We start from the raw sequence: 70,783 nt of genomic DNA on the forward strand, positions 1-70,783 counted from the left end.
ACATTAATGGGTTTTAAAAAAAAAAGTGAAATGGGCCGGGCATGGTGGCTCATGCCTGTAATCCTAGCACTTTGGGAGGCCGAGACGGGCAGTTCATGAGGTCAGGATTTCAAGACCAGCCTGACCAACATGGTGAAACCCCGTTTCTACTAAAAATACAAAAAAAAAAAAAAATTAGCTGGGCATGGTGGCAGGCACCCGTAATCCCAGCTACTCAGGAGGCTGAGGCAGAAAAATTCCTTGAACCCGGGAGGCAGAGGTTGCAATGAGCCAAGATCACACCATTGCACTCCATCCTGGGCAACAAGAGTAAAACTCCATCTCAAAAAAACAAAAAAGAAAAAAAGTGAAATGACAAAACTATTTGTTGAAACTTCCCTTGTTCATCAACGATGTGAATGACTTCGTTGTGGCATCAGATATTAGTTTTCACTTACTGCAAGAATATTTCCTCATTGTTCATTAATGTGTAATAGCCACAGACACAGCACACTTTTAAGTTTAATCTGCATCATTAAGATATTCTCCATCTTTTTTTTTTTTTTTGAGATGGACTCTCACTCTGTCACCCAGGCTGGAGTGCAGTGGTGCCATCTTGGCTCACTGCAACTTCCACCTCCCGGGTTCAAACGATTCTCCTGCCTCAGCCTCCCAAGTAGCCGGAATTATAGGCATGCACCACCACACCTGGCTAATTTTTGTATTTTTGGTAGAGACACCGTTTCGCCAGGTTAGCAGGTTGGTTTCAAAATCCTGACCTCAGGTGATCCGCCCGCTTCAGCCTCCCAAAGCGCTGAGATTACAGGTGTGAAGCACCATGCCCCGCCTCTCCATCACTTTTTAAAGTCTGGATAAAGAACAGAACAATGAATGAAACCCTGATTTAGAGTCTTTGTCAATTCCATATTGTGAATATTCCCACCCTGGCTCATTTCAAGCTGACATCATTGCGTGTGGCACTGGGAAGAGATGCTTGCTGGCGTGGCATCGTACAGCCTCTCCACCAGACAGATACCAGAGATGGAAATAATCTCAAGCATAGATAGTAAAATGTAGTAAAATAATTAGGAAGTAATGAGTTTTGAGTATTTATTACCTTGATGTTTAATATAACTTATTTAATTGTAGTTTATATAATGTAATTTCTAATAATGGCTATGTTTATCAACCAGCTCACAAAATCACTGAAGGTTTAATGCTCGACTCTTGTGAGCCCATAAATGCCAGCTCTAACACCACCCTGATGAGTACAGTGCTTTCATGGAAATTACCCATCTTCCTCACTCAGAGATCAGGAAGCTACCTCTACCAAAAAATGGGGAAACCGAGGCTCAGAGGGGTGAGATGAGATGCCCAAGGCACTGGTAGCTGCTGTCCTAGAGCAAGAGTGGCCTTAAGATATGGGTATGGGGTGAGGGAGGGCGTGGTGGAAATCCAGGAGAGCCAGAGGAAGCAGCTTCATAGGGGGGCAGTGAGGGTTGATGGGGATTCCTGGGTGCAAGGTGCACCCCTTCCCAGGCCCACATCACCACCCTGGTTCCCCACAGCCTGCCTGGGCCAGCCTCTCAGAACAGGATCTTGGCGGATCATTATGGAGAAGCAGCCTCACCCATGTTTCATAGGCTGTGGCTGATTAACAAATTAGCTGTAAATCACACGCCAATCAATGTAAATAACAAGTTTGTCCACAGGATGGAAAATCTGCCAGTGCCAGCCTCCTCAGCTGGGCTTGTCAGAGTCAGCACAAGAGGATCCGGCCTTGGAGAGTCAGGTGGCCCCGCTGGCCCAGTGCCCTAGTGTTTCATTGTCCCTGAATTTAGGGAAAGGCCAAAAGAGGGGTTGAGAGGCTGCAACTGGTGACCCAAAGATCACAGCTGCCCCTTCCATTCTGTACCTGCTCTCCCTTGGAGCACCTTAAATCTCAGAGTCCTGTTTCAGCTCCCCCAAGTTCCTTCTGTACCCACCAGTGCCTCCAAAGTACCCACTTGACACTCTGGTCCCAGAAACGAGAGTTAGATAGTGATTTCAGGTCCTCGCCAGCCTCCCCAGGCCACGCGGGTCCTGGGTGCAGAGGGAGGAGCAGCACATGGCCCTGAGCAGCCAGGGAGGGAGGCTGAGCAGTGGCCTTGAGTGTGGTCACTCTGAATTTGGCCCACCCCAGAAGCCAAGGGCAGAGCAGCCTCCTGGGATTCTGGATGCTGGGAGGGGTGAGGAAGGAGGGAAAGCATAGCCAGCAACTGGCCAGAGAGTGACCCACACCCCAGCTTCTGTGCCAGGAGGGTACTGTGTTACCTTGGGCAAGTTAAACAGCCTCTCTGAGTTTCCATTTTATGCATGTTCAAAAATGAGTTAGCAATACAACAAATCCTTGGCTTTCATAAATTTCATGTTCAACTGTGTAGTTTTCACTATTTGGTGACATGCTGTTTGCCTGGGCGGTGCCCACTCACAGGCTCTGTTTAACGCCTCCCCAGAAGCCCTTGGTCTGACACCTTACCAGCCCGGATCAAGCTCAGGAAGGAGGCTCCGATGTCTGCTCCTGCCCTCCTGGCCCTGGCACACTCCCCCCGAATTTCCTTCCCAGTAGGACTTGGAATCTGAGATGCTGTGGCAAAGCACCAGGATCTCTGTGAAGGGGTCTGCATGGCCCTGAGGGGACAGCTCTGCCCACAGCCCTGGCGCTGGGCTTTAATGATCCTGGGTGTGGGACACACACGTGGGCCTGGGCATTCCGCAGACCTAGGCTCAAATGCAGGTTCTGCCACACACAGGTTACATGAATGCAAAGAGGTGACTTGGCCTTTCTGCCTCAGGCACCCTTTTGACCCTTTCCAGAAAGAGGACCTGAAGGGCCTCAGGGCTGATGGCCTGGGACAAAGGACAGGGACTCCTCCCTCCCCGCTTTCCCCCATGGGCCTCCGCTTCAAATTCCCCAGCCGCTCTTGACAGCTCAGCGTGAGCTCCTCAGCCCCAGAAAGGAGCTGAAATTAGGCTCCGATCAGCCTAGGGGCAACCGGGGAAGACAGAGCTGTGGGAGGTGAGTGGCAGCACAGGAGAAACGGGGAGAAGGCAGATAAAGGGGGGTGGAGACAGAGCGGGAAGGTGGGAGCGGGGAGCGCTGACACAGCACTCACTGCAGATTCCTGCCATAAATCACTCTCAGGGCGGCCTGGGAGCCCTCGCAGCAGGAGGGGGAAGGCTCCAACCCCGGATTCTAAGCCCAGAACATCACCCTAGAGGGCTGGGGAACTCTGGGCATCCCTTTGCTCATGCTGGAAGCCTGTTTACCCTACTGCAAAATAGGGAGCACTATCCCCTGCTCTTGGGCCCTGTGCAGAGACCAATTATGTCTCAATGCCAGGGGCATTGACGTCCCCATGCAGAGGTGCATGGATTAGGAATAGGATCATTATTAAGTAATTATCGTTCCTAACGGTTTTAACAACAAAAATCACACAGAGCCAGAAACATGCCTGCTCTGGGGCATGGTGTAATAACTCACAGTTATGTGGCGCCTCGCAGCATGAAAACCATGGTCATATATTTTTCTCATTTGATTCCCACAACGCAGCAGTGCAGGTAAGGCAAAGATTTTTCTCCGTGTTTGTTTTACAAACCAGGAATTTCAAGTTCAAAGAGTAAAGGGTCCCCCCGCTCCCCAGGCCATAGAACCGGCTAGTGGGAAGGAGCAGGAACTTGAGCTCAAGTCTTGTGATTCCAGACACTACCTGTTCCCTTCCCATTACCCCTTCCTGAAGGGCCTGGGAATGGAGCTGACTGGGAATGGAGCTGAATCCTAGAAAGGTGACATTATAGGACTTTGGGGTCCGGGTTTGGTTCCCAGCGTGTGACCTCAGAACCTCCTCAGTATAATGGAGATCGTGCCACAAACAGTGCTCAGCTCCTAAAGTTGCTGGGTGCATTCAAGGAGATTGTGGATTCAAAGGGCTTAGCTAAGTTCCTAGTGGTGAAAAAGTGCTCAGTAAACATTAGCAATTGTTACCATCATTCCTGTGGTTCAAGGAAAAAGGGGTCACCTGCTGGCTTGCTGGCCACTCTGGAGGCCAAGAGGTGACAATGATGAACTCCCAGCTCTCGCCCCATTTGAGGGGCCGGGGAAGTGATTCCCATGGCCACTCTCCTTTCCCCCAAGAGGCTCCTCCTTGGGGCCTTCCAGCCCACAGCGGCTGACCCCACAGAGTGTTCATGGAGGATCCCACAGATGATGGCCCTGGGCCCTGGGGAGGAACGAGGCTCTGCTTTGACCTTGGGTGGAACTGACCTGAGCCCTAGGCAGGTGCAGCACAGAGAACTTGCTTCTCATCAGAGCCTCGATTTGGGAGGAAGCTTGGGGCAGGGCAAAGAGCATGACCTGAAAACTGGCTGTGCCTCAACGTCCTCAACTGTAAAAGCAGCTGACAATGGCTGGAGTGGAGAGGGGCTGCAGCTGTCTTAGTGTGGTGTTCCCTGTTTTTCCCTGTGTGGAGGCCAGAACGAGCCCCAGGATGCCAGAGCTACCCAAAGCCCCGGATTCGCTCCTTCCTGTGAACGTCCCTGGAATGGGACCCTTCACTGGACGGGGCTGATTGAGTGGGAGTGGGAGTCAACAGGAGCACTTGAAGGCCTCTCCCACTTTCCCAGAGCGTGAAGCTGCCGTGGCCTTCCAGGCTGACCGCCACACCTGCCACCCCAAGCCCTCAGAGACTGACCTGCTCCCCACGATGGCAGCCTGAACGCCTGGCCTCCCTGACGCACCATTGCCTGGTCCTGCAGCCCTGCCTCAGGGCTCCCTTGACCCCCACACTGCAGCAGGGCTTCCATGACCCCTCAAAAGCAAGCATCAGCGCACACTGCCTCCTCCCACGTCCCCACCCCACACCGGGCACCAGTCAGGTGAAGCACTCTGAGGCTCTGAGGGCTCCGGTTAAGTGGTGTAAGTTAGCCTGGGTTCTGTTTTGATTTTGCCCAGCTGCATCTGTGTGCATTTAGATTAATCCTGTTAGCTGCTGGGAGTGGGGCTACCTGCTGTTTATCAAGAGTGCTTGTACGATTCCCGCTTGAAATGCAGCCGCCTTCCCTGGGCAGAGAAGGTCCAGTTTCCTTCATCCCACAGCAGCCTCCAGGAAAGGTAGGGCATCCACAGAAGGGGCTGCCTGGTCACCCACACTGGCTTTGCAGGCGATGGCATGGAGTCTGCAAGCCCCTAGACCCGTACCCCAGCCTGCGTGTCCTCCCCATCCACAGTACCTACCTAGGTCTCCACTGTTATCACGAGGCCTTTGATCTGTTGCATCTCAGAGTCCAGAAGGTTCCAGGATCATGGGTGTGGCTGCTCTAAGGCCAGTGGGAGGCAGGGGTGCCCTGACCTTTCCCTCGCTTGAGTCATGTGGGTACCACGTTTGAATGAAGGGAAGTTACAGTTCTGGCCTCTCGCTGTCAGCGGTGGGACCTCAGGCTTGTCCCTTGACTCAGTTTTCTCACCTGTAAGGTGAGAGGAATGCCACCAGGCCTACATATGCAGAAGTTTGTCCTAAAGGTGAAAAGAAGTCATTTGTTGACAGTGCTTTTCCAGCCCTGCTTGGTTATCAGGCACGAGGCAACAAGGATGGCCTGGTGGGCACACGGTTGGAGCAGGGTCCCGTCCTATCCCTGTTCACAACGTGTCCTTTAGAAAGTCACCAATACACACAGCCTCTCTGTTTCTTCATCTGTGGAACAGGACGTAGTAAGTAATGCTGCTTAACTACCCACAGTTGAAGTGACGACAAAGGCCAGCTGAGATGAATTCTGGCCCCCATCTGAATGCTCACCGTGTGCTTTCGACACAGCTTCCACTTTCACACCGTGCAACACGGTGAGGGAGAAACCGCCGCCTTCATACCATTGATATGGAGACCAAGGCCAGAGAGGTAGCAAACACCCAGGTCCAGACCTGGCTCTGCTGCCTCCAAACCTGTGTTCCTGGGAGACATGGAGTGGGTCAAGTGCTGTTCATCTCCATGGGATGGATCATGTGGGTGGTTTGGCAGGTGGGTGGGGCACCTGCTCAGCCATGATCAGAACTCCCCCATCCCAACACTACATCCCTCTAGTGTTGTGCCCTCTCCTGCCGGGCTCTGAGTGCCGCCAGAGGACACTAGTGCAGCCTCCTCTCCCCCACCCCACCCAGGGGTACACCCAAGCAGTGCCTATTCCCCTAGAAGGCATTCCTCCAGGTTCCATCCATCTTCCCACTTGGGAAATTCTTCCTAAGCAAGGTCACCCATCCCCATAGTCTCCCCTGCACCTGCATGCTAAGATTCCCCAGACTCTATCTCCACCCACACCTTGCCCACTTCTCTCACAGCCTTTGATGTTTTTTTCCAGGATGGGGGTCTTAGAAAAAAACCTAGGCTGGTCTTGCACTCCTGGGTTAAGTGATCCTCCTGCCTCAGCCTCCTGAGTAGCTGGGACTACAGGTGTGCGTCATCACGTTTCTTATGGGTTTACTTCTCTTTCTCTCTTTTTTAACAGCTTTGTTGAGATATAATTTACATACCATACAATTCACACATTTAAATTATACAATGCAGTGGTTTTTAGTATATTCACAAATATGTGCAACCATAACCACAGCTGATTTTAGAACATTTTCATTATCTCAAAAAGAAACCCTCTACCATTTAGGTATCACTCCTCCGTTCCCCTGCCCCACACCCCAGCTCCCGACCTAAGCAAACACCACTCTACTTTCTCTCCCTACAAATTTGTTTATCCTGGACTTTCATATAAATTGAATTATGTAATAAGTGGAATGTTTTAAATCTTGTTTTTTTTAATTTTGTCATTTATTTGTATTTATTTAGAGATGGGGCCTTGCTATATTGCCCAGGCTGGAGTACAGTGGCTACTCACAGGCCACTGGAGCACACTGTGGCCTTGAACTCCTGGGATCAAGTGATCCTCCCACCTCAGCCTCCAGAGTAGCTGGGACCACAGGCACGTGCCACTGCACCTGGCAACTTATCATCATGTTTTCAAGGTTAATTCATATTGTAGCATGTATCAGCACTTCATTTCTTTCTGTGGCTGAATAATATTCCACTGTATGGATAGACCATATTTTGTTTATCCATTCATTAGTTGATGAATATTTGGATTGTTTCCTCTTTTCATCTATTATCAATAATGCTGCTCTGAGCATTTTTGTACAAGTTTTGCATGGATGTATGTTTTCAGTTCTCTTGAGTATCAGCCTAGGAATGGAATTGCTGGGTCTTATGGTGACTCTCTGTTTAGCCGTTTGAGGAACTGCCAGGCTGTGTTCCAGCGTGGCTGCCCCATTTTATACTCCCACACAACCATGTATGAGGGCTCCGGTTTCCCCACAGCCTCGTGCTGGCTATTGTCTGTCTTTGGTTATCCCCATCTTACTGGGTGTGAAGTGGCATTTCCTCGTGGTTTTGATTTGTATTTCCCTGATGCCTGATGATGGGCAGAATCTTTTCATTTGCCTTTTGGTCATTCGTATGCCTTCCATGGAGAAATGGATATTCAGATCCTTTGCCCAATTGAGTTATTTGTCTTTTTGATTATTGAGTTGTAAGTGTTCTTTATATATTCTAGATACAAGTCCCACAGCTCAGATTTGAATACCGAACTGAGCCCAGCCTTGTGGTTCAGAGGGAAGATAATGACTCGGAATTAGACCGAATTGGATTCAGATTCCCACTCAGACATTTAGTAATGGAGAATGTGCTATTTAACTCACTTGCAGGATAGAGATAATTACACCTGTGAAATAGTACATTCAAGGCTCTGTGTGTTTACCTGTGCAAGGCATGGAGCTTGGAGTTGTTCAGCCTTCCCACTGAGATAGGTAAAGAACTGTTATTACTCCTGTTTACAAGTGAGGCAACTGAGGCACAAGGAATTCGCTGTGGATCATGGAATCGTAAGTGGCAGAACTGGAACTTGAACCCACATCTCTGGAACTCTAGTGCCAAGAGCCAAGGTAGGCAATGAATGTGTGTTAAATAAATGAACGAATGCCTTCACTGATGGGGACCTCACTATCTCAAAAAGCAGTCTGCTCTGCTGTTGGATTCTTCTATTTACTACAAAAATCTCACTGTTGTTGAGCAAAACCCACCCATCTCCCATCATAACTCCTTCCCATTGGCCCTGGTTCTGTCCTCTAGAGAATCCCCGATGCCCAGGGGCCAAGGTCAATGTCACTGACTCCAACTCCAGTATACAGAAGTCCTCCCCCATCCCCCACTCATACACACAGGCAGAGCCCCAGCCCTGGCCCATCTGACCCCCAGATGAGGCTGGGAGCACCCACCTCCTGCAGGTCTATTCAGGCTCTCCCACTGGATGCAGAGAGACCCAGATCCCCTCTCCAGGGACCAGGGACTGAGGCTTCCCACTGGGAGATGAGGCCCTTGTCCACAGTGAGTGGGACCCATGGATACTGGCTTTGTGATCTCATCAGTGTCAGCTCACATTATGGCAGGAAGAGGACCTAGGTGAGAGCTAAAGGAGCCTGTGGCTGGCTGAAGGGAGAAGGGATGCACAGGGGACTCGCTTGTTCCAGCCATCTGAGCAATCTCACGCTTGGTTAGCTCTGCAAGTGGCACTACTTCGGAGCTGGCCCGTCGTGGCCCCATAGCTAACCTAACCACGGTATCTGAGACTCCAATTCCAGGCTGTGAGGCCTGGATAGACTTGGAGAGCACTGGGGAAGAGGAGAACATCACCGTATGAGCCTCTGCCACTCCCACTGAGGCAGGAGTGAGCACTGAGTCCCGGCCAACCCCTGCAGACAGCTAGAGCTTCACCTCTGTCTCCAGGAAGCATCATCTCTGGGCCCCTGTATGATGGCCTGCACTTGAGAATTCAGGCTGGACAGGACAGGCTAGGATTGCCCTCTCCAGCCTCCAGGACTGAGACCTTAGCATTCCAGAGCCAAGACCCCCAGCTGTGTTTTGGAGGCAGAGGAAATTCAATCTGACACATGGAGGACTGAGGGCCATCAGTTCAAGCAGTGCCTGCAAGTCAGTGTTACACTGAAGAGACTTGAGAGCCCGGTTTACTGTCAGGGCGACCTGAGCTTAAATCCTGTCTCTGCAAGTTACTTCACTGCCCTGGCCTCAACTAGTATGTCTGTAAAATGAAGACACTGATGCTGACCTTGCTCATCAGGTTGTTATAAGAATTAAATGAGGCCAGGCACAGTGGCTCATGCCTGTAATCCCAGCACTTTGGGAGGCCGAGGTGGGCGGATCACAAGGTCAAGAGATCAAGACCTCCTGGCCAACTTGGTGAAACCCTGTCTCTACTAAAACTACAAAAATTAGCCAGGCATGGTGGTGTGCACCTGTAGTCCCAGCTACTTGGGAGGCTGAGGCAGGAGAATGGCTTGAACCTGGGAGGTGGAGGTTGCAGTGAGCCAAGATCGCGCCATTGCAATCCAGCCTGGCAACAGAGTAAGACTCTGTCAAAAAAAAAAAAAAGCATTAAATGAGTTATTCAAGCCTATCCCAAAAGGTTAAATGATTCTGTGACATTCTTAAAATGACAAAATTATAGAAACAGAGATTCATGGTTGCCAGGGGTCAGAAAAGAAGAGAAAAGGGGAAAGTGCCTATGAAGAGACAACAGGAGAGATCCTTGTGGTGACGGAACAGTCTGCATCTTGACTGTGTCAGCGTCTATTTCCTGGTCATGATCTTGTACTATAGTTTTGCAAGATGTTAATATTGGGGGAAACTGGGCAAAGGGCACACTGGATCTCTATTATTTCTTACAACTGCATGTGAATCTACAATGATCTCAAAATAAGAAGTTTCATTTAAAAAAAAACAGAGTTATTTAAATAATGTTGGGTGAAAGGAAGCATCTGTAACATTAGCTATTCTTGCTCCCCATCCCTGGGTTGCTCTGCGAGCTGATGTGGCCTGGGAACCTGCATCCTGTGAAACCTTCACGACACTGGGGAAGGGGCTGGAGAGAAGAGCCTGACCATATGTTTAGCAGCTTTTATTTCTGTGCGTGCCTTGAGTGCTTAATAAATGCAGGAGGGAGGTAGGGAGTGAATGAGTGAGTGAATGAATGAATGAATATTACAGCAAGTGAACTCTCAATCTCTCAGGAAATGAAATGGCCTTAAAGCAAGAGGCACTTGGGATGGACGCAGGAACCATCTTGCAGCCCTAGATTGGCCAGCCCACCCAGCCCCTGCTTTGCCTCGTCTGCCCCAGCTGCATTCCTTGTCGGGGGCAGGCTGCGTGCCTTCGAGGACAGCAGAGTGACGCACTTTAATTAGTGCAAGAGTAAATTACATTGGACGAAGAGAGTCCCGACTTCTCCCGACGGCGCGGGGAAAATAGAAGCCTAGCATTTTCAATTTAAGGTTTAGTTAGATAATGCCTATTGGTGCCAGTAGATTACAGAGTGGATATTAAATCCTGCAGGATTTGGAATCGGAGCATACAAGACGAATCCATAAGTAGGGGAAGCAGCCGGAAGGGGCTGGCCCGCTGTCCTCAGCTAGCAAGAGCACCTCTCTGGGAAGCAGCAGCCTGCACAGAACTAGGGTGCCCACAGCGGCTTCAGAGGGGTAGCTGAGGGCTGAAATTCTAGGGGCTGGAACTACTTTCCTGCCTGGCTCCCTGAACCAAGGTTTCCTATGTTATGAATGGGAAGACTAACACCCAAAGGCACCACAGGTTTTGGCAGTCAGAATAGAAACCCACACTTCAATCTCATCCAACCCTTCCCTCCCTTCTCCACCCAGTCAACTCTTATGCTACCTTCGAAACAGCTCAAGAATCTCTTCCTCCAGGAAGCCCTTTCTAACTACCCACTTGGAGTCCTCTGTGAGCCCAGAGGACTCCAGGCTTCCTCTGGCATTGAACTCACCAATGATGATTATAATCACAGACATACCTCTCTTCCTCTCCCCTCACTCTTTTGAAAGGTGTGAGCATGGCCTGCTCTCTCACACCCTTGCTCCCAGGCACAGAGGGGCACCCACTAAACATGTGCTGCACAGATGGGGTTTCCATCGTGTTTGTATTTATTTTCCAACAGTTGATGCATTTTGAACATGTGACACATTCACAGCCTTCAAGACTCAAGAGGTACAAAGGGGTCCACGGGGAAAGTCTCCCTCCCACCCTACCTCGCAGCTCTCCAGCTCCTCCCTAGGAGTAGCCAGTTCCTTGTACACCCATCCAGGAGGCTTTATCCTCATGCAAGCAAATGTGGATGTGTGTTTGTTTCTTCCTTTCTCAAGAAAATAGCGGCTACGTCACACATTATTCCCATGTCATTATCTTCACTCCACAACCTGTCTTAGAGACTTCTTTTTCGCTACCTGGAGGAGGCCTTTGTGTTCCCAGGCATCTTGGAGCCAGACTCTGCTACTTCAGGAGCGGGAGGCTGTGGGGCAGGGGTCTGGAAGGATGGGGTCCCAAGTCCTGCTTTTCCATCAGGGTGTGCAGTGTTGACTGGCATCTTAAGATGCCTCTGTGGCATACCTGGACCAGCAGGCTAGGAGCGGCCAAAATAAGCAGCCTCGGAAGTGTGGACACAGGGCCTGGGAGCCTTGGCCCGAGCCCACAGGACAACTGTAAGCCCCATCAGACTTCCTGGGGGGCAGGATAACGTTTCTGGCAGGCTCAGCTTGAAGGCTCGGGCTCAGTGGAGGAAGCTAGAGAAGCTTATTAGTTTAAGCAGGATAAAATGTGTAAATTAATTACCCCAGCCACCCATGCATGTAGCGGCTGGTCTGCCACTGGGAGGAGAAGAATTAGCCTCCACTCCTCCTGTAGTCTGGCTTTCCTGCCAGATGCAGCCCAGAGGACCCATGGCTGCATGGCCCAGGGAAGGAGGGACCCAGACACCAGAGCCAGGTGGCCTCAAGGAGCTAAGCAGGCCCTCCCTGAAATGCCAGGAATTAGATTCTGCCATCACCACCAGCAACAAAAGCAGCAGTCAGGGAAGAAGTGCCTGAAGCAGGGAAAGGACCCTGTGTCCTGCTCTCCACCATGCATCAGGCACCTATTTATCAAGTGATGATGCACCAGGCACTGTGGCAACACTTACTTGCCTCCTTTCATTTGATCCTCTTACAAACCCATACGGTCACTATGATTAGCCCTATTTGGCAGATAAGAAAACTGAGGGTAAGGAAGTGTAAGTAGCTTCTTCTATTGACCCAGCCAAGTCAGGTCAGGTACAGGGTGGCACATTGCCTCTCTCAGAGAGGCACAGACAGAGGATGATCTCTAGGACTGTATCATCCCCCAAGAGTATTCCCTGCTTCCACACCCACCTCATGGCAGTTCCACCCCCCTCAGCCCATGGCAGCTGTGCTGCAATCTCCCTCTCTGGCATTAGTGCTCCTGCAACAGGGACCTACTCTCCAACTCCCCTCCTCCACTCACTGGCCCTTAGCTCTCAACTGTTTCCTAAACCCTGCATCCTCTGCACATCCTGCTTGTGTCTTTGCTTGCTCCTGCACCTGCAATGCCACCAGCGTCTCCACCTGCCACAGTCGGTCCCATCAATGATGTCTCAAGCCACCGGCATAGCGCACCTGGGCCTCCACTCTTGCTTCACCTCGGTTCATTCCTGAGTCCTCTTCTTAGAGCACTGATCTGATTACTCACCCTCCCATGGAGGTGGTCACTGTGTTTACAGTAATGCTCAGCCCCTATGTAGCCCGGCATGATCCTGCCCTGCCTTTCTCACACATGCAGAACTCACTCAGGTCCCCCTAGATCTTCTCAACTCACTCTCAGCACAGCTGTCCCCTCCTCAGGGGACATGCCTCCTCATCGCCCTGTTTTGGGCCCTGCACGCTCTGATCACCTTCTGGATCAGCTCACAGGCCCAGTCTTGCGAATTCATGCAGAGCGGCAGCTTGTGTCTCCTGTATCTTGTGCTTAGATCTTGGTCCAACACAAAACTCTGAATGAATGCAGGCCTCCCCCGAGCCACGCCTCCATTCCTGCTCCTCATCAGATATCTGTGCACCTCTCTCCCCGCTGAGCCTGTGCAATGCCCCCAGTCTTGGGCTCAGGTCACCTAGTGCAGTCCCCGCTCCAGGCAGGTCCACACCTGAACCATCAAAGACCCACACCTCACCCTCAAAGAATATGCCGCCTCCTTCTCAGACAAGCTCTCAGGGCTCCACCTTCCACAGCCAGATCTGAATCCTGAAAGTTACCAATTTGTAACAGGGTTTGCAGCCCCTCAATTCAGCCAGTTGGGGATCTTAACATGATAATGGGACCAACCTCAGAAAAATGCAGAATTTGCTAACCAGAGCCAACCTCAAGGCCAACGAGGAAACACGTTATATGTCCACTTGGGATGAATGTATTGATAATGATAAGCCCAGCCAAAGACCTCTCCTCCCTCCCTCACCTGGCTCCCTGTCCTTCCTGGGGAGCTTCAGGGATCCCAGGCACCATCCTCATCCCCTGGGTTGAGGTCACCCATCCACTGCCACATCTTGCAAGAGAGTCTGTTGGTTCCCAAGTTTCCTCACCCCCTCCCCACTCCTTTGCCTCTTCTTAGCCTCTGCCTTGGCAAGGTGATGAATTAGGAGCCAGGAGTTGGCACATTCACCAAGCAATTAGTGTTTATCTTCCTTGTTTCTGTGGCTGAACAACAGTTCATTTTCAAACTTAATAGTCAATACTCAGAAAGATAAAACTGCCTGGGTCACTCTTGGGAGGTGATTTGAGGGCTTGGTGGAAAAGGGAGGTGGGATATGAGCTGGCCCTGCCTCAGCCATCCAGCCCCCGCCCCTCTGGACAGGCATTCCTGGGGTCCCACCTGTTACCCTTCTGACCTCTCTCCATGGTCCATCAGGAGGCAGGGACAAAGGTCCCCATGTCGTAGCCGGGACATGGAAGGGGGACACGAGTCAAGCAGCTTGGCAGTTCGCAGCCCCTCAGTGTCCCCTCCCCCTTGGACTTTGAGGACTCTGGCTTTCTGTCTCACTCTTCACCAAGAGCTGCCTTGGGTAGAGCCCTGTCCGACTCATGCAAGCCTTCTTTGGGGGCTGCAAAACTGAGCCTGCTGTGCCCACCCAGCCCCCTCCTCAGGCCAGCTACCTGCAGAGGGAACCCAAAGGTGGCACCCACATAAGGGGAGCCTGCCCCTTCTGCAGAATTCTATGCCAGGTTAGGCAAGGTCTGGTGGGGTGAGCAGTAAGCCCCTATCTCCTGCTCAGACCAGGGGACTGCTGTCCTGGGGTCATATATTCTACAGGCTAGGACAGAAGGGTCTACTCAGCTAATACAGAAGTGGGGGAAGGAGAAGAGAGAGAGAGGCTCACCTTGTAGAAGGGCCCTGGGACCCAGTCCTGACTGCCTGGGCTGGGGCAGGAGTTTGGCGCCCACTCACTGCAGTGAAATGCTGTCACCTGCCGGCCGTACCCCAGAACTGCAGGAGCCCTGGTGCGGGTCCTAGGGCTGGGCCCAGCAGCTTCCACCCTGTGACTCTCCACCAAGTGCAGAAAGCCAAAAAGAGGGGAAATCAAGCTTCATCCCAGGTTGAAATGTCGTCATTGTCTTTGTTGTTAATTCCACAATAATAATAGCATAATCTCTCAACTGTTGGGCCCTTGCTAAACCAGGTTCTTTGCAGTTTTTTGTTGCTCACAGCAGTCCTTTAAGATGTTATCCCCACTGAAGCTCAGACAGAGTGGGCAGCTTGGCCCTGGTCTTACAGCTGATGGGCAGTGCAGCCAGGATTCTGGCCCTGACAGTATGGCTCCAGCTCCACACACTGCCCTCAGAAGCCTATGCCTCAGCTCTCCACACAATGAAATGTACCAGGCACCCATTATTGGATGTCTTCCAGCTCCCCTTTTGATTTTTTCACCTTCCTCTCCCACTTCCTCTTCCCAGTTAACTGCTTCTTAGCCTCCAAGGCCCGCCCACGTGCCAGGCACTGTTCTAGGACAACATGATGGAATGACCCCTGCTATCACGGAGTCCACATTCCAGCAGGTCCTGAGGCCCAGAGCAGAGCTCAGAAGCTCCTGCGTCTCCAGCCTTCCTCCCTCCTGGACAAAGAAGGCTTCTCAGATGGGGACCCATGCCCCTGACAGGGTCTAAAGGAAAGGAGAGGCACGGGGCTGGGTACAGGGAACCTTGGAGATTTGGGAGTCCAACCTGCCTGCCTATCAGCCCAGGTCAGATGGTGGATTCCCAACCTGACACCAAGCTCAATGTTCCTGTCCCTTCCAACCCTCCTTTTGCTGTGGTCTCCACCTCATAGGCTGTTGGAGCTGGGAAAGAACCCCAGAAATGATCCAATGAATACACCTCATTTTGTAGATGGAGAAGGTCAGGCCCAGAAAGGGCAAGCAATTAGCCCAGATCACACAGCCAAGCAACAGAGCCTGGATGAGACTCAGGGCTCCCAACTACCCTGCCAGAGCTCCCTGCTGAGCCCCTCTGCTGCCTCCCTCCTCGCTTGTCTGCCAGAGGGCTACCCACACTTCTAAGAATCACCCAACGCCCACAGCTGGGAGAGGGCAAGAGACAGGGGAGCATGGGCCAGGACTCTGCCTGGGTCTGAGAGGACCAGAAGTGGACATAGAGCCTTGCCCCCGTCCTTCCTCTCCCCTCCCCTGAGCCACTCGGGGCCTGGAGTAATCCTCCTATTCTCACTCATGCTGGGGACAGAGGCATTCTCAAGAACTGGGAAGAAAGGATTTCCCTGATTGCTTTATAATCACAGCTCAGACGATAATGGACCTGGTGGGGATTGATGGGGAGAGTGTGATGTTCAGCGACATCCCCGCCCAGTTCCCAGCACAGGCCTGGGCCTCCCGACACAGCGGTCTTCCCAACATCCCACCAGCCAGCTTCTGTGCAGCAGGTGCAGCCCCTGGTGTGGCCCAGGCATGGGACAGGCAAGGGCCCGGCTGCCCCCACAGGGGAATTTAGCCAGACCTGGTGTCCCATCCAGTTCCCCTTCTCTGGAGCTGGTAGGCTTAGGGCAGGGCCTGGAGAACTGGGAGCCTCTCGTGGCCAGGGTCTTTCTGAGAGTCGGGGCATCTCTGGAGCCCAGGAATGGGCCCTTATCACCATCACAACCCCAGGGTCCTCAAGAAGGGCCAGGAGGCTGCAGGGCATGGTGCCCACAGAGGTGGACCTGCTGGGGCACTGGGTAGGGAACCAGCACCCCGGGCAGGGGGCTGTAGGGAGCAGCAACTAACCCCAGGGACACTCTGCAGTCCCAGCTCCCAAGGGAGAACACCACCCAGGTGGCCAAAGCATGCGGGTCCAACTTGTGATCTCTCTTCTTGACAGTGCTGGAAGGTCCTCCATGGACACACTTGGCCCCTTCTCCCTCCTTTCCTTTCTCACCCTTACCCTCCTGTCTCCTCCGTCTCTCTCTTCTCTGCCATTTCTCCCTCACTTTCTCATTCCCAAGAGCCCCTTCATGGCAAGCCTGGCTGCTTGGCTCCTAAAGCTCCCTGGCCCAGCAGGGTGGAGAGGAGGAAGGAAGAGTGTTGTCCCTCCACAATGGACCAGCAGCCAGCTCGCTTAGGGACTTTTACTAGGACAGAGGGACTGCTCCCCTGATGTCATCAGGCCCCTGGTGGGGAGCAGAGTGAAGAAAAACAGTGAGAACAGAGGGGCCCGGGTGTCCCTGCCACACCAGGAAAAATAATGTGGTTGTTCGACACCCTCTTCCCTCTCTACCATCATGCCTCCTCCTGGCTTGCTCACCTCTTCCAGGAAGATTTCCCTGACTCTCCTTCCAGGCTTCTCTGAGTTTCCAGGGACTGGAAGGCCTTTTCCCTTTCCTCCGTCCCCCAAGCCCAGGATGATGCTGTCTTCAGGAGCCTGACCCTCCTGCCAGCCTCAAAGGTGAGCTCTCCTTCCCAGAAGGCCCTCTGTGCACTGAGAAGGCCCTCAGGTCTGAAGCCTCCAGTGGACTTCCACTCCAGCCCGCATCTGAGCACCAGAGTGCTTGGGGTTACAGGCTCCCAGCCACTTCTGGGCCCTTCTCCCCCTGGGAATTCTAGGGTGGGCTGGCCAGAAGGTCTGAGCATAGCAGAAGGCATTGAGCATATCCCCAGGCCCACACCCCACTGTCATTCTCCCTGTGTTCATTGTTAGCCAAGGCCTGCCTCCCTAAGGCCCAGGCTCCTGCACTGCACCCCCTGTGTCCCAGACAGGGTGAGGGAGGTCAAGGGAGTTTCAAAGGAGCCATGTTTCTGAGAGGACAGCAGGAAGATGACCATGCCCTCATCAGAGGGAAAAAGTGCATTCAGAAGAACTGCAGCCTGTTCCTCTGGGGACCCTCAGGGAAATGGTCATTCAATACAAGAGAAGTGACAGACCAGTGGTTTATTCCAAAGGGGAAAGCCCAAGCTGGATGTCTCCCTCCCCAACCCCTGCAAGCTGGCCCATCCTTCCAGAGCCCCCGTAGGCCTGGGGCTGTTGAGATGGGAGATGTCCCCACTGTGCTGCTCCTGGTTTTGTCTCCTCTCCAATCCTTGCGCACCCTGATATGCAACATGGGGGGTAATCAGAAGGAGGAGGCAGCCTCTGATGGGGCAGTGGCTGAGGGTGGGGGCAGTGTGTAAGGCACCTTTTGCGGTCAGCCCAGACACACTCTCCATCGCCAGAGAGAATGCCAAAGTATAGACTGAATGAAATTCTGTAGGCAAATGGTAAATGGTAGCTGGGCCAGTAGCTATTTGCATGGGTGGATTATATCGTGTTAAGGGAATTCTTTCTCAGCAGAGGGAACAGAGGAATATCTTGGCTAAGGTCATCCTGCCAGTCAGGAGAAGCCACCCTCCAGGGACCACAGACTCAAAGTGGCTGTGGTGGAGACCCACCGCCTGGGTAGGGTGATGTCAAGACACTGAGAGGTTTCCATCTGCAGTGGCCAAGGGCTGCAGGTTCTGCCATGCTGGGCATTGATAGGTAGGACCAGAGAGAGCACGTAGGGCCAGTCCTCTGGGAAGCAGGAGGTGGGCCATGTGAATGGGAGATGGGTGGCTGTGCTGTCCAGGCACCTGCTGACAACATTGGGGGATGGGGCCTTGGAGAGAAACATCTATAGGCCTGGAGACAGCAGGGCGTGGGCGGGAGAGGCAGGCTGATACCATGCGGGTACTCACTGCTAGCCCCCAGATCCAGCCCGAGAGGAGGAGGGTGGCGGGTTAGGGCAGGCCCCACCGATCTCACCCCTGTGATGGGCTGGCCTCTGAGCACAGGAATGATGGTGACCATCTGAGGTCACAAGGCAGGAAAGGAGTCTGAATGGAGTGTGGCCAGTGGGGAAGTCGGAGAGGCCAGAACTGCCCCCAAGAGGCTGGCAGAGGGCTGCAAAGGGCAGGTGCAGGACCAGGCTCCCTCCCACCCAGACAAGCACAGTAGCTTAGAAGGCAAGAGCAGCAGGGTCAGAAGGAAGAGCAGGGGTGTGGCGCTTCGTTCCTTCCGCCAGGAGCTCATGGGGCTTCGTTGGACCCAATCCCGTTGCCTTTGTTGACATAGAATGGCCGGTAGTGAGACTGTGGGGGAAACAAGAGTGGTCAGCGAGGCCAGACGACAGATGAGCCTGCTAGCTAGACCCACGCTACCCTAACCTGCCTCAGGAGGCAGCAGTGATCCAAGCCCCGACAATTCTAGGGGCCTTTTGGCCTGATCTGCAAGATTTACCTACCCTGTGATCAGGGGCTGGTCCCTAATGTCAGGATCTCCAGGTTGGAATCCTAATTAGAGTCCATTCCCATAGTTAGTGGGTGAGCTCGAACCTCAGCCCCCGCATTACACTGGTCGAAATTTCTCTCCACAGCTCAGGAGGTTCCTCCAGCGCCACCACAGCTACTATTTATATAGCACTTTCTACTCCACAGAACTTCACAGCACTGTGCCGAGGGCTGTATGTGGATGTACTCATTCCATTTTTACAACCACCCAATTAAATAGATTACTATTATATTCATTTTATAGTCGAGCAAACCAAGGCACAGAGAGGCTAGGCAACTTGCCCAAGGTCACTCAGCCGGTAAGCAAGGAGCCAGAATCCAAGCCCCAGCAGGCTGCCTCCAAAACCCACCCCCCCAGCTGCCAGTTCTTGGCATCGCTTCTCTTATGGCGAGGGCTTCCAGGATTTTCTTCGGCTCTCTCTGCATAAATTTCCCTTACAGAGGGAGTGCAGAGAGGGTAAAGAACTGCCCCAGTCCGACACGGTCCCAGGCTCCCCACAGCCCTTTGCCTCTCTCGTCCTGTTCCTCTTCCCCCAGCCATTGGTACAGGGAGCATCTCTGGAGAGAGAGGCCAGTGACAGCTCTCCCAGCCTTCTCCATGTATTGTATCTCCCAGTAATTTCATGAAATCAGCATGCCCCACCCTGCCCAGATAACTTCATCAGGGCCCTGAGGAGGCAGCCCTCCAGGATGGAGTGGAAGAGCACGGCTTAGCTGCTGCTCACCCACGCAAGCACCGTCAGCCCCCAGGGGTCTCAGGAAGAGGATTTGTCCCTGAGCTGGGTCAGAGGCTGAGCCCACTCCCATGCCCTGCGGATCCCAATACAGGAGACATCATTTGCCCCTCACACACACACCTCAAGGGTGCACTGCCTTTGGCCCTGTCTCTCAGGGAACTGACACCTCCTGGTCAGCTCCTTGCCTTTGTCTGGTCCACAGCAGGACTTGAGGGATGCTCAGACCTTGCTTAAACCACCTATTAAACAAAGGAAGAAACTGAGACCCAGGGAGGGGTAAGAACAGCTACTCACTGGCAAAGCAGAGCCTGTACCAGGTCTCCTGACCCCCAGGGGCCAGCCTGGACCCCAAGCAATTCATAGGGCAAAGTGAACAGATCTGGAAATGGCTGAAGCCCTTCTTTGAGGAAGACTGGGTCAATAATATGGGTTGCAGGTCAATGAATGGCATTGTCTGGTTAAAAGCCTGGAGTGGTAGGTGGGCATCAGGGCAAAATGCTACCTTCACCCTCCCATCCCCTCCCTGGCTTGAGGTCACAGCACATACGGCAGGTGGAAGAGCTGCGAAATCATCCTAATTATGGATGGGAAAACTGAGGCACAAAGGAATCATTTTTCCTCATGCAAAGTCACACAGCAAGTCAATGAGACAGCTGGGGCCAGCCCCCAGGGAAATTGATTCCCAGCTCAGCTTCTCTGCACCCCAGTGCCTGTCTCCACTTTCCCAGTGCTGGGTGCTTGCTGGACACCAAAACCTTGCTCTGCCAGGGGCCTCAAAGTGCTGATGAGCCTTCTCTTCAGGGCCCCAGGCTCTGAGAGGATGGAAAAGTATGTAGTAGGGAGGGGAAGGACTGAGTCTAGAACAGAAACCTTCTTTTTTCTCCCCATATCTGCTTTCTGCAGTCCTGCTGTTGCAATGCCCCTGGGTCCAGCTCCAAATTACACACACGATCACTTAGCTCCCATCCCCAGCAATTAAAGATTCTCTCCAATTAAACCAACCCCAGCCATTCTTTGTGGTCCAGGGCCAATCACCTCTCCTGCTCTGACCTCCAATTGCAAGGACAGCAAGAAACAAGGGCTCCGGCCCTGGTTCCAGCAGAGCTCCTGATGCCACCCACATGCCACGGCAGTGGCCGACTCCTGCAGCAGGGCCTAGAATGGACCTTCAGGAGCAAGGCATTCAGGCACATGGGGGCTCTGCATGTGAACTACAGTCTCCGATCACTGAGGTCTCAGTCAGGGTCAGATATGTCAGATCTAACGGGCACTGGGGATCATCTCAGTCCCCACATAATAAAAAGCAAGAAAGAGTCTCAGAGAGGGTATCTAACTCATCCAGGACCCCACAGTCAGCAGGTGGCCCGGACCCCAAAGCCATGCTTCCCTGTCATGCTGCTCTTCTGATATGCCTGGCCTCGGGTCATTAGATATTGACCCTAAATATATCTATTCCCGACTTTCCAGCCTCTCCCGCCCCCACATTATAACCCCAATGGCCTCTATGCTGTCAGAAATGGAGAACTGCCCCCAGGGAGGTGGGACCCATCTCTAGGAGGAGGCCTGTCCTCCCGCTGGGCTGTTTTACAATCCCAGAGCTGGCAGAACCCAAGCTGCCATTCCACTAGCATAGGCATCCAACAAGCATTTGCCACATAAAAAAACAAAGGCTGCCCATTTTATAGATCAGAAAACTGAGGTCCAGACAGTGTACGCTTAGCTAGTCCCCTGTCCATTAGCCCTGGGTCTCTACTACCCTCTGCTGTGTACAGGTATTCAGGCCACTGCTGCCTCCTTCTCCTCCACCCCATGGCCCAGAGAAGTCCTCCCACAGGCCCTGGAACCGATTGCCTCCAGGGAGCCCCCTTCAGTGCCCAGGTCTCTGGATGTGCCCAGGCCCTCCCGGCAGCACTTCCCTTACCAGCATAGTCTGCTTGCCAGATTTCCAAGTCTGGGGCTGGGCCTTGGGGCTTTGGCTCCGCATGAGGGAGGGATAGCCTGGGAAGACAAGAGATTCAGGTCAAAGGGAGCAGCGCTGGTGGTCAGGGGTCCCCGGGGCCAGAGCAGCACAGCTGCCTTCTCCAAAGTGACCACCAAGCATCATCCAGCCCATTACCAAATGCAGCCGTCTGAACACGCGTGCAGCAGCCAGGGTGCCGCAACCGAAAATCCTGGGGAGGCTGGCCAAAGGGAGGAGGCAGCAAAGCAGACAGTAGGAGGAGGAGCCGGCCAGGTGGGCTGGACCAGCCAGCAGGGGAGTGTTGCCCCCACATCCAGCGCAGCATCACACTGCTCTGCAGGGATTTCCACTCACCCACCCCGGAGGTTTACACCACGGGCCCTCCCCTTCCCAGAGCCCAGGAGCGCCACGCATAAGCATGGCCTGCCAGAGTTTCCCGGCAGGAGGCGCTCACTTGGACTCCCCTGTGCTGTTTGGACGATGCTTCCCATTCACGGAGCCCCACTTGTGCCAAGCACTGTGGAAGGGACTTTGTAGATGTCTCCTCACTGAGCCTGGCCCCGTATCTATGAGCTCAGCAGTTTGCCTGAGTTGCACAGCTCATAAGCAGCAGTCAGGATTCCAAACCAGGTGCTGGGGAGCACCGCAGGCAGGCGGGGGACAGAGTGCCGGAAATCCAAAACCCAAATTCATGTTTTTTTCTCCCTGGCTCTGTGGCCCCTCCCCTGTTTCACTAGCCAGAGACTAGGGCCTAGAGAGGTGCAGGAATTTGTCATTGTGGCCGCCACCCAGGGTTAGGATGGCAAGCCCAAGAGGCCTGGAGCAGGTGCGCTCTCTGAGCTTGGTTGCAAAGATGCTAGTCTAAGACGGGGCCACCTTGACTCCCTGCGCCTCAGCCCAGACAGACCTGAAAGGAGCTCTGGTTCACAGCACAGTGAAGGCACTCTCAGTGTCAGCCATCAGCCTGCAGGGACGCCTGGGAAGACACAGGCCATGACCTGGATGCTGAGGCCCTCAAGAAATAAGCAGGGTCTGTCCTGGGCCAGATCTCTGTCCAGTGAGAGGCTGCATGTGGTCTATCTCGGGAAAGCCCCTCTCCTGCCCTGCTCTAAGCGAGGATGAGCAGGTCAGGCTCATGATGAGCACTGCCAGGCTGCCAGTTGGGTTGGCCCTTCCCAGGTTGGCACTGAGCAAGGAGGAGGGGGAGGAGACAGAGCAAAGAACCTGGGTCTCTTCCTGCATCTGAGGGTGGGGGCAGCCTTGGAAAGGGGGGTTCCAGGGATCCTGAGTGGAGATTAAGTGGGGTAATTCAGGCCTCATCTCTCAGTTCCCAGAAAGAAAATCCCATGCCAGCCATGAGGGAGGGGAGAATGGAAACGGGTGGGGTCAGGGTGGCCCAAGACACCCGCCTTGTGCAGCAGGCAGAAGTCCAGATAGAGAGTGTGCTGGGGTGGCAGGTGGGGCATGCATCCCTCTCCAGGGAGCTCTAGGGGGAAGGGACCGGCACACCCTAGAAGTGGCAGAGAGCCCCCCATGTCCCACCTGCCCCGCTGTGGGAGAGAAAAGGGGAGGGATGGAAAATGGGCAGGTACCGAGATTATTTTTAGATGGCCCACTGCGACCCAGTGGTTTGGAAAACTCTGCAGTGGCCTGTCCCAAGGTGGTGAACTGATAAGGGGTTTTCCCAGTGCCTGCTGGGAGAGAGAGAGGCATTAGTGGCACAGTGCTGGTCCCAGAGGGGCCAAAAGGACCCACACCTCATTCTGGGGGCTGCTCTGAATCACACCTGAGAGCGGCCACCTCCCCTGCCAGGTGCTCTGTGGGCCAGGCTTGAGCAGAGAGCAGAAAGGTGCCTGCTAGAAGCCAAACAGGCCAAGGCAAGTCCTGGAGCTCCCCAGGCCCGGATCAGGGCTAAGACATGCCCGGGGCTCCTGCAGGCTGGGACCCTCCACCCATAGTCCTGTCTCCTCCATCTTGCCGGCAGCTCCAAGAATCCCTGTCCTGGGTATAGTATAGGACCCTGGGCCAGAAGGCACAGCTGAGTGATGAGGCCTCAGAGACCACTGCTCAGGGGTCTCTCTGCCCTGCATAGCCCCTTTCCCTCTCCTGAGCCCACCCAATGTGCTGATCTTGACTTCCAGGCCAGATGTTTGGGGTGCCAGAAGAGAGACAGGGTTACTCCCACCACAGCCATTAGAGCTGTCCCTGGGATCTTTCAGGAGATACATGAGGGTCTGGGGCCCATAGCCAGAGTCTGGTTCAAGCCTGCCCCCTCAGGATGCCCCCAACCCCAGGGGACAGGAGGCATCAATCACTCTGCCTTGTCAGAGTGCTGGGGAGCACCACAGGCAGGAGGGGGACAGAGTGCAGGAAAAGAGGATCAGCCTTGGGGGGACTTAGGGTCGTCTGGTCCTGCCTTTCCCAAAGGGGCGCCTGCAGGATTGGCTCTGCAGGATGCTGGCAGGTGCTCCATGGCCACAGGACCCTAAAGCCAGCCAACGCTGGGAGTTAAATAAACTCTGCAGTAGGAGAAGCAGCATCCTGAGGATCAGAGAGGTCGGGTGCAGGGGGTATGGCGTGTCCCCCCATCCTGACCACTGAGAGCTGCTGTTGCAGCGTATAGTTAGAGACTAGAGAGCGGTGAAACAAGCCCTAGGAAACGATGATGTGGCCCAGCCCCCACCCCGCCCTCATTTTCAGCAAAGACCATGGCGGTAGCTCCCGGGCTCTCAGGCCAGGCCTCTCTCCTCCACGAGGTGAGGGAGGAACTAGCAGCTCAGCGAAGAGACCCAAGCAGGGCTTGGGAGGTGTGAGGCAGCTGCGGAGGAAAGCAGGGGCCAGGGTGGGCAAGCTCACCTTTCAGGGAGAAGGAGGAGCTGCCTTGGACAACAGGCAGGTCATTGTCAGAGCTCTGAATGCTGGAGGAGTACTCCCAGACCCGGGAGGTGTAGTTACCTGGCAGGACAAAGAAGGGCTGTCAGGCCCCCACAGCTGGGAGTGGGAGAGGAGGCAGGACCAGGACACAGCCAGGTCTATGACTCTCCAGCCGCTGGCCACAACTTAAGCCAGGATGCCACTGTGTGATCCCAGTGACACCTCACCCCCATCCTTCTGCCACCAAAGCTATCTTTCTAAAATATAAAGCTTAGTCTGGTCCCTGCCCTACCTAAAGGCCACTGTCCTCAGAATAAGGGACAAAGTCCCAAGAGCAGCCCACAGCTCTGTCATGAGTTGCTCCCCCAACCCCCACCACCCACCCACCATCTCCCACTTCTTGACTTCACCTCTGCCCTCCCTCCACCACTGGACATTCAAACCAGGCTAAGCCTCAGTGTCTGAGACACTCCATCTTCTCTCCTGCCCCAGGCTATGTGCCCAGACCCTGTCCTCTGCCTAGGACACTTCTGCTTGCCACCCTCGGCGATTCATGGGTGGGGTCTTCAAGTGTCAGCTTACATGGCACCTCCCAATGTCTGCATGTGCCTCAGCTCCATCCCCATATCGTCCTGCACCCCCTACCCTCTGGGTCGCAATTACATATTCAATTGTCTGTCTCCCACAGTGAGCTCACGCGAACTGGGAATGTGCCTGTTTGGCCCCTGCATCACACCTGGTGCCTGGCACAGAGCCTGGTTCCTGGAAGGTGCTCATTGTATGGTTGATGGATAGAATGCATGAACCAACGAACGAATGAATACAAACACATCCTAAAATTTGGGGACAAGACAGTTGATAGTTGCCAAGTTGAATAGGCTAACACATGCCTATGTGCAGACATGTCCTGTAGTCCAGAGGAGAAGAAGGCAGTGGGAAGGGGGTGGGAGAAGCTGCCAGGGCACTCAGAGGGCACTGGAGTGGGGGGCTCAGAGTCCCCATGGGTGACACACACTTCTCCAGCACCACACCCCCACCTGCCAGGCTTGAAGCATCAGTGACCTCCTTAGTCAAGCTCACTCCTTAGCAGCCTGTGGGGAGGGCTGGGGCTGACTTTTGGGCTCAGGGGTCACAGATGGCTGGGGTTGGCCACCTGCCCCTGTGCAAAGCCCTCCCACAGGGATCCCAGGCAGCTTCTGTAGCAAGGCCTCAGTAAGCACGTCCAGCCAGGGCTCCGCAAGACCAGACACCTTGCCCTCCTGTTCATTCATGCCTTTAGCCTCTCTCTCAACAACTGCTTCCTGACCCCCTCCTACTTTTGAGCTCTGGGCCTGTAGCAGCGAACAGGACAGACACAGCTCTGTCCTCAAGGTGCCCAAGGTCTACTGCATATGTGGAGGAGGGGTGCTGCTGATCACGGCTGTGAATCCAATTCTGGATGTAGAGGCCCAGGCATTGCTCTGGTGCCCCTGACCCTCCAGTCTCCATGAGTCTTGCCCTCACTGAAGAGTCCTCCAGTGCTATGTCTAGGGTGGGGGCTGACCCAGTCCCCTCCCACCCCGTGCATGGCTGGCATGTGACCAGGAGCCCCCAGGACAGAACCAGGGCCTCCCAGAACCAGGTCTCATTGAATGCATGGTCCTGCCCTTGAGCAAATGGTCCCCTCAGAGCACTGGGCAGAGGGAGACCCTGAACTTAGCAGCTCCCCTGGGGAAGCCACATCCCCACACCCATTTCATCCCATCTGGGTCTTAAGGTGCTGCTCGCTCGCCTCACCACCTGGAGCTCCAGGGCCAGCCCCATTTCCTGCCGTGCCTTCCTTTCCAGTCACAGCCAAGTTGACAACTAACCACTGTACGACTTTTCACTGCAGAAGTACTCAAATCAGTAGAGATTCTCTTTGGGTCCTCGTGCCCTCATACTTGCGGTGGGGCGGGGGGGCAGCGTTCCCCACACTTAAGCCTAAGGTGGCTGCTCAGACCCAGTTTTCCCCAGATCCTTCCTCAGGGATCAGAAGAGCACACAGACTCAGGGATCTCCAGGGATGCCGAGATTCCTGGCTGTTTTTCCTCCAGCCTAACTAACGGTGTCCCCCACACATGTAAACACACACACACACACACACACACACACACACACTTTAAGCTCGGTAGGTAGGACCCCTCCCTACCCATGCCTGGACCCTCCACCCATCCTAGCTTCCCACATTCATCTCACACTGGGGTCCCAGCCCTGTGCCCCTGGACCCACCTCTACGCCCCTCCTGCCCGCACAGCCCCACATGAACTCTGTGCACCCTTGAGCTGAGCCACCACCTACCTTTGGTGCCATAGAGATTGTTGAAATTCTTCTGGGTGGTCTCCTTGGTGAAGCGGCCAGGAGACGAGGGCTGGTATGATGTCCGGACCCCACCTGTGAAGCAGATGAAGGGGGCTGTCATTGCAGAAAATGGTCTCATCAGGACTCCTTGCCCCCAAAAAGTTGCCCAAGTGCCCTTCAAAGGACCTGGATTCCACCACTGAGAGAGGTCCTTTGGGTCTGACATAAGTCAATCAACTAATGTATCACCCAAATTGGCATGCTTTTGAGAGTAGAAGGACTCTGTTAGTAACCATGCAGAGAGCATCAGCGTAAACTTGGAGAGGCCATGGCAACTGCGAGGGCAGAAGCAGTAGGCTCTCAGCCACGTGAGGGTGGGGCCTCCTGGAAGTGGCCTGATGAGCCAGAAACACCTCCCAGGGGCCCACCCAGGCTGCTGCTTCCCGGGAGTTCAGAGCCTCACTTCACAAGTGCTTTCCTTCCTGCACACCTGGGCTCTCACAACAGCCTTGTGAGGAAGCAGTGGGGACTGATACCACCACCGATACCCAGCTGAAAACAATGAGCTCCCCATGTGTATTCTAGTCCTCTGTTACCTCTGTCCTTCCCCACCTGACCCTCAGATGACACCACACCCCCAGTTCTGGCCCTGCCAGTCCTTCCTGAAAGCCTTTGTGCCTGTGGTCCCTGATGCCCTCTGCCCTTCGCAGTCATGCTCCCTCTACTGAGCACAGGTTCCTGGAAATTCACCCCTCCCGGGAAGGAGTCACAGCCACTGTCAATCCCACTGACCTCAAAGCTCCCAGACTCAGGACCCAGTCCCTTTAGGGGCCTTGTTTCTTTCATCTCCTTGGTGATTGCTTCGTGTCCTCCCCCCAACTCCACCCTGAGCCTGGGAGCTCCCAGAGGGCAGATTTCCTGTCCCTCCTGTCCTCGGCACAGGCTACCCACAGTGCTTGGGCAGGGATGCCGGGGGAACCTGTTTCTTCCATCACAGACATCATAGACTGACTCACGGAGCAGAGCTGGGAAGTCTCCCAGCATGTGAGCACAACCTCCCCTCTCTTCAGGTACAGGTACTGAGGCCTGCCCAAGATGCCCCAGGCCCTAGGCCCTCGGGGTGGCATCATAGTGGGTGCTGCTGTTCCCTCAACCCCCTCCCACAACCTGCAGGAGGCTCACACTGGGCCCTCAGTCTCCTACAGAGCAGGAAAGACCCGCAGGAGCCTGTCAGGGCACTCGATGGCACCCCAGGGCCTGGTCCATGGATGGAAGGGAGAGACAGGAGGGACAGGGCCAGGGCGAGGCCAGGTAGGGGTTCTGAGGAGAGGGGTGCTTGCGCCGGCTGGTTGGAACAGCTTATCCTCTCCCAGAACTTGCCCAAAGGCACAGCACCCCAGGCAGGGAGGAGGCAGGCTGGCCGGCTGGGGCCTGGCCCACACCAGGAATGTCAGAGGAGGGAAAGCCCAACAACCAAGAAGCCCAGGGGTTGTTTTCAAACTGGGTGGGGCGGCATAGGTGCTTTTCTGTTGAGCTCATCTCTCCAAATCCCCCAAGCCTCTCCCATTGTGTGTGTGTGTGTGTGTGTGTGTGTGTGTGTGTGTGTGTGTGTGTGTGTGTGTGTGTATGTGTAAGACGTGTGTGAATTACTGATTCGCTCCCGGAGGCTTCCCCCTCCCCAGCCCCTGTGCCTTACCCAGGCCTCCCTCCTCCCCCAGCCTCCCTCTCCCACATGCACAGGCACACACCCTCATGGTCCGAGGGCTGGCATACCCACACTTATGTAACGGGTATTGCTGTGGTTTGTTGCTGGCGCCCAAGAATGTGAGAAGCCACCACAGGGCAAGGACAGGCAGGCACTGGTCTGTGCTAGGCCGGCACCTTGCAGGCTGGGACTGTCCAGGGCCTCAGAGGGAGGGCCAAGGGGGCCAGGGTGCAGGGCCAGGAACCTCAGAAAAGGAGGGACCACTCTCCCTGCCTAGGGGAGCAGAATGGTCCTGGGGTCAGCAGCCATCTCACAGGGCTCAGCCCCTACAAAACCTGAGCCAAAGCAAAACACAGCACCGGCCTGGCAGAAGGGAGCCCAGGAGACCTCCGGAAGGAAAGAGAAGCAGAGGTGTGGGCTGGAAGTGAGAAGGCAAGGAGGGCAAAGAGGGGCTGCCTGTGTGGCCCAGGAGGAATGCCTCTGAGGAGCTGGCACCAGGTAACTTCTCATTCGAACCAGGACACTTCTGAGAGCTAACACAGACCTGTTCATCATCACATCAGGACAACACGTAGATGCCAGGACTTTCCCAGGCAAACTGGACATGCCATCACCCCCACTCAGAAGGAAGCTGGCTGAGAGTCACTGCATGGACTTTGGGGGCCCCTGGGCAGCAGGAGAGACACTAGGTCTGGGGTGAGGGGCTCCCTCTTACCTTTGGGTGTCAGGTACATGGAGTATCTCTTCATGGTGTCCGGTGCACTCCACTCACCCCCGAAGCTGTTGGTGTAGTTGTTCACATAGCGATGGTCACCACCTAGGAAGCAGAGGGTCGGGTCAGCAGAGGAACCAGGTGGGAAGGAGGAGCCAGCCACTGGGGACTTTTGGGGCTCAGATGAGTCACCCCATAGCCCTTCCCCTATCTCCCAGGGAGATCCAAGTTTCCCCAACCTCAGAGAACATGACGCCTTGCCCAGCATTCACTCGGTTCCTGAATTCTTGGTGGAGAAGGTGTCTGCAAAGAGCCATGCACCCTCTTGGACTGAGCCCTTGTAAATACGATTGTGTGCACAACACTTCCTAGCACTTCACCTTTACAAGGTGCTATTAATGCCCATTTCTTATTTGATCCATACATCAATTGTGGTTATATCCCCGAGACAGATAAGGAAATTGAGACTCAGGAAGTAAGAGAAGCAGCTTGCCCAATGTCACATGCCGATAAGGGCAGAGTTGGGGATTGAGCTCTGGCTTGCTACTTCCGGGTTCAGTCCCAGCCACTGCTGGCAGCCTAAGGTGAGGGGATGAGGTCCTAATGTTGGCCTCCATGGCCCAGGGATCCAGGCAGTGGAGTGAGCTGCTATGGCAGGGGCCACTCAACTGCAGACCCCCTAACTCAAACAGATCTGCTGCTCGACGCTTGACTTCCCTCAGCCACCTCCACCCCATTCCTTTCTCTTTCGACTTCCCGGTCTTCTACTTTCCCCGTCCTTCCCTCTCTCTCTCCTGAGCAAGAGGAGGAATGTGCCTGAGACCCTCATTCTTCATCTTCACCACCTGCGCCTATCAGTGTCCTGGTGCACAGCAGATACTCAAAGAATAAACAAATGCCCTCCTAGGTGTTAGCCCAGCCCTGTGCCCCACAGAGTCCAGGATGAAGTGGCCTGGTGTCTCTTAGCGCAGGGGCCTTTGAGGGTGTGGACGAGTCCCTGGTCTGGTGGGCAGGCTAGCATCGGGGAGGAGTGGATGGTCACTCCACTGTCTGACTCACCGGCCACCACCTCCTAGAGCAGACACACTCCCAGCATCCACACAGCAGCCACACGAAAAAACAACACAGAGGCAGAGGAGCCGCCCCCACGGCCCCAGGCACAGGTGTGGGCTACTGAATCAGCAGTGCCCATCCCTGCTCCTGCTTGCCACCTTGCCACACACCTCGTACAGGACGCAGGGCCACACCTGTACAGAGGCTGTGGCCAGCACTATGACCTAGAAATGGGACAGTGAGTGGCCAGGAGCCTGAACAGTTTCTGCAAGGCTCACCCCACCCCAGTCTAGGCCATCCCCCAGGCCTGGCCGGACCTCACCGGAGGGGCTCCCCTGCCGAGTTTGTACCCCAGGGACGATGATTATCACACTCCTCAACCCCACTTCTGCAGCCACCGCCAGCCGCAGCTTCTCAGATGAGAGGGCATGGGAGACTGAACAGCAGAGTGTTCAACCCCGCCGTACCCCCTACCGAGCTGTGCGCCCTTTGAAAGGATGCTTCTCTGAGCCTCAGCCTTCTTGCCTGTAAAATGCAGTACACCCCACAGGGAAAATAAGGTAATGTGCGTGAGGAGCTCAGCGAAATGCCCGGCATCGAGCGAGCACTCAATCATTGTCAGCTGTCACCATCACCATTAGCATCATCACTATTGTCATTAGAAGGAGGATTTCGGGATCTGAGTGCCGTTTGAAGCCAAATGATTGTCTTGCTGAAATGGCTTATCTGTCCTTGTGTGTGATTGAATGTCCCCCACATTTCACAGGGACACCACGTGATATTGCCATCACCAAGGTGCACAAATGGCCTTCTGAACCCCAACCCTTCTGCACACTTTTATCCCCCTCACCCCCTTCTCCTCCCGCAAAGAATCATATGCTGTGTCTGGAGAGCAATCAGGGGTCCTTTCCTTTGGGGTATTCACGTCTAGCAGTCATTAACAAGGCTGAACTCTCAAGGCCCCGTGCAACGCCTGGGACACCGGGTGGGGCCTTGGGGAAAGTGCCCAGGCTTCAGGCCCTAAAGGGACTGGGTGGAAAAGGACTTGACGATGTTGTTTCTCAGGTTCAGAGGTTTTCTGTGAGATGATTCAGTTGACCTCTGAGGGGACAGCATGACTCAGAAGAAGAGCTGACTTCAAGGGAGCTGGAGTCACAGAGACACTGTGTCCCACCGTCCCCAGCCCAGCTCAACAGGCCAAGTCCAGCCTCTGGGCTCAGCACTGCTCAGCATGGCCATGATGACAGGCAAGTCCTCCCTCCAGGCATGGCTGCAGTTCTAGGTCACGTCTGCTAGAGTCTGCAAAGCCACCAGTTTGGAATCTGGCCCATACTAGTGGCAGCATCCACACAGCTGCTGGGCTGGGCCCGGCAATTAGATGCAGATCTGAACGAAACCAGTCTCTGAGTTTGATGGACAACCCACAGAGAGGAGGCATTTATGGAGCCAGTGCCCAGGATGTCCCTGCTCTGGAGGTCTCTTGCTATAGTTGCATAACTTTGGCGGCAAGTTCAAAGGAGGAGGGGGGTTAGAATCCCTGTATCCTAGTCCAAACAGCCTGAGGAAGGGTGGGTGGGTGGGTGGGAACAATGAGAAGAAGCTCACTGGAGGCCAGCCCATGTCAGGCAGCAGGAATTGATTTGGGAGAGAAAGGTCTATGGCCTTGGGGCCCAGCCACGAGAGGGGACCTACCGTTCTCCATGTGGTTCCTCTCAATGAAGTTGCGGCTCAGGTCCGCCTTGCACATCTTCTCAACGTGGCGCATGCATACATTGAGCAGGTCGTCCTTGAAGTTGCCTAGTGACTGTCCCAGGCCCTCCCCCTCCAGCAGGACATGATAGGTGGGCAGGGGTGGGGGGAGAGAGTAATTGCTCATCAATGCACCAAATTCCTACCAAGAAAGGAAAGAACCATTAACTGCCTGGGTGTTCATGGGCTATGAGGACGCTTCTCTGCCAGGGGCTCTCACAGCGCAGCTGGGGGTCTCAGCGCTGCAAGCCCCACTCTTCCTCACCGGATGTTTGTTTCTTCTGTAACATGAAAAGGTTCAACTAAAAGCCACTGGATGCTAACATCCCTGATGGCACTAGCATTCAGATGTGTGACTCCACGACTCCCACCTCTAAAGTGGGTGCACCTGTTTACCTCATAGGGTTTATGAGAGGGACACAAACTGCAAAGACTGGGAGTGAACACACTGAAGAAATGCAAGGAATTACTATAGAATTTGGGGTCAGCCATGGTGGTATTTCTTTCTTTCTTTTTTTTTTTTTTTTTTTTGAGGCGAGTCTCACTCTGTTACCCAGGCTGAATCTCAGCTCACTGCAACCTCCGTCTTTTGGGTTCAAGCAATTCTCCTGCCTCAACCTCTCAAGTAGCTGGGATTACAGGTGTGTGCCACCATGTCTAGCTAATTTTTTTTTGTATTTTTAGTAGAGATGGGGTTTCATCATGTTGGCCAGGCTGGTCTTGAACTCCTGATCTCAGGTGATCCACCCGCCTTGGCCTCCCAAAGTCCTGGGATTACAGGCGTGAGCCACCATGGCCGGCCCACAGTGGTATTTCAACCTTTACATGCCATGCTCAGTGCTGCCTTTGCACTTCTCATTTCCCTTACTCCTCACCGAAGACTCTGTCCTCCCTCTCAAATCCTAACCGGCCTCCAAGACCCAGTTCAAACTCCACCTCCTCCACAAAGCTGTCTTAGCTTCCTCCAGCCCGCCTGCCCTTCTCTGAGCTTCTACAGGCACTTATCTCCTGAGCCATATGCTTTATTATTTAATTACACACTTTTCTATATTGTTCTTTAATTGTACATGTCTTATCTTCCCACCTGGACTGCAGTTGCTTGGGGGCAGAAACCATGTCTTGTACTTCTCTATTCACCACAGCACCTAATAGAGTACTGGGCATGCAGTAGTATCTAAAACACTCTAGCAGATGGAAGGATGAATGGATGAATAGACAAACGGACTAGATCCAAGATAACAAATATGCAGCACTCCTACACCACTCCCCCTCTACCCGATTCACTGATCTCACAACTCTTTCCTACTGAGCCCAGAGCACTGCTAGCACATATCAATTGAAGTTGGTAAAAGGTGATATTTGTTTGCCATCTTGAGAGTAGGTAAAGAAATGGATTGGATTTAAAAAATTAAACAGAGAGAATGGCGCTTGGATAGATGGATGAATGGATGGATGGTTGGATGGCTGGATGGTGGATGAACGGATAGACGAATAGGTGGATAAGTGGATAGGTGGATGGATGGATGTTGGAGGGGGGGTCTCAAAAAGTGGATTGTGAAATTGAGGGCTTGAGTGACAGAGGAGTGGCTTGTTACCTGCAGAAACAACACAGAGTCGCTGATGCTATGCAGCTGCTCCCGGGTCTGCTTGTCCTCATGCAGCACCTTGGCTCTCTCATCCAGAGCATCCATGATCACCTTCACTTGGTCCACAGCATCCTGCTCCCGCTGCTCCAGCGCAGCCCTCACTTCCTCCTTTTGCTTCTCCAGGTCCCGCACCAGGTCCCGGAAGTTCTGCTCCAGGATGGCCTTCTCATTGGTGGTGAAGCTCTGGAGGTCCAGAGTCAGGGAAGAGATTAGGCAGGGCTTTAGTTAGGGAAAGAAATCACCCTAGTCGGGTATGTCTTTAGGTTTCCAGCACAGGATCAGGGCATTCCCACTGCCCCAACCTGGCAAGCCTATTTGGCCAAGAATCTCATTCAAAGGCATCACTGAGGGATGCCACCTACTGACAGAGATAGCCAGGTTTGTTCACAGTCCACGCTTCTTATCTACCTGTGGCTCCTTCCTCTTGGTGGGTTGATATGAGCCATCATTCCCTGTGGGCCCCAAAGTTCTCCCATGGGTCACAATATGCTCCCTGAAACCCTAACCAGAACCAAACATTATTCAGAAAATGAATGTATATGTAGAAATGTGTATTCAGAAAATGAACATGTATGCTGGCTGTGTGTGTAGTCAGGGTCAAGCAGGCAGTGATTTCAGATTGTGGTTTGCAATTACCCAAACCATGGCAGACATACATTTAGCCAAAATGGCATAAGTAGAGAAGAAATGGTGTGTATTTGGTGGCTGGGGAGTCTGGTGGGCAGAACAGACATTGGAGGACATTGGAAGACACACTGGAGGAAAGTCTGGGGTCTTTACTTGCTGGGATAATATGAAATGGGCATTAGGTCACAGACAGGATCCCACCTGAGTGCCTGGCTCAGACTGAGAAGGGGAGTCGGTGAGAATGTCAGAGGAGGTGGGAGAAGCCAGAAGAAACACATTGGGATGTCTACGTGGGCCTGGGACTCAAATGGGAGCCAAGGCCTGCCTCTTTCAAGGCAGGCCAGGTCGGGTAAGGGAGCAGCAAGGTGAGCTTGGGGGCTGCTCACCTTGATGCGGTCCTTCTCCTTCTGCCACTTCTCAGCTTCATCCTCAATCTCAATGATCTTGAGCTGCAGCTGCTCCTTTTGCAGTGACAGCTCCGTCTGCAGAGAAAGAGCCAGGACTGGAGAAGTCAAGGGGAGGAGATGGAAGAGAACCAGAGAACCAGGGAGCGGGTCCACTCAGGGGGCACACTCGCAGCCAGGGCTCATCACTCATCTATTCAGCTCTTCATTCAGCAAACATTCATCAGGACCTCGGATATGCCAGGCACCATGCCAGTCGCCAAGGATCTAGCAGTAAGTTAAATACCATCTTGCTGTATTCTCAGGCCACTAGGGCTGGATATCCTAGCCATGTCTTTTTAAGGGCTAAACCTCTGCCTGTCTCCTCCACCCAGCATGAGCAGGAGGGAAACTCATTTACAGGGTGCTTGCCCTTTTCAGTGGACCTGGAGACAATGGGAAGAGAAAGGAAGGGGATCCAGCCCAGCTCAGCCCAGCCCAGCCCAGGGAGTGTCTCGTGGCAGTAACAGTGTGCAGCGTTTCTATGGCATGACGTAGGGCTGTGTTGCAAGCAGCAGCCAGGGTTGCCGCCGGCGTGGACTCCGTCTGGACAGGCACAGCTATAAAACCTGTTTATTGGAAAGGGAAGGCATTCTGCAGTTTTGGCAAGACGGAGACTTTTACCCAGGGGCTCTGGGGAAGGAGAAGGCTAGAGAGGAAGGCAGTGTAGAGTGGAAGAAGAGGTTGTAGGGACCCCTGCTCAGGAAGAGGACACAGACTGTTGGGGTCTGGGGTGGTTTAGGAAGAGGTTGTATCAGTAGCACACTGGGACATTAGCTTTCACTCCCATACTCACCTTTCATCTGGGGAAATGCCCTTCTCTGAAAAGCAGCCACAATAGAGACAAAAGGAGAGGCATGAAGCTAAGGCCAATCCCATCCAGCCAAGCCTCTGTTCTGCTGGGCTGCCCTGTAGGACTCTCAAAGCCCCTTCTAGCATGGACAATAGGTGGATGATCTCCACCTGACAGAACAAAGCATCCAAGAGAGCCTTGGATTGCTCCAGATCTCCCCACTACCACTGGGTTTTGAATGCAGAGTCCCACCCCTTTCTCTGGCCATCTCCTTGAGGAGCCCAAAAGAATAGTCAAGGTGAGGAAGCCACAAACCTCTAGGAATGGGAGTCCCATCAGCCAGGAGTCATGAACACCTGGGCACAGGCATCACCATGCGGCACACCTTCTGAATGCCCCACCGGCCAAGGGAGTGCTAACAGGGGACCTGCTGCAGGCACCCAGGGAAGTGGATCCGATGGCAGATAGAGCTTCCCTGGCTTTCCTGGAAAAGGTGCCCAGAGGGTGGGGAAGGCATGGGGCAAGAGCCACAGAGCTTCCCAGAGAGTCCTTGAATCCCTGGCCTCCCCGCCCCCACCACCACATTCCTGGGCTCTCCAGGCAGGGAGATTCAGAGTTGTTCTCAGTAGCATTTGCCCCACCAGCAAAAGGCTGGAAATGCCATAGCATGGAAAATACCATCACCAGAGATGGAAAAGAGGACCTAAGGAGATGAGGATGGAGATTTGGCCCCATCTCTGGAAAAAAGTCTGGAGAGAAGCCAGCAGCCACTAAATAAGGTGGTGAGAGAGTGGAAAACAGAGAAAGCAGGCCCACTGTAATGGCAGAAACTCGACCCTCACACTCTCTGACGATGCAGAGCCCAAGAGCCCAGGAAACACAGGCTGGCAGATCCCACAGCCCCAAAGGCCTCCGAGGAGGCTGGACTTGGCAAGTAGATCTGAGCTGTGAGGAAGAGTCCAAGAGAGTGGACTGGGGGTCTGTCCGAAGCACCTTTCTCATCCCCGGAGAACTCCTGAGTGAAGTCCGAGGTCAGGGAACAGCTGGAGACCCCCAACCTCCTGACCCAGCTCAGTGATGGAGGAGTTGGCACCTGGGTTCCTCACCCCACCTTACCACCCCGAGAACAAGGTCTGATGGAAAGGAAAGCAGAGAACAAAACACAATCCCTCCCACCATAGGCCAGGGCCCAGCGCTGGTAAAAGTCCTGTCTCAAATAGGAGATGGGCAGCCCTTCCACGAAATGAGCAATGGTGGGCTCAGAGGGAGCTCCCCAGGAGCACAGGACAGCAGGTACCTCTGAAAGTTGCCTGGCTTCTCTGTGCCTCAGTAGCCCTGTCTGGTCCATGGGAGCAGGAAGAGGACCTGCCTTCCAGGGAAGCTGTGGGATGCCCTGGGATTGGGAGTGAAGCCCCCAGAGAGCATTTGGCACAGCGTGAGCACTGTCTGAGCAATGGTTCCCATCATCACTATTGTGTGGGCACCTTCCATGGACGAGGGGCCAGGCTGGGTGCTTTCACTCACACCATGCTCGCAGCAGTGTGTGCAGCATGGTGGGCAGGTGGGCCCCGCATTGGCAAGTGAGGAGCACAGCAGATGTGGTCAGGTGAGGGGTTGGTGGTGTTCAGTGGTGAGGATAGTGTACGCTGTCAGATTGGGATCCAGATGGAGTGTGTACACTGTCCGGACACAGAGTGAACAGTAGGGAGTGCATAGGCTGGCGAGGTCAAGACACTGGGCTGAATGCAAGAGGGAAGCGTAGCTCATGGATAATTGAAGATTGGAGGACACTGGTGGAAATCAAGGAGGACAAAAGGGGATGAGGGTGGACTAACCACCTGCAAGTGGCAGAAGGTCTGACCAGAGAAGGTGAAGGCCAGGAGTTGAGTGCCTGGAGTGAGCAGAAGTGCACAGGGAGACCAGGTGAGGGCTGCATGGTTGGGGCTGCAGAGGAGGAAAGGTCTCCTCAGGTGAGCGTGGATTCATTGGCCAAGACAGACGAAGGAGATAGTGAGTTCAGGGATGCAGAATTCAATGGGGATTAGAACAAAGAAGTGTCTAGGCCAAGGGCAGGGAGAGGCCAGTCCCCCAGGAGTCCATCCTGTGTAAGAGAACCAGGGAAGAAGGCAACAGGGCTAGTTGAGCACCGAGGGGTGGAGAGTAGAGCCAGAGGTGTTGGCGGATGATGTGGAAACCTGTGAGGGCAGGGTCAGAAGGGGAGACTGTCTGCAGCTGTGGGCAGAAGAGTCGGTCAGGGTGGAGGAGAGACTTGGCCTCCTATTTCTTTGGGGCACTGAAGAAGTTGGACACAGGCTGGGAAGGGGCCTTGTTCCCACAGCAAGTCTTGCAAGACCAGACCGGCAGGACACAGCAGGCTCTTGGAGTTCCCATGGACTGGGAACTCTGTGCTGCTAGAATGGTCCTTTCCCACCTCTGGGATGAGTCCTACCCTGTCAGGGGAGGAGCATTTGGGGTGACACCTAGGGATGCACCTTGTGTCTGTTCAGCTCTTGGCAATTTTTCCTGTATAGGAAGTAATATAACATGGGAAGGTTTAAAAGACGCTGGGCTCTCCTTCAACACTAGGAGAGGGAAGGAAGGCAGTGTTGATTACTGAGCATCTACTATTTGCCAGGACTTTTCTCCTTTAACCAGCAAAAGCCTCCTGTGGAGGTAGGTGGCATTATCCCTCCGACTTCACAGGTGTGAAAACCGAGACCTATAAAGATTACACAGCTTGCCTGAGTTCTCACAGTTGTAAAGCGGTAAGGCCAAGCTGCAACAACAGGACTCAGATCCTATTCTGTGCCTCAAGAGGCGCACCTAGAGGTGGTGGCACTAGGCTGTCCTGTGTGTCTTCTGTGGCATCGTCCTTCCCCTTCACTCCTGCTGGCCTAAGCCCTCCCATGCTCCCTTCACCTTGCAGATGGCACTTTGGCAGTTCCACCTCTTTCCTTTTGCCCCCGCTTCCCTCCCAGCACCCTCCCCATTGTCCTCTGAGGCCCCAGCTTTCTCTCTCCCTCTCTCCCTCTTCCCTCAGAAAGTGGTTGAAGGCCCTGATGGCTGACAGGGCCTCTGATCCCCACAGTCCCGCCCTGCCCACACCTCCCTCCTGACTTCCTACTCTCCACTTCATTCCTCCCTGCCCAGGCCTGTCCCTAAATGACTCCTTTGTTCCCTTCTCCCACAACTGTCTGTTTGCTTCTTGCTCTCTGATGCCAGGAACGGGCCCTGCATGGGCCACCTAACCTTGAAATCCTTCAGCCTTGGGTGAGCAGAGGTTTTCCCGAGAGCAGATGGGTGGTGCAGCAGTTAGCAGTGCCTCAACCTGGATGTGGTCTTCAGGTGGAGACACACCTGAGCACCCACCTGGATAGGTGTACCTGCACTGGCTCCAGGGAGGAGAGGACTGGCCATGATCTTCCCCTGGCCTGAATTCACTACATGGGCCGTCGGCTGTGACATTTGCCAAATGAGCCAGTTAATTGCCAAATTTGTACTCTCAGACAAATGGTAATTATCTGGATAAGAATCTGAAATGCTGGATAGATTTCCCCATTTCCACTCGGACGTAAAACAGCCCAGGATCAGTTAGTCTGCTTGACTGAGATTTACTGTTCCTTTTGCTTCCTCACAGCCTCAGGTCAGGGGAGGGTTGAGATGGGGCAAGGAAGGTATCACCCTGGCCATCTCCAGGCCAAGAGTGGGGAAGAAGACAGAATGCCAGGCCCACAGAGTGTTAGCAGCCCCCTCAGTCTCCTCCTTCACCTTGCAGATGGGGACGCAGGCACAGTGGGAACCTCCCCTTCCCGGGCCTTGGTTTCCTTGTGGTGAAATTGGACTAGATCTCTGATTCCCAACCCAGCTACACATTAGAATTCTCTAGGGAGACCTTTAGAATACCTCCTGGGCTAAGGCCTGGGAAACTGTGTTTCAACAATTCACCAGCTGATTCTGGTCTGGGGATTGCTGTTTGGGAGCCACTGGACTCGGTGATCTCAAGAAGACCCTTCCAATCCTACAGGAACAAAAAGGCTTAAAATAGCGGAGAGGAATCCCAGCTCTGCCACTCTTGAGTGCTGTAACTTGTGTAAGTCTCTTGACGACTTTGACCTTGTTTCTTCATCTACAAGTAGGACATGCTGGGCCCGGCACTGGCACTCAGGTGTGTGCCATAGACACTGGGTTGCCTCCTGCCTGCCTGTCACTTTGCTCCCCTGCTTCCTGTCTCCAAGCCTCTTTTATTTTTTTATTTCCCCCTTAGCACCCAGAGAGGTCCCCCTACCTCCTTTCTCACCCACCCTGTCCCAGGGCAAGCATTCTCCCCCAAAGTCACCAAGGTCTCCAGGGAAAGTCGGCCCAGCCCCTCCAGGGCACCCTGGCCTTTAGCCTGGCTCCCCTTCCCGAATCCCAAAGAGCTTTCCTGGGCAGACCAGCGCTGCTCAGAAACGCAAGGACCAGCGGCTGCCCATGCCCAGCAGCCAGTGGCTCAGATTTTGTGTTAGAATTGGGAATGAGATGAGAAACAAAGCCACAGATGTGGTGAGAGAACTGAACTGAACCAAATGGTGGGGTTGAGAGAGTGGAGGAGGCGTGAGGCTAAGCCTCTCCAAAGCAATGCTCCTAACTGAGTGACCTCCACACATGCCTCGTCATGCTGCCACCCCAGAGCAGGCCAGATCCATGACAGGGCAGGGCCCCCCAAGAGCAGCCAGCCATCCACCCAGGAGGTCTTAACATCCTGGCCTGCTGAAGCTTGAGATAGGCAGAAGGAAGGGCCATAAGACACAGAAAGGGATGTATGTGTACATTTCAATCTCACCCACCTAACCTAGGCTGGGAAGTGTTCAGTGGCAGAGGGGAAGACAGGAGGACATGTATGAGGCCTATTGTGACATTTGGGGTGGAATTGGAAACATGCTGACCCAGGGACCACCAGAGGAAGGTGCTGTCATGTTGCCGCACCAAGTGATCTTTTTCTAACAGAGACTCTGCTCAGAGTCTGTAGGTAGAGCTGAGGCCCAGAAGACGGGCACCCACAGCCCTGGGTGTCATCTTAGCCTCACACAACCAACCGAGGCAGGTCTGAGGCTACGTCACCTGGGCCTTCACCACTGGCCTGCAGAACAGGTTCTGAACAAGGCCACTTGCAAACAGCTATGCATGGGCTGATGTTTGGGTCTGCAGGAGATGCCTCAAAAGGATGCCAGGACTGGCATGCTCATTCACTTTGGCCCATCTACCCACTAACCCTGCTCTGTGCCAATGTCCCCCACCTGTGACATTCCAGCAGAGCCAGGCCGAGACAGCCCGTGTGCCCAGCTCAGTCTGCTGGCTTCCTGGCTCCACTTCTCCCTGCCTAGCCCTATGCTGCAGGTGCACATGTGTGTGCACACACACGGAGGCTACCTGAAGCTCCCACCATCACAGTCACTTTAGAGGACCAGGCATTTTCTCCTAAAACACGCATATCCCAATCCCATCCCCTTGGGGCCCTTTCCCTGAGGCACTCTCAAACACTGGAAGAGGGCTTAGGGGGCTTCCTCCTCAAACAAGGACCTTGGACAGGCCCCTTCCTTCCTCTGTGCCTGTGTCCCTATTTGCAAGGTGAGGGAGGACACTGAGGGGGTGGCTAATACTCTGTTGGCCTGACATTCTGTCTACTACGGCTTGATGTTAACTTCTAGCCGCGCTGCGTAACTAGACGGGTGCTCCCCAGTCCTGTTTGTGTGTATGAGCCCTGCCTCCTGACCCACATCATGAGCCCTCCCTCAAGGAAGAACTGTGAGTCCCTCAGCGGCCCCCATGCCAGAACCTGAACTCTGAACTCTGAGCTCCTGGCACATCCACATAGGGCTGCCCAAGACCCTCCTGCCCACCAGAACCACCTCTTCCAGGGGTGCCCAGGCTTAAGCAGAGATATCCTTGGTTCAGACCAAATTTGAGGCCAAACCCACATAGAAGATAATCAATAAGAATGTCCTTTGCTTGTAGTCGAGTTGGGAACCTGAACGCTCCGCCTTCTTGACACTTCTTTGCCCCCTCCTCATCCTGAGGCCTCGAAGACATGTCTAAGAATTCCAGGGCTCTGTGGGGTAATTTGAAAACCAACAATCTAGCCTCACCCCTTGGGAGAATGAGACTGAGCATGGAAAGGACTTATTCACAGCCTTACAGTTAGTTAGAGGCAAAAACTGGGACTGGAACTCGGTCACATTTCCTAAAACCTTGTCTGAGGCTCTGCAATTTCTCAGCTGCTGTGATGAGGATGATTGCCTCTTGTTCTGTCTAACCTCCCAAGTAAACTCCCTAGAATGAGTTTCATGGCCCCGTCCCATCTATATCTCTCAGTATGAAACCTGAGGCCACGCTGGAGTCAGAAGATGGGGGAAGCTGGAAACATCTTCTTCCTGGGCCAATCGAGGCTTCTGGAAGGAATCTGTGAGTCTGTTCCCCTCTCTACCTCAGCCCTTTCTGTCCAGGGGGATGGGTGAGAGATGAAGGGAAAGAGTAATCAACCAGCTCCTCCTGGTCAGGAAGGCTGGGCAGGAAGGAATCCTCTGCTGTCCAGATCTGAGGCATGCAGAAGCTCTTCAGGAAAGTGGAGTTCACTGCTTTGAAGGCCAGGAAGGTTTGCCCCAGGAAGGCCACCCACAGCAGGAAGCTGTGTACCTTAGGGAAGAGTGAGCCCCACATCTGTGGGGCAAAGGGCAGTGGCCACAGCTGGGCCCTTTGCCCAAATCACCTTCCCCAGGTATGCTACATCCACAAGCCTGCACTTGCCTCTGCTCCTCCCCATAGAAGTACAGGCACAGTCACATAGAACTCATGCAAACACACTTACGTATCACATATACGAATACACGCAAACATCCACAAAGGCACAAAAACACCCACGTGCACATAAAATAAACACATATACAGATGCTCCTCAACTTGTGATGGGGTTATTTACCAATAAACCCATTGTAAGTTGAAAATGTGATAGGTCAAAAATGCTTTTAATACACCTAGCCTACCAAGCATCATAGCTTAATCTAGCTTACCTTAAACTTGTTCAGAGCACTTACATTAGCCAACAGTTTGGCAAAATCTTCTACTACAAAGCCTATTTTGTAATAAAGTGTTGGATTTTATGGAATACTGTACTGAAAGCATAGCACTTTCACATCATTTTAAATCAAACCATCCTAAGTCAGGGACTAGCTGTACATGTACACGCCATCCACACACAAACTCCAAACTTCCCCAGCGATGTCCGCCTGCAGGAATATGTGTGTCCACACACAACCACACACGCAAAACACAGGGCCCAGCTGGGAGAAGGATAAAGGAGGCTGTGGAGGAAGTCAAGAGACCAGCTGGGGATCAGCTAGAACAAGAAGCCACTGTACGACAATAAAAACTACAAAGACAGCAGGAAGGACCTTTCAGTGGGCCCCAAAATTCTCTCCTTCTAGTATCTTTCCTCACCCACAACCCATTCCCCAGGGGCCAGTCCGATCAGGTTGGAGGAATTATCTCTTCTTCAAAGCAAAAAAAAATAAAAGAAGAAGAAGAGGAGGAAGAAGAGGAAGAGGGAGAAGGAGAAGAAGAAGAAGAAAGAAACACCTCAGCTAGGCACAGAGCCCAGAAGTGAGGTCTGTGCGGTTGGGTCATACTCTCTAACCTGACTCGAATTTATCCTATGACTTTGGTCAGGCCCCCAATCTTTTCTGAGTCTCCATCCGCTCATCTAGAAAATGTCCCTGTCTCCTGAGACCTTAGGGGATTGGGGAGCCACCTCTGATCCCCAGCTGGGATTAGGGGGGACAGGGGGCATGAGGGGAAAGAAATGTTTTCTAAAAGAGCCAAGGACAGTAGAAACTTAAGCCCCAAACCCGAGGAAGCCCGAGTGGAGAAGATGAAGTTCGAAGGGGTGGGGTGAGAGAGGAGAGGCCTGGAGGGGCAGGAGGGGCCCCAGCACTTACCTCCTTCTCGGCCTTGGCCTCCTCCACTGTCACAGTGCTATGATTCTTGTGCTCCTGGAACATGCAAAGGTAGCAGATGCAGGTCTGGTCGGTCTGGCAGAAGAGCTCCATCGTCTTGCCATGCACGGGACACTTGCGGGCCTCAAAGTCCCGGATGGGCTCGAGCAGCTGGTGGTCTCGGAAGGCGGCGCCCTCCAGGTGGGGCTTGAGATGCAGCTCGCAGAAGGAGGCCTGGCACACCAGGCAGGACTTGACCGCCTTCTGCTTGTTGCCGATGCAGGAGTCGCACAGCACCTCCTCGGAGCCGGACTTGGACCGTGAAAAAAGGCCCGTGTCGGCCCGGGGGTAGCTGTTCCGCCGGGTCTCCCCGGGCTCCATGATGGACACCGTGGGCTTCCGGGACTCCGAGAAAATGGACTTGCGCAGCTCGCCCTTTTCGGCAAAGGTAACGGGTGGCTTCTTGGCAGCCCCCAGCTGGAGCCCTGCGTACGGCGACCTCTTGCCTTCCGTAGAGTCCATGCTGAAGTAGTTGGAGTTCTTGTCGTCCCCGGACTCGACAAACTGGATGATGGGTCGCCGCCACTCATTGCCCGCAAACAGGGCGCTCCTACCTTCCCCTGGCTTCAGGGCGCTGCCCAGGCTCTTGCCCTCAGCTGCCTCCCCGCCGTGCCCGTTGGTGGTCTTGGCATCCTTGCCGTCAGCCTTGGTGCCATTCTCCAGGCTGCCATTGGGGCCCGACGGGCTCCGGGCATCCCTGGCTTCTGGGCTCGACCCGTTGCTCCTGGAGGCATCTGCAGCTTCCATCGCAGGGTGCTTGGCTGAGCTGTTTCAGGCTTGCTGGGGTTCAGGATAGGTGACCCTTCCGGCAGGCGTCTCGGCAGGGAGTGGGGCAGGCAACCACGGGGACTAGAGACACACCTGTGAGGAGGAGGAGGGGGAGGAGGCGGAGGAGGAGGAGGGGGAGGAGTGGAGGGGAGGAGCAACAGGCACAAGCCTGACACAGTGGCCCGGGAGAAGCAGGCAGCCCCGCAGCCAGCAGAGCAGATAATTGCACGGGAACCACGCCCTGCACATTCATCCCTAACCTGATTTTTAAAAGAAGTGTTTTTTCTCCCCCAGCTTAATTATTTTCCACAACTCAGCAACCAGTTGGGCTGCTTCCCTCTGACGCACTTGCTTCTCATCCGGGGAGCGGGGAGTCTCCGTCTTCACAGGTGGACAGGTTTCACTGAGCCCAGAGGCCCCTGGGGCAGAAGGTGAGGTGTCTGCAGAGGCCTACCGGACACAGGGCTGTTAACTGGGTCACACAAGCCAAATAGCCTTGTAATTTGCAGGCCTGAGTTTCAGAGGAAAGATTGTCCACGCTGGGACTGTAACGCTGCTTTTCACCTTAAGGGGGAAGGATGGGTTCCGTTTGATTTGGCTACTGAGTATTGAACCCTACTTGCCAACCTCCAGGCACTTTCCTAGGTATTGCATATATACGAGCTCATTCGGGCTTCCCTAAAACCTGTTCAATTACCCCTTTTTAATAGATGAGAAAACAGGCTTTAAGAAGATAACTCACTGGCCTAAGTCAAGTGGCCGAGCTGGGATTTGAACCCTAAGCCTTTGAGAAGCCAAAGTCCCTTCTTCAGCTGGGTGGTCATGGAGTCACCTGAATATCTCATCAGAAGATGGCTTCTGAGAGTCTGTCCTATCCCAATGGCCCCAACAAGATACATATAGACCTTAGATTATTGCTACCTGCGTGGATTCAAATGACCAAGGCACAACAATGAGGGGAATCCAAGCAATGCCAGCCCAGGTGGTTGGGTCCTCAGGGCCCAAACACTTGACTCTCACCTGTCTCCACACTTGGTCTGCTGTGTGACTCAGAAAACACCTGGCCATCCTCTCTGGGCCAGGCCACAGGCAATGCCCTCCAAAAAGAGGTCAGCAAAGGTGTGAGATTCAGATAATCTCAGAAGTCACCTGTTCAAATATGACTATCATATAAATACAGACCTCAGGAAGAAAAGTGAGAAAAACAAACTTCATCCCCTTCCTCTCCGTGGCCCCTGCGGAACACCAGGGACCCTTAGCTCTTGTAGGACATGCCCCCCAGTCACTTCTGGGCTCTGACCCACTGGCCTGGTCCTAGGAAGCCTCCAAACCCCCAAGGAAAGGGCCGTGCCTCTCCAAGGCCAGGCTGGGCAGGGCAGAGCAGACAGTAGGTGAGGCTGGCGTGGCAGGTTCTGGGCTGTGTGGAGGGGAGTGGGTTTCCCTTCCTTCGCCTCCAATCCAGGTCAAGCTAGGAAGCCCCCGCCCCTTTGCCTCACCAGGCTGAGCAGCTAATCCTTTGCAAAAACAGCCCCTGGGAACAAGGGCAGAGACAAGCCCAGCTCACAAAGCAGTTCACTTATGAGAGGATGTATGTGGGGTGGTGTTGGCGTGGGGAGTGCTGGCTTCATGACGGGGATTCTCCTCTTGCCTGAGGTCTCTGTCTGTGGGCCCCAAAGGAGCCCCCTCTTGTTTGAACTCACTGGTGAATTGGCTAAGAGCTCGTTGGGCCTTCTGGGGAGGGGGACACTTACTCAAAATGCCAGGCCCAATTTCTCTGGGCTCTTGCCTGAGGTATGGAGGGAGAAGGAGAGAGGGAAGTCCTGTCCTGGCCTGCTGGATTGGGACATGCCCCTCCCCCTTTCCCTAATAATATTTCCCTAACCTGGAGAGAACAGGCGTTGAGGAGAAAAGAACAGAGAGGACACAAAGAAACAGAAGAGGAAAGTCATTGGGTTCTGGCTACAGTCCAACATCAATGCTGGATGAGCCTGGGGCACCCTGGAGGGCCTCCGCTAGTTCTTACAGTTCATGCACCCATCTTCCAGAAATCTGGGGAAAGATTCTGATCCTTAGGAATAGGCTGACACAGAGTAGATGTTCAGAGAATATTTGTGGGTGGGTGGATGGACAGACGGATGGATGGGTGGATGGATGGATGCATGGATGGATGGATGGATGGATGCATGGAAGAAGTTAAAGCTAGATGAATGTGAATTGGGAAATACATGAACAGATGGATAAGATGTGTAGATAATGGATAAGTGGGTGGTTGGATGATGCACAAATGGATGAATGGATGGATGGGTAGATAGATGGGTGAATGAAATAAGTAAAAGCTAGATTAATATGAATAAAGAAATGGGTGGATGGATGGATGGACAGATAGTTGAAGAAATGGGTAAAAGAATTTTAAAAAGAATGGAAGAAGAGAGAAAGAAAGGGCGATACATGGGAAGGAGAGAGGAAAGAGAAGGGAAGAGTAAGGAAGGAAGGAGACAGATAGGCAGTAAGTAGGTGAGTGAGTGGATTGCAAGGGTATGCTGATAAAAGTTTAGCAACGGACTCTTCCAGGCAAAAAAGCACTGGTTTGTAGCATTTGAAAATTTCACCCTAGTCAGTCTCAAGCTACCAATGTGAAGAGCACTGGAAAGAGATGCACACAGTCAGCTCTCCCAAGCCAGTGAGCCTGCTCCAACGCATTGCTGGAGGACTAGTGCATGATCAAAGTGGAAGACATCTTATAAGAGGGAGGATAGAAAGATGGATGCTGGAGGATGTCAGGGGAACAGGTTCAAGTGATTCAAGGCAAAGGGAAGATGAGGCGAATTTCTCTCTTCCAAGAGGCTTTCCCTAACCCAAGCCCAGTGACCACTGCCCCCATTCAACCCCTGTAACATCTATCCCTGCCTGTCCTACTCAGGAAGCATTTAGCTCAGCCCACCTGGTGTTGTTAATTATTCATTCATTCACACATACTTGTTGAGCATCCTACCATGGGCCAGGGTTAGGCAAGGGACTGATCATACGGACAGGAAGGAGTCCCAGATCATGCCCTTGGGGAGTTCATAGTTTAGTGGGAGGAGAGATCAGTAAGCAAATCACTTGGATTTGGCATGAACAGTGAATGAGATAAATGTGTGTGAGGGGCTTGGGCTGCTCAGAGGAGGGAGGAACCAGCATGTGCTGAGAGAGGCCGGTCTCTCCAACCAGGATGAGCATGGCTCGCTTTTCATGCACATAAGTGGCTTCCCTGGCTACACAGAGACAGTGTTTGACTTGACTCAGCAGATACTTATTCAGCTGAATTCTCAGTGGGTGCTGGTTGACTGGTCTTTTGGTTCTCCTAGGCCAGGGTGCAGGGCCCCTCCTCCCTTGAGGGACTGCTCTACCCAAATGCCTAGCAGAAGGTAGAGTCTCCTGGAGATCCCAGAAGCCAAGAGCTGAAAAGAAGCAAACAATTGTCCCTTCAGGGCTGGTCCCCAAGCCCTCGTCCCACCACCCCAACATCCTTTCTGGAGCTGAACCAAAGAAGAGGATTCCCACCCCTGGAGGTCTGAGGTCTGGATGGGCACTGCACACCTCACAGGAAGGTGATCGCTCCCCAAGCTCCCCAGGCCCTCACTCAGGACCTGACTACAGGCAACCCCATCTGCTGAGGTCCTGCCCCTCTCCAGCCTCAAACTCAGTTGCACAGGTTCCATAAAGGGCATTTCCTAATGGCCCTCAGAGCCTATGTGTCCTGTGCAACTTGGCAAAAAGCCCCGAAAGACCATCATCTGCACTGCTGTGGCGGAGAGGCCTCTTCACTTTTAAAGGCCTTGAAAGAAAGGGAGCCCGTGAAGCCCCCCACCCCAGTCACTCCTCCCACATCTCACCCTGTTCTCCCTCTGGTCTAGCTTAAAGTCTTCCTGCTGCAATGTTTCTCCCTATACCAGGTGGTGGTGAGATGTGACTGGCTGCCAGCCCCTGCCTCATCCCTTGCAAGCTTTAGAAGGTAAGAAGAGCTGGCAGGTGTGGCTTCCAGAGAAGGATTCCTATGGAGCAGACGCAACTTCTACCTCTTCCTGCTTGGCCCTGTCAGACCAGGCATGCCTGAAAGCCCCCACAGAGTCCCTCCTCCCACACGCACCCGCGGGCCAACCCCAAGCCTCCTCCCAGGCTTCTCCCGTGAGGCACCTCAAAGCTGTTCCCTTCCTGGCAGCCTCCCTTGATTCAGCAGGTGGAGCCACCTTCACTTACCTACTGTGTGGCCTGGGAACACCTGATTCTGTCACCAATCATCTTTAGATGAAAGAGGAAACCCCTTAAAAGGAGAAAACTTCTCAGGCTTCCTTGGAGTCCCAGGGTTGGGAGGGAGTTGTCAACCGGTCCATCCCCTTGCCCCTGGGCAAGGCTATATCAAGAAAGTCTTTGATGTATCTTTTAAAGAACTGTATATTATTTAAAAGGCCGGCAAGAAAAAAGATTTCATAGCTTCCCTCAGCCATTCATTTCAAGCTTTAGGACTGCTTGCTGCAGGAAGTTCTTCTTTGGGTCTAACATAAATACTCTATAAATGAAAGTGTACTGTTCAATTGGAGTTAAGGAACTGAGCCTCTGGCCCTGCAAAAGGGAAGCTATGAGGTAATTGTTTCTGTGAGGGGAAGAGTCTGATCCAGTCTTAATGCTTACATGGTTCTTTTGACTTCTTTTTTTTTTTTTTTTTTTTGAGACAGGGTCTCACTCTGTTGCCCTGGCTGGAATGCCTTGGTGTGATCTCTCACTGCAACCTCCGCCTCCCAGGTTCAAGCGATTCTCCCACCTCAGCCTCCCAGTGCCGGGGACTACAGGCCTGTGCCACCACGCCCAGCTAATTTTTGTATTTTTTGGTAGAGACGGGTTTCACTATGTTGGCCAGGCTGGTCTTGAACCCCTGACCTCAAGTGATCCACTGGCCTTGGCCTCCCAAAGTGCTGGGACCACAGGCATGAGCCACCGCGCCCAGTCTCTTTTGACTTCTTGGTGCCCTTGTCCTCTTTTCATACCTCTAGCTGTAGACAGCAGCAAAAAGCCTATGGCGGTTCAAAACTTTATAGCAATAATAAAATTTCTAAAGTCTAATTTTCTCATGCCTGTTATCCTAATACAACAGAATTTGTCCTGAAATTGGAAGGATTTAGATTATATATTAGGAAGAACTCTATAGATGGAGCAGTACTGTTTCTGTGATCATAAATTCCTTTCTCGGAAGCCCTTCAAAAACAGGACTGATTTCTACCTGCCCGGAGGGTTTCAGGTACCCTACCTGGGAGGGGAGGGGAAGTAAAAGGAAAAGACATTTGTGACACCTCTCCAGGGAGCTGGGCATGGTCCCAGCCCTAGTGTACAGAGAATAAGGAGATACTGTCCTCACCCTCAAGGGCTGTTAGTTCACTGGGTCCCTTAGGATTCAAGCAACGGTCCTATTGCTCCTACCCTTGGCTCCTTCTAAGGGAGGAGACCACCCCTCATATTGTCTTATGCCCAATTTCTGCCTCCAAAGAAGAAAAAGTAAAAACTAAAAGGCAGAAATGAAATCCACAAGCAGACAGCCCGGCGCCACACCCTGGGCCTGGTAGTTAAAGACATAACCTAATCAGTTAGATAACATAACCTAATTGGTTATGTTATCTATAGATTACAGACATTGTATAGAAAAGCACTGTGAAAATCCCTGTCCTGTTCTGTTCCATTCTAATTACCCGTGCATGCATCCCCCAGTCACGTACACCCTGCTTGCTCAATCGATCACGACCCTTTCACGCAGACCCCCTTAGAGTTGTTAAGCCCTTAAAAGGGACAAGAATTGCTCACTCGGGGAGCGTGGTTGTTGGAGACGTGAGTCTTGCTGAAGCTCCCAGGCAAATAAAGCCCTTCCTTCTTTAACTCGGTGCCTGAGGGGTTTTGTCTGGGGCTTGTCCTGCTATACTTCCAAGGCTTTTATCCCCTGAGAAGACACTGGGTCCTAACTGTAGCTCTCAATTGAGCAGCATCAAGACAGGGCATCCCCAGGGGAAGGTGATCAGGTCTGGGGTCTGGTAGTACAAATTGACCTAGGACTCTTGCATAATGGGGAGGTCCTCAAGTCCCCTGCCAGCTTCCCAACACTAGCTTAGGACTCTGTGGAAAATGCCCATTGGATCAGATGCCTTGGGGACCCTGTGCCCCCCGACACATCAACACCCATAAACAGTGCTGTGATGGGTACTTGCCTGTGTCAAGTTGGCTAAGCTACAGCACCCAGTCATTTAATCAAACACTAATCTGGGTGTTGCTGTGAGAGTAAAGTCACCTACAGTCCGTTGACTTTAAATAAAGGAGATTATCCTCAATAATGTGGGTGTACTGCATTTGATCAGTGGGAAGGTCCTAAGGGTTAGAAACCGAGGTTTCTCAGAGAAAAGGAAGTTCTGCCCCAAGATTGCAGTATCAACTCCTGCCTGCCCTCTGGATTTCCGACTTGTCATCCCCAACAATCTCATGAGCCAATTCCTGGAAACAAATCTCTTCATATAACTATAGGTCCTATTGGCTCTGTCTCTCTGCGGGATCCTGAGTCCTGCTACAGCCCAGCTCTGGATGCCCAGAACTTTGTCAGGGTTTCTCCGTGGGAGAAGAACTTCACCCGGGGCCTGAGGGACTGGCTGGCTGTGGGTGCAGCCAGACCTGGGGCGGAAGAGCCCCAGAACTTTCTTGATATGTGAATTTGGGCAAGTTACTTAATCTCTCTGAGCCAGTCTCCTTGCCTACGAAATGAGGCTGATCCTAGCACCCTGGCAGGACCGTTGGGGGATTAGGGAAGGTGAGAAATTGTGAAAATGCTGGGACTGTGCCTGGCTCCCAGAACTATTCAGTACATTTTTGTTGAATATTTCACTTTGAGGGAAAATGAGCAGGATTTTCTCTGCTGGAGAAGGACTGGAGACGGCCTGGTGAAGAGGAATTGCCAGGGCTTTCTTCCTGCTCCAGAAGCTGGGGCGGGCAAGGCTTCTACCCGTCTGCTCCTGGCTCTCCTCCATGCCATCTCCCAGGTACCTTCCAGCCCTGAAATTCGATGATTATAGGGTTGCATCCTAAAATGCAGAGAAGGGCAGTGAAAATAATTAAAGACTTGGAAAACAGGACCTGAGAGGAAAGGGTTAAAGGCACTGGGATTACTTAGCCTGGAGAAGGGGTGTTTTAATAACACCCTTCTTTACCTAGAGAGGGTTATTTGGATGGAGGCACTGGTCGGTTTCTCTCCATCCCTTTAGAGGGCAAAGTCAGAGAGGATGGGGAACCGACTAACAGGCAGCTAGAGGGATTGAAGTTAGACAGTGGGGTGCCTGCCTTGCCCAAATAACATCAACTATTTCACAGGACTTGTGGGGAGGTTATTTGTGTTAGGAAATGAATTAGATGACCTCTGGGTTTTCTCTTTGCTATTTGAATTCTAGATACCAATTTCCCCAGAATTGTGAAAAATAAGAGCAAAGAAAAAAAAATTGAAGAGCAAATTGAACAGGCATCGTGGGGATAGCCCAGCAGCACTCCCTGGCCCTGCCCCTGGGCACAGTGGAGTGTCAGCCCAGGAGGCCCAGAGCTTACATGGGGTCAATCAGAGAGAAGCTTGTGCCCTGGGCTTGTTCCTTGTTGCAGTGTTAACTGCAACTTGTCTTCCTCAGACCTCAGAAGATGTCTTTCTTCCTCACTCCTTCCACACACATTGAGTATGAACCTGCCCCAGTTCAGGAAGGCATTAGGGAAAAGAAGATGCGCCCCTTATCCTGAGGCTGCAGTAGCACTGACTCCCAAGAAACATCCAGACTCGACCAGTTCCCTCCCAGACCCTGAGCTTCTTCCCTTCTTCATCGTCATTGCCACCATCAGAATAACAAGGCTGGCTACTATTCTTTGTTGAGGGCATACTCTATGCCAAGCACTTCATATAGAGTACCCCTAATTCCATGTTACATGGTATAGGTAAGGAAATAAAGGCCCAGAGAGGTAAAGCAACTTGCCCAAGGCCACACAGCAGAGCAGGGCTCAGCCCTGTACCATCTATTCGTGCTGTCTGGACTTCACTACTAACCCCTGAGAGAACATTAGCCTCATCTTACTGATGAATAAATTAAGACTGAGAAGTTAAGCAATTTGCCCTCAGTCACTCAACTATTAATCAATAAAGCCAGGTATCTCAGCTCCAAAACCTAAGCATTTCCCCTCCTAAATGAGGATGGTGAGGCGTACCCTGCTACTTGCAAGTTCTCATCCAATGGATGGAGGGGAAAAACCCCTGGGAGACCCCCTGAGTGGGTGATGGGCAAAGGTCACTCCTCTGTCCATCAGAGAAACTGGACAGAATAATGACAAGAAATAGCATTATTATCATTTTCATTAAGCACTAACCCTGTACCAGGCACTGTGCTAGACCCTTAACATGCTTAACAATCAGTCCTCCCATAAGGAGTATGAAGCGGGTACTTCCATTCTCCCGTTTTAAATATGAAGCAACCGAGACACACAGAGTTTCAGTAACCTGCCCAAGGTCACAAGGTGAATAACTAGCGGAACTGGGTTTGGAACTCCATGTACTCTGACTCCAGAACTCTCCCTCTAATCCCTTGAACTGTGCTGTGAATTTTTTCCTCCTGAGCCAAGCGTGCTAACGAAATTGAGTCTAACAGCTACTTCTGCGCTGTCTCTAAAAGTTTTTTCCATGCCCTTCATGTTCTTCCAGCCTCTACTCCTGAGGTGCCCCAGAGCCATCTCATTCCACATGGCAGCACCTGTGCCCACCCCGGCCTCCTGAGCTCAGAATGGGGGAGACTCCCATCCCAGGAGGAGGCTCTGTGGTCAGAAGCTGCTCTGCTATCCCAGGCAAGGCCCTGCTTCCTGTGTATGGGCTCACCTGGGGACACAGCTGAGCCCAGGACCCAAACCAGAGCTGGAGCCATAACCCAAACATGACCCAGATGCAGACCCAGAGCAGAGCACTCGGGGGAGGCCCAGGGAGCAGGAGGAGGCAGCCTGACCCTGCAGAGATGGGAGGTGTGGATGGCCCGGAAGGAGATGACCCAGCTCTGCCTAGGTCACTGACCTGCCTGAGGCTCTAGGGAGAGAGGAATGGGAGGGAGGAAGGGGACAGAGTGAGGGGGCACTCAGGCACCATCTCAGTGCCATCCTGCTGGAGCCATGTGCTGCTCCAGGAAGGGCTGGGCAGGGGCCCACCTTGGAGTCCTCGTCATCCAGGCAGGGAGGCTGGATGTGGCAGCTTCCAGCAGGGGAGCTGCTGGGCTCTCCACGCCTCACCTCTTGACTGGACCCTCCCCTCATACACAAAGCTGAACCAGACTGAACCAAACTGAACCATCTGGAGCTCCCAGAAAGCGAGTGCGCCCCTCGGGCTGCCCCACATGCTGTTCCGGTGCTTCTCCACCCTCTGCGCGTCTCAGCTTAGTCGGCATTTCTTCCAAGAATGGCTGCCTGACCTCCCCGCCCCAGTCCAGGCTGAGTGACCCCTCCGTGTGCCCCTACAGCTTCACACAGTTCCCCAGGGCCCACGTTGCCCACACTGCATTGAAAGCATCTGTTTACACCACTTCCACCAGCAGGCGGTAAGTCCAGGCCATCTCTGTGGCCACAGAGTCTAATACAGTGCCCAGCAAACAGTGGTGCCCAATAAGTATCTGTCGAGTTCACGGGTGGTTAAAACAGAATAAAGCCAGCGCAGACTGCAGGCAACTTGTGGGTACTGCCCCAAAGCCCAAGGTTTCCAGAGGACTGCCAGGCACTCAGCTGGTTCTTGGCAAGAACAGCTCAGGATGCAAGGTTGTGGGATGCTGACTGCTGCAGCAGTGAGGCCAAGTCTGGTGGAAGGTGAAGGCTTGAGGAGGAAGGCTGCCCAGAGCAGGGCAGCTCCAGTAGGGAGGCCGGCCAGGGTGCAGGGCTGTGAATCTGGCTCAGATTTCCACTAATCTGACAGTTTTCAGGGAAGCCAGGTGGAGGAGACGTGTCGGGACAACGGCAGCCTGTCCATCCTGTTACAGATGTGCTGGCACTCAGATGACAGTGAGGCAAGAGCCCTGCCTGCCTCCACCCTGGGGAGACATAGGGTGGCAGAGCTGGGGGGTGGGCAAGCACCAAGAAGAAAGAGCAGGAAGCAATGCCTTGGGGTGTCTGTCCTGAGCCCCTCCCTCATGATCTCCTCTGAAGCTGGGGACTGCTGTCCCTGAGCCCCAGGGCCAATCTAACCATCAACGGACCAAAGGCAAAGGAGCGGGGAATAAGGAAGAAAACTAGGTGGGAGGGAAAGAGAAATGAAACAGGAGTGGCAGGAAGGTAAGAATGAAGCAGACAGCAAGAGCCAGAGTGAGTCAATGAGAGGGGGAAGCAGAGCACATGGAGAAGCTGTGTCAAAATACACTTCACGGCCGGCAGAACCCCGTCTCCAGCATTGTCTGTATGAACGCAAAACAGCCCTGTGAAGTATAATTATCCTTTTCTTCCCTTTTGTTTTATTTCACTTTTTATTACGGAAAACTTCAAAAATACACAATGTAAACACAATAGTGTAATTTCAATCCCTATGTATCCATCACCCCGCTTCAACAATGAGCATATCGTGCCATTCTCCTTTCACTATATTTTTACCCACACAATTTTTATTGTTTTTTGACATTACTATTTTTTGGGAAAACTTGCACACATTAAAATGTGCAAACAGTAGCTCAACAATGTTGATAAAATGTTTATATCCAAGCAAACCACATCCCTATTATAATATGGTACACTGCCATCTCACTGGAAATTCTCTTATATTTCCTCCATCCCCAACTAATCCAATTTCTAGCTACAGATTACTTTTGGCTAATCTAGAACTTCACTTAAGTGGACTCGCACAATATTCACTCCTTAGTGCCTTGCTTCTTTCTCTTAGCATAATGTCTCTGGGACCCATCCATCTGGATGCATGAATCGTGGTTTATTTCTTTGAAGTTGCTGACTAGGATTCCACTGTATGGACACATCAGAATTTACCTAGTGATTTCCTGTTGATGAGCATTTGGGTTGTTTCCTGTGCATGACTATTGTGAATAAAGCCGCTATGAACATTTGTTTTTATGGACATGTTTTCATTTCCCCTGGATAAATACCTAAGAGTGGAATTGCCATATCAAGCAGTAGATGTAAGTTTAACCTTTTGAGAAACAGTCAAACCGTTTCCAATGCACTATTTTGCATTCCCATCAGCAAGGTATATGCATTTCAGGTGCTCTGTGATCTCATTAACATGCAGTTGTTGTAAGACTTTTAAATTGTAGCCATTCTAGTAGGTATGTAGTAGTATCACATTGTAGTTGTACTCTGTACTTTTTAATGACTAATGATGTTTAAGCAATGTTTCATGTGCTCATCGGCATTCCTATATCTTCTTTTGTGAAGCATCTGTGTAAGTCTTTTTTTGCCTGTTTTTTTTGTTAGCTGGGCGTAGTGACACATGCCTGTAGTCCCAGCTACTTGGGAGGCGGGAGGATGGCTTGAGCCAGGGAGGCAAAGGTTGCAGTGAGCCAGGATTGTGCCACTGCACTCCAGCCTGGGCAACAGAGCAAGACCCTCTCTCTCAAAAAGAAAAAAAAGTATTTTGCCCATTTTTAACATGATTGCTTATCTTTTTGTTATTGAATCATAGGAGTCCTTTGTGTATTCTAGTAACAAGTCCATCAGATATATCTTTTCTGAATATCTTCTTCAAATCTGTGGTTTGTCTGTTAATTTTCTTAATGGTGTCCTTTTAGATTTATTAAGACATAATTTAAGGCCGGGCATAGTGGCTCACGTCTGTAATCCCAGAAGTTTTTATTGGTCTATTCATGGATTGGACTTCTTCCTGGTTTAGTCTTGGGAAGGTGTATGTGTCCAGGAATGTATCCATTTCTTCTAGATTTTCTAGTTTATTTGCATAGAGGTGTTTATAATATTCTCTGATGGTAAGTTTGTATTTCTGTGGGATCAGTGGTTATATCCCCTTTATCATTTTTTATTGTGTCTATTTGATTCTTCTCTCTTCTTTATTAGTCTGGCTAGTGGTCTATCTATTTTTTTAATCTTTTCAAAAAACAAGCTCCTGGATTCATTGATTTTTTGAAGGGTTTTTCATGTCTCTATCTCCTTCAGTTCTGCTCTGATCTTAGTTATTTCTTGCCTTCTGCTAGCTTTTGAATTTGTTTGCTCTTGCTTCTCTAGTTCTTTCAATTGTGGTGTTAAAGTGTTGATTTTAGATCTTTCTTGCTTTCTTCTGTGGGCGTTTAGTGCTATAAATTTCCCTCTAAACATTGCTTTAGCTGTGTCCCAGAGATTCTGGTACATTGTGTCTCTGTTCTCATTTGTTTCAAAGAACTTATTTATTTCTGCCTTAATTTCGTTATTTACCCAGTAGTCATTCAGGAGCAGGTTGTTCAATTTCCATGTAGTTGTGTGGTTTTGAGTGAATTTCTCAATCCTGAGTTCTAATTTATTTGCACTGTGGTCTGAGAGACTGTTTGTTATGATTTCTGTTCTTTCGCATTTGCTGAGGAGTGTTTTACTTCCAATTATGTGGTCAATTTTAGAATAAGTGTGATGTGGTGCTGAGAAGAATGTATATTCTGTTGATTTGGGGTGAAGAGTTCTGTAGATATCTATTAGGTCCACTTGGTCCAGAGCTGAGTTCAAGTCCTGAATATCCTTGTTAATTTTCTGTCTCATTAATCTAATATAGACAGTGGGGTGTTAAAGTCTCCCACTATTATTGTGTGGGAGTCTAAGTCTCTTTGTAGGTCTCCAAGAACTTGCTTTATGAAGCTGGATGCTCCTGTATTGGGTGCATATATGTTTAGGATAGTCAGCTCTTCTTGTTGCGTTGATCCCTTTATCATTATGTAATGCCCTTCTTTGTCTCTTTTGATCTTTTTTGGCTGAAAGTCTGTTTTATCAAAGACTAGGATTGCAAACCCTGCTTTTTTTGCTTTCCATTTGCTTGGTAAATATTCCTCCATCCCTTTATTTTGTGCCTCTGTATGTCTTTGCATATGAGATGGGTCTTCTGAATACAGCACACCGTTTGGTCTTGACTCTTTATCCAATTTGCCAGTCTGTGTCTTTTAATTGGGCCATTTAGCCTGTTTACATTTAAGGTTAATATTGTTTTGTGTGAATTTGATCCTGTCATTATGATGCTAGCTGGTTATTTTGCCCGTTAGTTGATGCAGTTTCTTCATACTGTCGACGGTTTTTATAATTTGGTATGTTTTTGCAGTGACTGGTACCAGTTTTTCCTTTCCATATTTAGTGCTTCCTTCAGGAGCTCTTGTAAGGCGGGCCTGGTGGTGACAAAATCTCTCAGCATTTGCTTGTCTGTAAAGGATTTATTTCTCCTTCACTTATGAAGCTTAGTTTGGCTGGATATGAAATGCTGGGTTGAAAATTCTTTTCTTTAAGAATGTTGAATATTGGGCTCCACTCTCTTCTGGCTTGTAGGGTTTCTGCAGAGAGATCTGCTGTTAGTCTGATGGGCTTCCCTTTGTGGGTAACCTGACCTTTCTCTCTGGCTGCCCTCAAACTGTTTTCCATAGTGGCTATGCTATTTTGCATTCCCAGCAACAAATTGTAAGACTTCCAGTTACTTCTCAACCTGCCAAGACATCATATAATCAGTCTTTTTAAATTTTAACCATTCTAGTGGTTGTACAGTGGTATCTCAGTGTGGTTTTAATGTGAGCTTATCTAGTGACTAATAATGTTAAGCTTCTTTTCATATGCTTATGTGCCACTTGCTTCCCTTTACTAGTGAAATGTCTCTCCATAACTTTTGCCCAGTTTTTAATCAGGTTGTTTGTCTTCTGATTGAGTAGGAAGAGCTTTTTAAAAGATATCGTGAATCCAAGTCCTTTGTTAGATACATGTTTTACAAATAGCTTCTACCCCATTATAGCTTGCCTTTTTATCTTCTTAACCATGTCTTTTAATAAGCAAGTTTTGGGCAGGAACGGTGGCTCACGCTGGTAATCCCAGTACTTTGGGAGGCCAAGGCAGATGGATCACCTGAGGTCAGGAGTTTGAAACCAGCCTGGCCAACATGCTGAATCCCTGTCTCTACTGAAAAAAAAAAAAAGTACAAAAATTAGCCGGGCATGGTGGTGGGGGCCTGTAATCCCAGCTACTCAGAAGTCTGAGGCAGGAGAATCACTTGAACCCAGGAGGCAGAGGTTGTAGTGAGCCGAGATCATGCCACTGCACTCCAGCCTGGGTGACAGAGCAAGACCCTGTCTCAAAAATTATATAAATAAATAAATAAATAGAACAAGTTTTTTTTAAGGAAGTCTGATATACTGATTTTTTTTTTCTTTAAGGTTTGTGCTTTCTATGTACTATCTAAGAAATTTCTATGTTTGCCTCAGTGTGCGGTTGGTATAGATAGAGCTGTTATGCATAACAGGTTATAAAGATTTTAGGTTATAAAGATTTTAAATCTTAGATCCACTATTTCAAGTTAATTATTGTTTATGATGTGAGATAAGGGCCATTTTTTTTCTTGTATATGGATACCCAATTCTTCCAGCACCATTTGTTGAAAAAACTATCATTTCCCCCATTGAATTACCTTGGCACCTTTATGAAAAATCAGTTATCTACATATATATAAATCTGTTTCTGGACTCTCTATTCTGTTCAGTGATCTAAATGTTTACTTTATTCCATAATACACTATCTAATTACTACTACTTTGTTGTAAGTCTTAAAAATCAGGTAGTAAGTCCTCCAAGCTTGGTCTTTGTTTTTCATAATTTTTTGTACCTATTATGATCCATGGCATTTCCATATGAACTTTAGCATCAGATTACAAAATTCTTTAAAAATCTGCTCTGATTTTGACTGAGAGTACATTAAATCTGAAGATCAATTTGGGGAGAATTGACAGCTTAACAATATCAAGTCTTAATAATATCAATACATACCATGAACATGGTATGTTTCTCTATTTATTTAGATCTTCTTTAACTTCTCCCAGCAGTTTTGTAGTTTTTAGTGTACTATACAAATTTTTGCTAATTTACTCTTAAGTAGTTCATGTTTTTATGCCATCATAAATGTTATTTTCCATTTAAATTCCAATTGTTAGTTTCTAGTATATAGAAATACAATTAGGCCAGGCACAGTGGCTCACACTTGTAATACTAGCATATTAGGAGGCCAAGGTGGCAACTCCAGCTAGAGGCCAGGAATTTGAGAACAGCCTGGGTAACATAGCAAGACCTTGTCTCTACAAAAAATTTAAAAATAAAAAAGTCAGTCAGGTGTGGTGGCAGAGGCCTGCAGTCACAGCTACGTGGGAGGCTAAGGTGGGAGGATTGCTTAAGCCCAGGAGCTTAAGGCTTCAGTGAGTCGTGATTGTGCCACTGCACTCCAGCCTGGGTGACAAAGTGAGGCTCCCTCTCAAAAATAATAATAATAATAATAATTAATTTTTGTGTATTGAACCCGTATCCTGCAACATTGCTAAACTCATTTATTAACTGTAGTGTCTTAGCTTGCTTGTGGATTTCCTAAGATTTTCTAGATAGAAAATTATATTGTTTATAAATAAAAACAATTTTGAATCTTCTCATCTGTGCCTTTTTTCTTTTTCTTGAATTCTTGCACTGGCTAGGACCTCCAGTACACTGTCAAATAGAAATAGTTATAACAGACTTACTTGCTTTGTTCCTAATCTGAGAGGAAAAACATTCCATTTTTCACTACTAAGTATAATGTCAATTGTAGGGTATTTTTAAATAGATACCCTTTTCCATATTGTGTAAGTTCCCTTGTATCCCTAATTTGCTAAGATTTTATCATGAATCTTGATAAATTTGTCTTGTTGAATTTTGTCAAAAGCTTTCCCTAAATCTACTGACATGATCATGTTTTTTTCCTTTTTAGATCTGTTTATATGGTACATTCATTTTCTATTGCTGCCGTAACAAGCTTAGTGGCTTAAAACAACACAAATTTATTATCTTATAGTTTTGGAGGTCAGAAGCCCAAAATGGGCTAAAATCAAGGTGTTGGCAGGGCTGCATCTTTTCTGAAGGCTCTAGAAGATAACCAGTTTCTTTGCCTTTTCCAGCTTGTAGAGATTGCACATGTTCCCTGGCTCATGGCTTTTTCCATCTTCAAAGCCAGCATTTGTATCACTCCAATCTCTGCTTCTGTCATGACACATCTTTTTGTCTGACTCTCCTGCCTCCCTCTTTTAGGTACAAGGATCTTTGTAATTACATTGGGCCCATCCTGATAATCCAGAATAATCTCCCATCTCAAAATCCTTAACAATCATATCTGCAAAATATCTTTTGCTACATAAAGTAGTATATTCACAAGTTCTGTGGATTAGGACATAGATATTATGACTACCACATATGATAAATTATAGATTGACTTTTAAAAATTGTGGTTAAAAACACATAACACTTACCCTTTATCATTTTTGAGTATACAGTTCAGTAGTGTTAACTACACTCACATTGTTGTATAACAGATCTCTAGAAGTTTTTCATCTTGCAAAACTAAAACTCTATACCCATCAAACAACAACTCCCCATTCCCCCTTCCCAACTCGACGAAACCACCATTCTACTTTCTGTTTTCATGACTTTGACTACTTTAAATATCTCATATAAGTGGAATCATACACTATTTGTCCTATTACGACTGCTTATTTTACTCAACAGAGTGTCTCCAAGGTTCATTCAAGTTGTATATAAATTGACTTTTGAAACTAAAAGTAGATCTACCATTCAATCCAGCAACCCTACTACTGGGTAACTACCCAGAGAAAAAGAAGTCATTATACAAAAAAGACACACACATACATGCAGGCACACTCACATTTATAGCAGCACAATTTACAATTGCAAAGATATGGAATCAATCTAAGTGCCCATAGACCAATGAGTGGATAAAGAAAATGTGATGTGCATACACTGTGGAATGCTACTCAGCCATAAAAAGGAAAGAAATAATGTCTTTTGCAGCAATCTGGATGAAACTGGAAGCCATTATTTAAGAGAAATGACTCAGGAATGGAAAACCAAATACTGTATATCCTTACTTGTAAGTGGGAGCTAAGCAATGAGGATGCAAAGACATACAGAGTGATATAATTAACTTTGGGGATTTGTGGGTGGGGAGGTTGGGAGCGAGGTGAGGGATAAAAGACTTCATACTGGGTACAGTTACACTGCTCAGGTGATGGGTGCACTAAAATCTCAGAATTCACCACTATAGAATTCATCCATGTAGGTGAAAACCACTTGTACCCCCAAAGCTATTTAAATAAAATAAATAAATAAAGATTTTAAAACTTAAAAAAACTGACTTTTGAATGTTAAGCCAACCTTGAATTCCTAGGATAAATCCCATTTGATCACACTTTGTTATTCTTTTTATATATTGCTGATTTTTTTTCTGCTAAAATTGTTTAGAAATGTTTCCTCCCCATCTCTTTTCTGCAACAGTTTTTGTAGAATTGGTATTTTTTTTTTTAATGTTTAGCATCCCAGAAATGGCTTGTACTGACCCATGACAATGTACTTTCAAATTCTCAGAAATTTTGTAAGCCAGCTGTTAAATACAGCCAGTATTAAAAATTAAATAAATTATGTTAAAAGCAAAAGTAATCCATATGGAATGAATACTTATCATATCTTAAATATTTTGCTACATTTTATTAATATCAATGCTATTAGGATATTTATGACTTTCATTTATATGGTATTATCTTTATATATATTTGTGCATATACATGCACATCTCTTTTTATCTCCATGATGATTGACATCACGTTAGTAGCATGAAATTGACCGTAGCAGGAATATTTACACTATGGAAAGTGGCAAATGCTACAAAACAGGTTGTTGTTTTTTCTAGAGTGCCAGGTGTAAAACATTTACCAATACACCTGGGGGTAGAATGCACTAGTGAAACCACTTGATCCTGGAGTTTTCTTTATGAAAAAGGTTTCACTTTTTTAAAACTATGAATGTAATTCCTTTAACAGATATAAGATATTCAAATTATTTCTTATTGAATGAACTTCATAGTTTGTGTTTCAAAGATTATGTCCATTTTATCATCTAAGTCACTGAATTTATTGGCATGTACTTGTTTATAATATCTCCTTAGGTTTTTTTCAACGTTTGTAGGATCTGTAGTGACATCCTCGCTTTCATTCCTGAAATTGGTAATTTGTGTCTTTTCTCTTTTTTTCTTGATCAGTCAGGTTAGAGTTTTATCAATTGTATTGATCTTTTCTGTGGTGTAAGAACTAAAATTAAGGTTCAATATTATGTGCTACCTTGACACCTGATGAAAACAGGAGGGCCTCATCTAGCCTAGCCCCAAGTTCCTCATTCCACTCTGCTCCTAACCCCTAGCCAAATCCTCTTAATAAAGAGAACCAGGTGCAGTTAAACAAGCCAATCACAGTCTCCTGCAGGAACCATGGGCCACCCCATTCTCTTAGTGCTACAACCTGCCCCCCACAGCCTCTGGTTGTTCTCTGCTCACAAGTACAACCCCCATGTGATTGTTCATTTCTGTTCCCAAGTGCAACACCCCTGCATGAGATGTGGTGTCCTCCTCCTGCTGGCTATGAGTATATGTAACTAACAAACTGTTGCCAGTTTCATCTGGTGTCAGGCATTGTGTCATCCCCATAACCCTAGGGTGGGAATTTCTCTGTCACCTACTTGGTTAATAGGAAGCAATTAAAATACTTTCCAAACGATATATTTGAGATTTCTTGGATTTTTATTTTTCTCTCATTTTTTAATATTTCATTGATTTCTGTTTTCATCTTTTTATTTCTTCCATGGGGTTTAATTGGATTTAATTTTCTCTTTCTTGTCTAGTTTCTTTTGGCAGTAGCTCAGGTGATTGATTTTAGAACATGTTTTTTTAATAAAAGCATATAATACTATATGTCTCTATCTAAGCATTGATTTAGCTACATCCAAGAAACTTTGTTTACATGCTTTTTTTTGTCTATAGTAGAATCTTTTTTCTACCAGGATAGGGATCACCTTTTGGACTCAAGCCTTAGAAGTCCCCAGAAGATGCCTTATGCATCTCCAGAGGCAAATTGGTGATTCTTTGCAATAACAACTTTTTGGGACTCTTAGATGCCAAGTAGTGACTGACAACACTTAAGTTCTTAACAGAGGTTCAGTCCTCAAGTGGGAAGTATGTGTGATTTACAACTGCAGGTATTGCAAAAAAAGATAATCTACTGACCAGCAATCTTATTGGCCTTTCTTCTCACGTAGAAGGAACTCCTAGTCTGAAATCCTATGATCAAGGTGGTACTGGGTGTGGAGAATTATTTCCACTTTCTCTTAGTCCTACCTCAGATGGTGCTGCAGTGGCAATTTTGGCCAGTGAAGCATTTGCACAGGAGTATGGCCTGCAACCCAAAGAGTTCCACATGGCTGATAAGGCCTCAGGAAACTTACAATCATGGCAAAAGGTGAAGAGGAAGTGAGGCTTGTCTTACATGGTGGCAGCAGAGAGAGAGCCCTGTATGCTTTTTTATTCAGTTCAAAACATTTTCTAATTATCCTTTTGATTTGGTTTATTTCAAAATCTGCTGTCCAATTTCCAAATATTTGGGGGATTTTCTAGATATATTTTGCTTATTGATTTCTGCTTTTATTTCACTGGTGTCAGGGAACATATTTTCTATGATTTCACACTGTTTAAATCTTGAGACCTGTTCCAGAAATCTATCTTGGTAGATCGATCTTACTTGTACAATTGAAAAGAATGTATGTTCTGCTTTGTTGGATACAGTACTCTATAAAATGTCAATTAGGTCAAGTTAATTGATGTTGTTGTTCAAATATTTTATTCCCTAACTGCTATTCTTTCTACTTGCTTTATCAGTTACTGAGAGAAGAGTGTTAAAACCTTCAACTATAGTTGTGAACATATCTATTTCTCTTTTCAGATCAGTTTTTGCTTCATATAGTTTCAAGCTTTGTTATTAAATGCATAAACATTTCAGATTTTTGTCCTATTGATCATTTTACCTCTTTTTCATTAGGAAATATTTCTTTGTTCTTTGCAGTATTCAAAGTCTACTTTGAACATTATTTATATAGTCTCCTCAATATCTTTTCATTAGTGTTTGCATGGCATTTTTTTCTATCATTTTAATTTTAATCTATTTATATGTTTACCTTTACAGTGAATTTCCTATAAATAACATTTAGTTGAATCTTTTTTTAATCCAATATGACAATCTCTGCCATTTAATTGAAGTGTTTAGACCATTTACAATTAAAGTAATTATCACTATTGCTGGGTAAAAACCTATCTTCTTGCTATTTGTTATTAGCTCTGTTTGTTCTGTGCTCCTTTTATCCCTCTTTTCTGCCCTCTCTGGATGTAAGGAAGGACTTTTTATGATTCCTTTTTATCTCCATTTGTGGTATATCAGCTGTTTCTCTTTATTTTATTTTTAGTGGTTGCTCTAGACTTTACAATATACACCTTTAGCTTACCACATCTACCTTCAAATAATCTTTACCATTTCACATATTTTAAAACAGGTGTCAGTAAACTTTTTTCATAAAGTGTCAGACATTAAATATCTTAAACGTTGTGGGTCATACAGTCTCTGTTGCAACTACTTAACTCCACCATTGAAGCAAAAGCAGCCACAGCTTATCCATAAATGAATGATCTGTATAACAATAAAATGTTATTTACAAACACTAAAATTTGAATTTCATATAATTTTCATGTCACAAAATATTATTTATCTTTTGGTTTTTTCTCAACCATTTAAAAATGTAAAAACCATTCTTAGGTCATGAGCTATAGAAAAACAGGTGGATGGCTGGATTTAACTTATGGGCCATAATTGACCAATCCCTGGTATAAAAGCTTTATAACAATATACAGGCCAATTTATATTTCCCTTTCATCCTTTGTGATATTGTTGTCATAGAATTTTACTTCTACAACTGTTACAAAGCCAAAATACTATGCTGTTATTGTTGCTTCAAATATTCAGTTAAATTTTTTAAACTTTTGAGTAGGGAAAAAATTTTTATATTTACCCTTATATCTTTCAATTATTTTCAGTGTCCTTCACTCCTTTGGGTAGAGTCAGATTCTCATATGGTATTATTTTTCTTCTCTCTGAGACCTTCCTCTAAGTTTTTTTTTTGTAGTGCAGTTCTACTGGCAGTGAATTTTCTCAGTTTCTGTTTGTCTGAAAGGCCTTTATTTTATCTTCATTTATGAAAGGTATTTGACTTGCTATAGAATTCTAGGACACAGGGGTTGTTTTTTGTTTGTTATCCTTCATGCAATACTTTAAAGATGTCACACCTTTATCTTCTGGCTGTCTTTTTTTCTGCTGGATTTTTGAACAAATTTATTTATTTACTTATTTTTTTGATAGTCTTGCTCTGTCGCCCAAGCCGGGGTGCAGTGGCATTTTTTTTTTTTAATGAGAACTCTATTGCCATTCTTATCTTTGTGTTCTGTACGTGATGTCTTTTTTCCTCTGCCTGCTTTGATATTTTTTCTTTATCATTGATTTTCAGATATTTGATTATAATATACCTTGATGTCATTTTCTTTATTTTTATTCTACTTGGGTTCATTGAACTTTTTAGATCTGTGGGTTTATACTTTTTATTGGATTTGGGAACATTTGAGTAATAAATTTTTGAAATAATTTTTTTCTATTTCTCCCGTCTCCCACCATCCCCTTATAACTCCAATTGCATTGCTCCACAGGTCACTGAATTCATTTTTTAACTCAGTATTTTTCTCTATGTGCTTTATTTTGTATAATTTATATTGCTCAATCTTCAAGTTCATTAATCCTTTTTTTCTTGCAGTGTCTGATTTTCCACTAATCCCATCCACTGTATTTTTTGTTTCAGATAGTTGCATTTCTAGAAGTTCCATTTCTAGAAGTTCCATTTCTAGAAATTCCATTTGAGTCTTTTTAGTACTCATTTCTCTCTCATTAAGTTCATGCATTCCTCTACCTTCTCTAACCTATGAATCATATTTATAATAACTTTTTTAACATTCTTGTTTGCTAATTTTATTATATCTGTTTTTGATTGGTTGGTTTATCTCCTGAATATGGGTCATATTCCCTCATTATTTTTGTGTTAGAAATTTTAATTAAATGTTGGGCATTCTCAATTTTATATCACTGGGTGCTCCACTTTTTTGTGTTTTTTTAAGTAGTATTGGACTTTATTCTGGTGCATAAGTTAAGTTGGATCCTTGCAAACCTTATGATTAAGCTTTGTAATTAAAGTGGGCCCATTGCAGCCTTTAGACTAGAATTAATTTAACCCAGTACTAAGCCAATACCCTTCTGAACATTCTATCTAATGTCCCATGTATTATATGATCTCTCAACTTTGGCTGGTAGGAACACAAATTCTAAGTTCCATATAAGCTCCAGAAACTGTTCTGCCCACTCTTTTATTATTATTATTATGTCAATAGCTTTAGGGTTATGAGTAGTTTTTGGTTAAATGGACATTAGTGACTCAGAAGGCAGGAAGGTGGAAGGGGGGTGAGGGATGAAAAACTACCTATTGGGTACAATATATGCTATTTGGGCGACAGGCATACTAAAAGCCCAGACTTCACCACTATACAATTCTGCCCATTCTTTGGTGATTCTTCAGCTTTGGGTCATTTACACTCACAGAGTATAAATCCAAGTAGCCTGTCAAAGACTCAAGGGACACCTATGTCTCAGACCTCTGTCTGTTTCTATGAACTTTCTCCTCTTTGGTACTCTGCCCTGCAAGTTCAAGCACCTTGGCTTCCCTGAACTGCAACTTTCTTCTCAATTCAGTGAGACTACCAGGTGTATTTTGCTTCTCTCCCCCTGCTCTGTGACCTGGAAACTGCCTCCAGGCAATAAGCCATTGTAGGGCTCTCTTCATTTGTTCCCCTTCTCTTAAGGATCACAACCCTGCACTGCCTATTATTTAATGTCTGTAAAACATTTTTTTCACATATTTGTCCAGTTTTCTAGTTGTTGAAAGTGGCAAGGTAAATCTAGTCGCTGTTACTCTATCATGCTGAAAGCAGAAATGCTTCTTGATGAGCAAAAATTTTTTTTTATTTTAATGAAGTCTAATATATTATTTTTTCTTTAATGATTATTGATTTCTGGGTTCTATTCAAGACATCTCTGCCAACTTTTAAGTCTTAAAAATATTATTTTATGCTTACTTTTAAAACAGGTATATTTTAAGCTGCTATATTTAGATCTATGATCCAATTCTAATTAATTTTTTGATATATGGCCTAAGGTTCAGGGGTCAAGTTTCATTTTCTTCAGAATAAAGATGTTCAATTGTTTAAGCACCATTTGTTGAAAGATTTTCTTTCCTCTATAGAATTGCTTTAGCACCTCTGTCCAAAATTAATTAACTATGTTAGTGCAAGCGTATTTCTAGAATTTCTATTGTGTTTCACTGATCCACTTGTCTATATATGCCAATACAACACTGTCTTGATTGCTGTAGTTTTCTAAGTCTTAAAGTAATCTAGCATAAATCCTTCAGCTTTGTTTTGCTTCTTTTTCAGGATAACTTGGGTCTTTTGTACTTCTATATATTTTCAAAATAAGCCTGTAAAATGCTATCAGTAAAGCCTTCTAGGATTATTATTGGAATTACATTAACTCTTTAGATTAATTTGGCAAAAATTACCTCTTCTCACTCATAAATACGGCTTATCCCTCCATTTATTTAGGTCTTCTCTAATTTCGCTTAGCAATGTCTTGCAATTTACAGTTCACAGTTCTTGCATACTTTCTGTTAAAGAATTTTTAACTATTTTGTTATTTATAATAGTATTGTAATTGGAATTTTTCCTTTTCCAATTATTTTTCCAACTGCTAATATGCAGAAATGCAATGTATTTGTATGAATTGACCTTGTATCCTCCAACCTTACTAAATTCACTTATTTGTCTTAATAAGGTTTTTAGCCACGTAAACTATCATGTCATTTGTGAATACATACTGTTTTACTTCATTTTCAGTATTTATGTCTTTATTTGTCTTGCCTTATTGCAGTGGCCATGATCTCCAGTACATTGTTTAATGGAAGTAGTGAAAGTAGACATCCTGGTCTTTTTCCTCATCTATGGGGAAAGTATTCAGTTTTTCACCAGTAAGTATGATTTTAGCTGTAGGTTTTTCATAGACGCCCTTTGTCAGATTAAGAAAGTCACTTTTCTAGTTTTCTGAGAGTTTTTATCATGAATGATTGGAGTTTTGTCAAATGCTTTTTGGGCATTTATTGAGATATAATATGAATTTCCTCCTTTATTCTGTAAAAGAGATTAATTATAATAACTGATTTACAAATATAAAATGGATAAACCTCATTTAGTCAAATGTATAACCCTTTCATATATTGTTGGATTCAGCTTGAAATTAAATAATACAGCTTCAGATAACTCAAGAATTTTTTAAAAAGGGGAAATTTTAAAATATTTTGAACTAAATAACGAAAATACAACATACCAAAATTTTATTTAATTTCTAAATATCTTATTAATTTTAAATTTAATTCCATCTTTGTTAGAAAACACTTTATAATATTTCAATCTTTTGAAATTTATTGAGACTTGTTATTTTACCCAGCATATGATCCATCTTGGTGAATATTCGATGGACACTTGTAGGGAAAATGTGTATTCAGCAGTTATTATGTGTAGTATTCTATAAATGTCAATTTAGTCAAGGAAGTCAATAGTGTCATTCAAATATTCTGCATTCTAACTGAATTTTTGTCTAATTATGCTATCAGTATCTGAGTTGCAGATAAAATCTGCAACTATAATTGTAAATTTTTCTATTGATTTTGTTCTATCAGTTTTTGCTTCATTTTGAAGCCCTGTAATTAGATTTAGTGCAGATTATAATAATTATGACTAATTATTATTAGATTTTAGTACATATTTCTAAGTATTATGCTTCCTTAATATATTTATCCTTTTATCATTATGAAATATGCCTTTAATTTCTGGTAATATGCTTTGTCTTGAAGTTCAGTCTGTCTGATATTAATTTAGTAACTCTAGCTTTTTGATGAGTTCTATTTGAATCGTGTATCATCAGTCAGTGTTCTACCAGAGAAACAGAACCTACTGGATATCTATATTTCTATAGATATACAAGGGTGTGTGTGTGTGTGTGTTCAGAGAGACAGAATTTCAAGGAATTGGCTGATGTGACTGAAGGGGCTAGCAAATCTGAAATCTGTAGAGTAGGGTAGGCTGGCAGGATGGAAACTCTCTAGCAGGAGCTGAGGCTATAGTCAGTCCACAGGCAGAATTTCTTTCCCTGGGAAACCTCAATTTTGCTCTTAAGGCCTTTCAACTTACTGGATGAAATCTACTCAGATTATTAAGGATAATATCCTTCACTTTAAGTCAACTGATTATAGACGCTAATCACATCTACAATATACCTTCGCACCAACACCTAGATGAGTGTTTAATTGAATAACTGGGTGCTATAGCCAAGCCAAGCTGACACATAAAACTAACCATCACAAATGGTATATCTTTATTCATCCTTCTACTTTCAACCTGTTTGTGTTTTTTGTATTTAATGTTCATCTCGTACAGTCAGCATATACCTAGGTCCTGCTTCTTTGTCCATTTTGATAGTCTACTCCTTTTAATTAAAGTGTTTAATTCATCATTTTATCAATAATTCATCAAATCACATTTGATGTAATATAAATAAATTTGAGTTTAGCTCTGTCATTTCCTATTTGTTTTCTATTTATTTCACATGTTCTCTCATTCATTTGTTCTTCCTTTCCTGACTTATTTGAAATTATTCAGCTGGGCACGGTGGCTCACACCTGTAATCCCAGCACTTTGGGAGGCCAAGGTGGGTGGATCACAAGGTCAGGATTTCAAGACCAGCCTGGCCAAAATGGTGAAACCCCATCTCTACTAAAAATACAAAAAGATTAGCTGGGCGTGGTGGTGCGCGCTTGTAATCCCAGCTACTCGGGAGGCTGTGGCAGAGAATTGCTTGAACCCATGAGGCGGAGGTTGCAGTGAGCCGAGATCATGCCACTGCACTCCAGCCTGGGCAACAGAGTGAGACTCCTTCTCAAAGAAAAAAAAAGAAAGAAAGAAAAAAGAAATTAATTATATATTTCTAACTATTTTATTTGATTCCTCTATTACCTTTCTTATCTATTTTTCTTTGCATTTTAGGGATTGTCCCAGGTATCATAACATGCATCTTAACTTATCACAATGTACTTACAGTTAATATTGTACTTTACATAAAATGTAGGAATCGCAGGAATAATTCCACTTAAATTTACCCCCATACTTTGCTCTGCTTTTGTCATATATATTAAGTTACATAGGTTATAAACCCCTCACTACAGTGTTATAATTTTTTCTTTAAACAGCCATATGTCTTTTAAAGATTTAAGATAAGAAAATATGATATGTGTGTCGTCTTTTATATTTACCCACATATTTATCATGTCTGATGGACTTTATTTTTCTGGC

General features: G+C 49.1%; 1 protein-coding gene and 1 long non-coding RNA gene across 5 annotated transcripts; both read right to left on the minus strand.

The window, feature by feature from the left end:
• Nucleotides 1–6,857: 6,857 nt before the first annotated feature.
• On the minus strand, nucleotides 6,858–8,422 carry LOC129525343 (uncharacterized). The gene is made up of 3 exons (XR_008669577.2): nucleotides 8,327–8,422; nucleotides 7,810–7,975; nucleotides 6,858–7,512 (listed from the first exon to the last, which is right to left on the minus strand). It is a non-coding gene; the product is annotated as an uncharacterized lncRNA (long non-coding RNA).
• An 8,935-nt stretch (nucleotides 8,423–17,357) lies between these two features.
• On the minus strand, nucleotides 17,358–44,273 carry TRIM29 (tripartite motif containing 29). 4 transcript variants are annotated; one of them, XM_055355343.2, is made up of 10 exons: nucleotides 43,334–44,237; nucleotides 34,514–34,609; nucleotides 33,450–33,683; nucleotides 31,798–31,996; nucleotides 29,056–29,157; nucleotides 26,636–26,728; nucleotides 24,299–24,397; nucleotides 23,035–23,133; nucleotides 21,404–21,480; nucleotides 17,358–18,547 (listed from the first exon to the last, which is right to left on the minus strand). In XM_055355343.2, the coding sequence occupies exons 1-10, from the start codon at nucleotides 44,135–44,137 to the stop codon at nucleotides 18,485–18,487; spliced, it is 1,866 nt and encodes a 621-aa protein (XP_055211318.2). In that variant the 5' UTR covers nucleotides 44,138–44,237; the 3' UTR covers nucleotides 17,358–18,484. The 4 variants fall into 4 exon arrangements, with proteins under 4 accessions (XP_055211318.2, XP_063549677.1, XP_063549678.1 ...); XM_063693607.1 differs by having other exon boundaries at nucleotides 23,035–23,136; XM_063693608.1 differs by lacking the exon at nucleotides 23,035–23,133 and having other exon boundaries at nucleotides 43,334–44,273.
• Nucleotides 44,274–70,783: the final 26,510 nt, after the last annotated feature.

This window comes from Gorilla gorilla, chromosome 9, assembly GCF_029281585.2.
Source record: "Gorilla gorilla gorilla isolate KB3781 chromosome 9, NHGRI_mGorGor1-v2.1_pri, whole genome shotgun sequence".
Taxonomy (NCBI): domain Eukaryota; kingdom Metazoa; phylum Chordata; class Mammalia; order Primates; family Hominidae; genus Gorilla; species Gorilla gorilla.

Coding starts and splice junctions, on each gene's coding strand:
- TRIM29 (XM_063693607.1), bottom strand. CDS start 44,137: ATGGAAGCTGCAGATGCCTCCAGGAGCAACGGGTCGAGCCCAGAAGCC. Junction 31,997..33,449: donor ACTCTGTGTTGTTTCTGCAG/GTAACAAGCCAC, acceptor CTTTCTTGGTAG/GAATTTGGTGCATTGATGAG. Junction 29,158..31,797: donor GAGGAACCACATGGAGAACG/GTAGGTCCCCTC, acceptor TCTGCTTCCTAG/GTGGTGACCATCGCTATGTG.